Raw genomic sequence first — 71,647 nt, forward strand, 5'->3', positions numbered from 1 at the left:
AAGCTAAGCATAGCTTTGAGTAATGAAGCGTGGTAAGATTCATTTCCAGGAAGCGTGGTACACTAAATCTATTAAGGGATCAACAATGTAATAATCCTTATGCCGACGGCATAAAGCATCAAAACTATGTTGTACTTCTCTTAAAAAAGTTTTAGACATATTCAATCTCGTACTCTTCCAGCCTTAATTGCTTAGAAAAATCCGGTAGCTGACTTTTTTGCTCTTCTTCTCAATCGTCTTTAGGGAAGAACTAGCTGCATGAAACTGTTGGAATTTCTTGGTCTCATCTGTAGTGAATATGTGTAATGCCCCGCCCGCCACAGCCCCAACGCTAGTAGGATCCATCCTCGTCCGATAGTAAATGTGCTATTCCAAAAGTTCGAAATACTCGTTTACTATCCCTTCAAATCACCACAAGATGTCAAGATCTATCCTTGTATTTGTTTTCCTCATTTACACGATAGAAACAATAACTTTCCAGTAACTCACCCATCCCTCAGTCTGTGGGTCTTACCCTTTTTCGAAAAACCGGTACGCTACTAGGGGAAGCTCGAAAGGCTTGTTTCCTATCTATACAAATCACCATAAGATCTGTCAATGTCTTTTGTTTTTACTCACTTTATTGTTTAATTAAATCAATTTTCAGATTATTAATCTAGAAATTCATATTATAGTATGTATATAAGAATAGAAAATCTAATTTCAGTTATATATTTATTTTAAAATATATGTATATATATATTTAAATTTAAAGTGGAAAATTCTTATGCAGAAATATAAAATTAAGTGACAAAACAAATTAAAACTAAGATGAGGGCATATTTTAATTGATTCACTTTAGGCAACAAATATTCAAGAGCCCGTCTTGAGCATACTAAACATATCGAGATTGACAGTCATTTTCTTCAAGATGAGATCCTCATAGGCCATATCGCCTCACAAAACACGTTTATACTCATAAGCAATTGGCCATAATAAATTCGTAAGAAAGTTTGATTAGTTATTAGTAAAGTTAGACAATAATTGTGATCTCTACAGCTACAACTTGAAGGGGGAAGGGGAGCTATTGGTAATATTCTTACTAGATTTGTTTATCATCCTGAGTTTTAGGACTTTAGGCCTTTAGGTTGATATGATGTCTATATATTGGTTTTATACCTCAATACCAATAACAAAAAAAACTTCACACAATTCTAGGCAGTGGCGGACCCAGAAAATAATATTACCGGGGTCAAAAATATAAATAATTTAAAATATATTATTTATATATACTACTAAAAGATTATATATATATATATTATCGATAATTGTTTTTCTTTAATACTTATATATAAACTAATTTTTTTTAATTTTCTTAAAATGATACCATATTTCGATAATAGTAATGCAAATATTAAAATTAAATCATCTACATATTTTGGATATTAGAATTTCTAGGTTTCTAGACATATTTTGAAATTTGGAAAAAAAATAAATTAATAAGTTTTGGATATTTTTTTTGTTGCCTTTTTGCCCTAGTAGTGAGCTCTAGTGACACTTATATGAAGAAATTCTCAACTAGAAATTTTGAGTGCGATATGTTTCGTATCTTGAAAAATAGATATTTTTATTATTTTATATGTACGTCACCAAACACCCTCGAAACAAAACCTAAGTTGGGAATATGTCCTTTATCTATAAAGTCCTCGAAATGTTTTGAAACAATGCTTTTGTCCGCAATTTTAAATATAAGTGTTCTTAAAACGTTAGGTCTTGATTAATTAACGAACAGATTAAGGTCAGCATATTATCACTAATTTTATCAGCATTATCAATATCACATACAGTATTATTTACTTGTTAATATGCGGATGCATTTGAAAAATAAAAATGAAATGATAGCTCGTTCAAGTACCAAAGTGGAATCGATCCATCGAAATTCCATCTTTTCTTATTTATTTGTGTAATTTATTATCAGGAATATATAAAAGTTGGAGTTTGAGGAGCATTTCATACTCAAGTGGCCCATATCATGCAAGTGAAGCTTGCACTTTCCCAAGTGGGTGTAACGATTTATTGAATTATATACATGTATGTTGTCATCATCTATGGATCGTGTATTTGTGTTATATATTCATTTATATATAAATGATTGTCCTTTGCACTAGATATTGAGAATATTCTTTCCCAAATGTATTTTTTGTATTTACATTTGCACCTTCTATTGCTTTACCTTTACTTTATTTTTAATACATGAACGTTTACGATCGTTTTTGTTGGGAGAAAAAACCACCCCACTTCGAAAGATTAGAAAGAAAAACCACCTCACTTCGAAAGATTAGAAAATAATATTTTAATATAGAAGTCAAATCTAACTCTAATTAGTATGAAATGTTTTGGAAAAAAACCCAAAACAAATTCACGCGAGCTTTCTTTTTGACCAAAAACGGACAATATCATATTTATGGGAGAATTGACTTAAACTTGCATAACCTGTCAATTGATATCAGAGCCTAAGTTGAAAAAAGTAGACCTAGATAAGTGTGTGTGGGCTGCATGCTCGGTGTGGCAGGATCCCTCAATATGACACGATGAGAAGAGTGCCTTAAGTAGACCTCATGAATAAGGAATGCCAGAACCAGATGCCAAAGTTTCGCTGAAGAGGTAGCCTAAGGTTCGTTGTCCTTGGTTTGAAGAAAGGATTGCTGGAAGACAAACCAACGTCCCACATTGGAAGATTAGAAACTAATAGTCTAATATATAAGTCAAGTCCAACTCCAATTAGTATGAGGCCTTATGCGAAGGAGCCCAAAATAAATTCGTGTGGGTTTGGCCACCTGGCCCAAAACAGAACAATATCATACTAATGAGGGAGTTGACGTGAGCTCGACAGTTTTTAAAAATTACACACTAACACATTTTTTGGGTACAACTTTTCTTTTCTTTTTTTTGGGTAAAACTTTTCTTTATTATTGGTTAAGTATAGTTTTGTAAACAACCATTTTTCTTAAGAAAATAGCAAAACATATACAAAAAAGCTAGATCGAGTCGTTTTAGTCGACATCAATTAATGATTTAATATATTTGAAAAGTTTATAAACACGATCTGCCAAAAAAAACAAAGGCATCAAATGATGAAAAAAAAACTAGGAAATTAATGAAAGATTCGTTAGAGTACGAAGACGCGGAGAAATGCCAAGCTTAAGATTTGTTTTCTAACTTCTTGAGAGTAGCAACTTTCAAAAGTATATGTGATCATGATTCTCTAATCTAGCCCAAAATTTTGCAATCAACTTTTTTGTTATTACAAATAAATATACTCCTTTAATCTCATATGATTGAAACTCAGCTCGTGCTGTCTTGGTATTAGTGGATATTATTGGAGAATTTTTATTTATTGGATGTTATACATATTTTGTTGCCGTTTGGATTTGGTGGTAGACAAGTGAATTTTGAGTTACTGAGTGATGACAAGTTAAAGGTTTTGATTTTATATCTTCGCTTGTGTGTAAGAGATAAGATTATTCTAGATAAAGAATTTAAATATGAACATGTCTAAGTCGTGAGTGTCTTACCCTCTCATTCCTAGTGGCATGTTCTAAGTGAGTAGATGTGATCGATCGTTGTCGATATGCTAACAGATTCCTCGGTTATGGACATATATTTTTTTTCCTTTTGAGATCGTTGTTTGGAAAATTCTTTATGCTTTATACATGAAATCGTAGTTTTGTTGTGGAAGTTAAGGCGAGATAAGTGCAAATGATGTTGGGTACGATCTATTTTATTGCGCTAAAATTGAAAGTATTGGAGGATGGTAAATGATGTATTTTCCTTCTGCTTACAACTACTGCAAGAACTGGTTCGAGAGCTAAAGAATGCCAAAGCCGACGCAATTTTCATGATGGTGGCCATAGAAAATGTTGGGTGGGGGAGCTACCGCATTAGGCATTTTGAAGGTGGTGAATGTTTATGATGGGTCAAGCATTTTCAATCACCCTGCATGTTTTTTTTTCCTGACAGTGGCACCCCTTAACTAATTTATTTTTCATTTTTTTTTTCCTTTCGCGGACCTTTGTTCTTGCCTGATCACATATTTCAGACATTATCTTTCACCGTCGTTGCTCTTTCCTTCCAAACTCACTATCTCTGGTATAAACACTTAGTTTTTAGAATTTATCATATTGATAGTTTGATTGTGTGTCATGCTATTTTTTTTTTTTTGCCTACACTTAATTATTGGGCAATGAAAGATAAGGATGCGTTACGTGACCCGAGTTATAATCAGGTACGGCACAAGACAATTGTCGTGTAAAAGTCTGATTTTTTTACACATCATGACTAGTATTCTACAAGTGCTCCCTCTACAAAGTAGCATAACGATTTTACATGGCATTCGGGGACCCCAATAGAAATCTCCTTAATCCATTCAGTTGGTCGTACATTAGTGGGCTTGAACTCAAACATCACTAGGGTTGGTCATACATGGTGTTAATATATCATTCACTTAAGTTTCAACTATAAATTTTAAAATATACATATGTAGTCCATATGATTTGATTAGGTAGATTTTTTTTTTCGAGAAAATTACAAATATAATACTTAAGTGAAATGCAAGGATAAACAAAAGGAATTTTTGTAATTTTGTTTGGTGGGTGTTGTTTCTTGTTGATTAATGAACTGTTATGCCCATTATCAAAAAAGAAAAAAAATGCTGAACTGCTAAAAGTAGTACAGTAAAACCTCTATAAATTAATAATGTTGGGACTAGCAAATTTTATTAATTTAGATAGGTATTAATTTATCGATAAATTAATAATTATTAATTTATAGATAGATATTACTAATTTTGTAATTTTTAAATACATTTCTATCTAAAACTAATTTTTTTCTTTATAAGTAATATTTTTTAAAAACTAATTACAAGTAGAGAAGCAATTATTAAGTTTTAGAAACAACACAAACTTTTTTCGAATATTAGAGTCATATTTTATTAAATTGTTTACATAGAATATGTTAAATATATATCATAGTAATTCAATTATGACATATATAAATTTATATCATATATATATTGATAAATTTATACAATTATTAATTTATGATATCGATGAGACCATATGTTTATATGAGATTTTCAAAAAAAATATTATCTTATTAATTTATCGATTTATGTCATATTTTACACTGGTCCCAACTCGGGACCGGAAGAATTTATTAATTTAGAGAGGTTATTAATTTATAGAGTATTAATTTATAGAGATTTTACTGTAATTTAGTCTGATTTTTTTTGTTATATTATGAATCAAAGTCCAAAAAAATATTAGTTAATAAAATAAACAAATCACTACGAAATGATTGACCATGGAAAAGTTGTACCCTCCACTTGAAAACCTGAAACTGAAAGGTTCAGGTGGAATGGAAGCTGACGAAACGTGGGACATGAATGAATGTATCCAATATAATAGTGCAAATACATTTATGTGCCCTACATTTATTATGTTTCCTCTTACTCGTAAATGGCAAATACAAAACATATCTTTATTAATTGTACTATATATATCATTGGATAACAAAATATAAAATTTATTAATTGTTAAATTGCAATAACGACTAGGTGCTTGTTGCTTTATACTCTACTACATTAGAAAAAAAGAGGTATTGAGTTTGTTTAATGACAAACGTAATTAATTTATTATAGGGGTAATGATTCTCATTGTGACAATGTGCCAAATCAATTTGGACCAACGATATTGTTGAGCGAATCTAATATTTTAGTTGTGCTTAGATAATATAAAATAGAATTGAATTTGTATAATGACAACGACTGGTGATTTCAAATTTTCTATGTTAATCTTGTCGTGTAGAGAAAATAAATAATCACATCCCGTACGTCCCGGTGTCTCACTGTTGTGAGTAATTATGAAATTACAGTCAAATAATCAAACTCAATAGTATCTGCAGTTAAAATGACGCCAAAAATGCCAATCGACTAAATTATTATGTTTACCAATTGACATTTATTTAAAAAGGTACTGGATTGGTGTTTTTTTAAAAAACTATATAACAAACTGGAATGGTGTTTTCTCGTCAAGTGTTTTTAAAAAATTTTAGCAGCTGATTGATGGACGTATATATTTTTTTTTTAACAAATTGCTCAATAAAAAATATATATTTATGCCCTTTATTCTAAAAAATATAGAGAAATTGTTAAAAATGCCCCTTTTTCAATACCCCTTTTCAAAAATGCCCCCTTTGAGAGTCTATTTTTAAGTTTGCCCTCTTTTAATTTTTAATGACTATTTTACCCTTATTTGAAACAAAATTAGGTCCACAAAATACAAAATATTTTTTGGCGGGAAAAGTGATCCCGCAATTTTCCCGCCAAAACACTTGTAAAAACCTTTAAAAAACCTTGTAAAATTTTCCCGTAAAAATTTTTCCCGCCAAAAAATTTTCCCGCCAAAAAATTTTTTTTACGGGAAAAGTGATTCCGCAATTTTTTTTGCGAAATTTTTTTGGCGGGAAAATTTTTGGCGGGAAAAATTTACAAGGTATTTTAAAGGTTTTTTACAAGGTATTTACAAGTGTTTTGTAAGGTTTTACAATGTATTTTAAAAGGTTTTACAAGGTACTTTAAAGGTTTTATAAGGTATTTATAACTTGTAAAACCTTATAAAAAACTTGTAAAACCTTATAACTTGTAAAAACCTTATAAAATAGCTTGTAAAATCTTATAATATCTTATAAATATCTTGTAAATACGTTGTAAAACCTTTTAAAATACATTGTAAAACCTTATAAATACCTTGTAAAAAACCTTTAAAATACCTTGTAAATTTTTGGCGGGAAAAATTTTCCCGCCAAAAATTTAACGGCAAAAAAATTGCGGAATCACTTTTCCCGCAAAAAAAATTTTTTGGCGGGAAAATTTTTTGGCGGGAAAAAATTTTACGGGAAAATTTTACAAGGTATTTTAAAGGTTTTACAAATTTTTACAAGTGTTTTGGCGGGAAAAATTGGGGGATCACTTTTCCCGCCAAAAAATATTTTGTATTTTGTGGACCTAATTTTGTTATATTTCCTTATATATTTATGATATCTTTTATTAAAGAAGGGTAATTTAGTCATTTTGTACATAAAAGGGGTATTTTTAAAAATGGACATCCATAGGGGGCATTTTTGAAAAGGGGTATTGAAAAAGGGGTATTTTTGTGAGTCTCCCAAAAATATATAGCTAAACGAACTAAAGCCCGTCACTCCAACTAATGATGTATATATGGCCGCACTAACAAAAGGTGTATGGTGATATTTACAGAAAGAAAGAAAAAGCAGCAAAATATACTCCTTCCGTTTCAAAATATAAGACATGTAAACTAAAAACACGCCGAATAAGAAGATCTACTTTTTAAAAGTTCAGCCAATCATAAAAGATACTGCATAATAAAAATAATCATAAAATATTAAAGTAATATATATATATATATATATATAATTTGCATAGAAACTTGAAAACGACTTATATTTTGAAACAAAAAAGTTTTTCCAAAGCGCCTTATATATTGAAACAGAGGGAGTATTTGTTTATGGGTGACGGTGACAAAAGCCATTTGTTTAAGCAGAAGTTAGATATCCGATCTTAACTTTAAAAAACATAACATACCAAAAAGCCCAGAACAAAAATCCTAAACACAACTTCATTAAACAAAACCAGCCCTAAAGCATTATAACTGCATCCAACCTAATAACCGGAGGATCATATACATAAACCTAAGTGCAAAAACGTATAAAAGAGAATTCACAAAGTGTTTAATATGCTTAAGGTTGTAGATTCATTTAAAGGTATATCTAAACTAAATGTAAATGGAAGTGCTTAACGCAAACAAACAATCGAGACCACGCATGTGAAATTTTCGGCCATGATTCATCTTACAATATATATAAGAAGTTCTTCATATATTATGCATAAACAGTGGAAACACACAAACAACACAAGATAATTAGTAATCTTATCCATATCATATGATGCAAAGACGAAATCACCAAATAACACAGAGAGAGAAGCATTTAGATCACATCAACGCACCAATTGAGAAAATGGAAAATGAAAACAAGATGCACAAAGAGGTTTGTTGGGATTTTAACCCACAATGCTCATTCCCTCTCGTCATTTCCCAATCATTTATGTCTCTCTTATTATTGTGCAAACATTGTCATTTACCACCACAGCCAATGTGCTCTTTCACTGTGCCTTATGCCGCACTAATATCTTTGTGGGCCTTTATAATCATCCCAGAGTTTGTGTTATATACAAAAGAGAAAATACTTAATATATACATAATATTTATATATATATATATATATATTTATATACTAGTAAACTACTTTTTGTCAACATAGATATTAAACTAATTCTAATAACGCAAATAGGATTTTTTAAACATTTTTTAGAAACACTTGAGTCAAACTTGTTTATTATGAGGTAATGTTTCTCGATAAATGATTTTTATAAAGTAAATTTTGGTACCGATCAATAGTCTTATTGACTAAGGTTTTGAATGGAAGACCTGAAAAAAAAAGTGGTTCTTTGACGGTACGGATAAACCGTAAGTTTATTACCCATTTATCACTTTTAAACTTTGAATGGAACAGCGATAAAAAGATGGTTTGTAGACGGAGCAGACAGTACGGTATATATATGTTGTTATTCAAGTAACTAATAAATAGTATAAGTGTATCTAATTAAAAAAATTGGGAAAGTTACTCAGATGTCTTACAAATTAGGTAAAATGACCAGAAACATACAAATATTTTTTTTATTACTATAATATTTCGGATATATTTTGTATACCAAATGTGTCTCTGTTAAACGGTATAGGAAAAACGTAATTACAAAAAATGCCATTGCCATGTCAGACAAACCACGTCGCCACGTCAGAAATCGCTGACGTGTATTAATGAACTCAGTCGTAAAGCGATACAGCAGCAATGACAGCTGAGCTTGCGAAATGTTAACCCCGTGATCGTTATGTTAACGGAAATTTAACGGCATGTCCGAAATGGCTAAGTCAACGAAACTTGACCATTTTATCAAAAAATCAAACCAAACTTTACGATTTAAATAACATTTCGAAAGGTCATGCTTTTTTCGTCCCAAATTTGAAAGTTCGCGTATTTTTAGACATTTTTCTCATATGTTATAACTATACACTACCATTTTATTAACACGTTAGCTTCATAATTAGTAAATATAAAATGTTTAGCTTAAATACGAAAAACAATTCGTCCTAAAAACAGTTATAAGTTCACTAAATTTTATGAAATTGATATGCTTTATTACTTGTTAAAAAAAGTAATAATAAAATAATAATGTGATCTAAATAGTGATACATATTACAAAAAAATGAAGGATCCACACTAATTGGTTTTTATATAAAAAAACTTATCTGAACCATAACTTTTTTTTTTTGTGCAAATCTGAACCATAACTATTATTTGAATTTTCTGTCTCATATTTATTAGATATATTTTTAAATACTGTGGAATAATAAAACTTATCGAGTAAAAAAAATCTGATTATTTGTAACTATTCTATACCCGCCATTATCCTTTTCGATTAATTTATTTTAACATATAGTGTTATGCAAAATATTTTATTCATAATTAATATATTTTATTATGTAATTATTTGATATGCACCATTTGATCTGCTTTCACCATTAACCACATATTTTGAAGCATTTTAACCAATTAATCCATACTTTTACCGTTAGATCTGCTTGATCCGCTTTTGCTTGATACACATGATCCGCTTGCTCATCTCGATCCGCTCCGCACATTATATTTTTTACGCTGCCTTAATTTTAATTGAAGTGCGTTTTCTTAAAAGTAAAAAAATAGTGAGCCAATAGTGGTTCATTTACATTTTAAATGAAGAAATTTGAGATCCTCTGATTGCTCGAGTAATTACTCGATATACTTAACCGCAAGGTAGTATATACAGGGTCGATCCACAAGGACCAAGATACTCTAAGGATTTCCGAGACTCGTTCTTAGCTAAAGTGAAGAGTTTGTTTGTTTGGTTTTCCGAATTGTAAAATAAAAATGCAAGTAATTTAAACAATTCAACTTATGAACTAAAGACATTGGGCCATAGGGTATTTCAGAGATCAATAAACAATGGAAACATGAGACAAGGGATTTAACAATTAAGTACCATTCTTGAACATGAACACAACTAGACTAATTCTCTTTCAAGATATTAATCACTAAATTTGACTACTCGATTCCTAAACTTTCGCATGTAATTTCCTAGTCAAATACGCATTATCAAACAAGTTCATTAAGTTCACAATGCGTCCTAACGTCAACTTTCATTGGCTAAGCATATATTGCTCAATTCACATTTGTTCAGGCATTCTACCGAACACTTTTGATGCATAGAAAAACCTAGAATCTACAACAGGGTGATCAATTATATTCTAGCATTAAGAACATGTGACTCAAAGAACCTAAGGAATAAGAACTCCTATTAACAATCAATCCATTAATCCATTAAATCTCCTAATTCAAACCCTAAAACCCAATTGGAGAACTACTCACACATAACAACAGAAACAAGACAAATAGATTGAAAAGAAAGCATAATTGAATTGGTAAATAAAAAACAAGGATTTAGAAATCTTCTCCAAAGTGTCAAAGAGGATGAATCTCTAGAATCCCCAAAAAGCTTACAAAGAGAAGTCTCAAAAGTTGCAGAGAAAAGAACGTCAATGAGAAAATTAGGTATCTCGGGTTTTTTATACACAAGTATAGAAAAAGGAAGACAAATTCGGTTTAGGAAAACCGATATGGTCGTCTGTGGTTGGATCGATCGATCTGGTGGGTGGATCGATCGATCCCGCGTTGCTGGAAACTGCTTCTCGTCCGTCAGAGGAATGGAATCGATCGATCCACATGTGGATCGATCGATCTGGAGCTTCTAGTCCCCAACTCCGCAACTGCTTCAAATGCTCGCCAGAATTACTTGTCTTCACTAATTTGGGTATAACTCTTGAATGCACCGTTAGATTGCTTTCAAACCACTTGGAAACTCAAGCTAACATCTTCATCTATCTTGTATTAAAAATTCAGAAATATCTAACGGTGGAAAGTATTCCATCTGAGGCCAAACGTCTGACACTTCTAAACGAAACTGCATTTCCAAAACTATGTTTATATCGTAAAACAGCTCGTTTTCCTCCGAAGCAACTTCAAACCTGTAAAGACTCGATAAAAGACTAAAAGACTCTAAAAACACACTTTGAATCTATAAAACATATGATGTAGGAAAGAAAACAAAAACTCAAAACCGATAAAAATACAACATATCATCCTCCATGAATAGTAAAAATACGACAAATACCATGTTTTATTGTGGATTAACAGCGGTTCTCTTGTTTTGTTTTTTTCTCAGTTTTAAATTTACAAAATTTGAATTTGAATTTAGACTATTAGACCAGCACAAAGCTAAGAATTCAAAGGTTTTTGGGTTTGAATGGAAAGGCAAATAAGTGGTGAACGGATCCGTTTAGGTGTGAGAACCACTTTTACTTCTCCATTCAACAAATATAAGATAATACATTTTGATTCATAATAAAATATAATTAAAAAGTAGTTTTCCCATATAATGGATTAAAATCATGACTTAAGAGTATGAACCACCTATAACCTATATTTGGTGTGTACAAGGATCATATGCAAATATTTAATTTTCTTCAAAAGAGAATGAAACAAATTGTTTTAAATATTTTATTGTTTATGATTCTATCCTAAAGATTTTCATGACCCATGAACATGGTTGTTAAATTATATATGTAATAAATAATCATATTATCTTTATAGGACATACATAATATTTTGAATTCAAAGTCATAATAAACATGTTTTCTTACGTTATTATTTGTATATATAAAATATTAATAATAATAACATTGTTTAAATATTTGCACTTTTAACTAAAAATAAATATTTTTAAAAAGGTAAATTAATATAGCAAATTTAATATAATCTAATTTAATTTATGTGTATTGTACAATATTATGTAAAATATTTATTTATATTTGATATTTTCTATATGTGGATATTTTTTCTACAACATTTGAAACACTTTTACCATTAATACATATTTTGAACTGTTAGATCTGCTTGATCAGAATTTGTTCCGCTAGATCCACTTGATCTGCATTTGTTATGCTTAATCTGCTCGATCCACTACATCTGATTATCTTTATCCATTCGGATCTTACAAATGGATTGAGAGAAAATTGCGCTATAAATTTAAAAGTTTGAATTCTTTATGTTTGGTTAGTTTACCGGTTTTCATTAAACTATATTATTTTCATCAGTCAATATATAATATTGTCTGCCATATGTTAATGGTATAAATGACTATATTTCAAGGTATGTTTCAAGGTCTTAAATGAAAATAATTGATAACTCTTATTTTGGAAGCTTTTATGAGGTTATGAGGTTCGTGGAGCGTGTTGAAGCTACGTTTATAGATCATTTCGCGAATGCTAATAGATCAAAAAGAATGAACATCTTGAGATCCAAAGCTAAAAGAGAGAGGAACATCGAATTACATTCTCCACATGTGGAGTTTATACTACTTTTTCTAATTTTATTTTCCCTCGATCTTTACTTGTAAGTTGCTAATTACCATGATTCGGAAGTTAGAATTATTGATAATTGCTATTATTTTAGCAAACAGAACCGACTTTCTATAGCAAATAATCTCGGAAAATATAACATTATAAAGTATAGGATGCTTTCGGCTGTCAAGACATTCTATGCGCTTTAACCTCTATTAAAGCAAGCTTGATCAAACATTTAATACCAAATAATATGTTACAACTCTGAACAAATTGTGATACCCTTCCTAAGCAAAGTAATTTGACCACTACATTTCAAAACTATCGTCGCAGCTAGTAGCATCCGATCCACACCACATTATACCCTACATTGAAGGTGACCTGACTTGAGAGATATAAAAATCGGTTTCTCCGACTAGGCTATGTAAAACACTAAAAATCATTATTTTCCATCCAAAAGAAAAGAGAGAGGTTGGATGCCCAAATTTGTGGGATCCCAAAGAAGTTAAACCCCCATTAGGTTAGCCCGATAAAGAAGTTAAACCCCCATTAGGTTAGCCCGATAAAGAAGTTAAACCCCCATCAGGTTAGCCCGATAAAGGATAGGATGCTTTCGGTTGTCGTGACACTCTCTGTGCTTAACCTCTATTAAAGCAAGCTTGATCAGACATTTAATACCCAATATTTTGTCAACGATAGCCATGTACAACTCCGAACAAATTTTGACACCCTTCTTAAGCAAAGAAATTTGACCACTACATTTTAGTACTGTCGTCGCAGCTAGGATGCACGCCATATTATACCTTACATTGAAGGTAACTTGACTTTAGAGACATAAAAATCGGTTTCTCTGACTAGACTAGGTAAAAACACTAGAAAATCTCTCTTTTCCATCTCTCTTTTCTCTGACTAGACTAGGTAAAAACACTATAAAATCTCTCTTTTCCTCTGAAATCACGATTCATTACTTCAATATTATCTAACACTTTGCAAACTGAAAGATAGAATGATGACCGTTTTTGTAAATCTTGAACACGATACCTCGACAACCCTAAATTGTAAGTTTAATTTTCATCCAAATTTATAATTAATTTAGGTTTAAACTCTTTTTTATAAGCGCTAAAATGTTATTTTGTGGTTGGTTATACTTTCATTTACTCTTTGCTTATGACTACATTTACATACAAGTTTTACTTAAAATGTCAAATTCTAGTGGTTTGTGTGGTTGTTAACCGAGTTTTAAGTTTGTGTAGTTGATTGATGTCAAAGTTCACATGGTTACAAATTTATTGATATATGTTAGACCATCTCCAAAAAGGAGTTCTCTCACATGTTTTACCAATAATAAAAAAATCTAAAAAATTAAGAGAGAGAGAGAGAGAGAGATAATTATGAGAGAATAAGCACTACTCTTATTTAAGAGGCGGTGAGAGAAGTCTGAGAATCCTTCCTTTCCATATGTTTTGATTCTAGTGGTAGAAACTAATTAATTATTTTAAAATTGAATTAGTTAAGTAAATCATAGTAATAAAATAATTTTTTGTTAATTAAATACCCATTTAGAGAGTCTCACCGTTGAGGATGCTCGTAGTACTTTATGACCGATATTTTTTTTCTTAATCAAATTTTCTTGTTTAAAGTTACTGTTTAGATATTTTTCAACAACCCCAACAGTTTTAAACCAATCTGCAGTAGTTCTTGTGGGCATTGTCCGATTCTTTTTTCTTTCCTGGTTTTTTGTGTAGTTCATAGAAAATAATCAAATACTAAAGAAAAGTTATATCGTATCTGATTTAAGTTGGTGTGGCTTATGTTCGCTACCTTTTAAAAAAACAAGCACCTTAAAATGTAGAGTAATATCAGTATTTATGCATAGAAAACTTCATAATTAGTTCTCTCTCGTACTACTATTTCAAATACTCTGTTCACTTAATTTGGATAATTTTACCCTTATTTTATTAATTGTTCTCACTTTTCAGTTTTTTTTCATCTTCTCTTCTATTATTTCTTCCGTTTTTATCACATCCCCTTTATTATGACAAATACATATGTTAATGTTTATGTTAGTTGATACCAACCATATAATAAATAATTTAACATAATACATAATACTTTATCATATAACGATGGTGATAATTTACCAATGGTGATGGGTGATCATGATAACGACATTGATAATTTTATAGGCGGTGGTCATAATAGAAATAGCGTCGAAGAGAGTATAGCGGCTAAAGGATTTCATGGTGAATTGAATGGATTGAGTTGCGGGGTTCAAGATTTTAGCAGAATTATGCAATGAAGAATTTGCCAATTGGAGGTTTGATGGGTTAATCGATCAAGATAGGGGAATGGGTATCGTCGACGGCAACACCATTGTCACATTTTTCTGGATTCGATTTTATAGTACGGATAACAATTTAATTAACAACATATATAAAGTGCTAACATATCTTAAACGCAACAATTATATTAGCATGATAAATGAATATGCTGATGTATAAGTTAACGAAAATTGTTAAATTATTAAAAAATAAATAGGGTAATACATAGGTTAGTTGATATAATCATAGAATAAATGTTTAAACACATAAATGTTAGTTTACCACGTAACTTAAAAATTATCACGATATAATATGAATTATCATGTTAGTCATATAAAAGAAAGACTAATCTTTTTTATTGAACTGATATATGCATAAATAAAAACACTCTCCTGAAGCGTGTCCTTTGCTATTTTAAAGGCACTGATTCTTAATTGTAAATCGATAAATATTCATTTAACACATAATATGTAAACTTATTGCGATAGCAAATTAATTAGCATATTAAACGAATAATAGATAAAATGCTAACAAAATAATTAACTATCTAAAACTACAATTGATTCGTTACCGGAAATTTGACCAGAGCTATTGTTGGAATCCATCTGAAATGTTTATCTCGTCGATATCTTTTTTTTTGTGTGCAAAATACTCTTGTATTCATTCACTCAAGAAGAACCAAATACAAAGAGAAGAAAGGATCAAAAAGATCCAAAGTTTAGAACATAAAAAGGACATCCCCAAATGTCACAAATAGATAAATAGAACAAATCGACAAAGGTCCATGAGCGCTTTGACACAAATGCTTGAAGGCGATTTGGCACATGTGAGGTCACGGTTTGTCGAAGGATCTTCCACGAGCGAATCGATGGATGACAAGATAGTCACTGTCAATAGAAGACTATGTGACGTTGACGAAGTAACCATGGCTGAACTTCTCGTTGGCTTGAGAAGATCTACACAGTAAATCAGCACAGGTTCAGGAGACTATGGATTTGTAGTCAGATGTGACTTGCTTTACGAAATAAAGCAGGGGTTCGGGATCACTCAATAGAAAATCAGATTTTTCTTGAGAGCATAGGATCCGGGTCTTGTAGATGAAGGTGTATGAGCAATAAATGAAGACAATTGATAATATTGTCGCAGAGTAGAAATTAAACCAAGGGCCTCCATGGCCACAAACAGATCTCTGACAAGAACGGTTCAGGAACAAGGATCTATAAGTCTTCAAACTTTTGGACATAAAGCTCCACCCCATAGGTGCAACTAGAATCAGGGTTCAGAAGTAAATCTGTAGCAACAAAAGTGATTTATCTCTCAATTGGTATCTCATGCCCTTGAGATAATATAATCTATCTAAGCGTCTGACTACAAGAGACAAAGACAAGATCGAAACTGACCTAGATTGAATACTTTAAAGATTTGGGTTGGACCATATCTCATCGATATCTGTTTTATTATATCGCTAAACAATATGTTACATGTGGAAGATATTTTTGTTCAACTAATACAAATTGATAAGAAAAAATTAATTATACAAAAAAACATACATATATTCTTAATTTTTCAGTTATCTGAGCATCTAAATTAATATAGCCCTAAAATGTATATGTGTCTATAACAAAGTAATTTGACATTGCATGCAAATATATGCGGCAAAACTAAAAGTAATAAACCATTTAGGACAAAAAAAATGTTTTTTTTAAAAAAGGGCTTTAGTTCAAATAATTAAATATTCGGAGTGACTCACTTTCTTTTTCCCCAGGTACTTCGTACCTATAAATATAACACCTCACCACACCCATTGTTTCATTCATCTTTCCAGCTTTCTTTTCTTTTTCCTTTGTACTAAAGTGAGATAAACAAAAATAGTTAGAAAATAAAGAAGAGAAAAAATCTGAGAGAAACAGAAGAAACATTAAAAAAAAAATATGAGGCCATTGAGCATTAAACCAACATCGTTAGATGTAGCTAGACATGCCACATCAGTAGAATCATTCGGGAATCACCGACCGCCGATATCTCCGTGGCACTCGCCGGTGCCGTACCTATTCGGTGGTCTTGCGGCGATGTTAGGCCTCATAGCCTTTGCTTTACTTATCCTGGCCTGCTCTTACTGGCGCTTTTCCACCACCAGTGATGACTCCGGCGAAGGAAACGGCGGAGGAGTCGACGAGGAGAAAGAGAGTCGGTCTGGAGTGAAGGCGGCGAGTGCAGCGTATGAGGAGAAGATTCTTGTCATAATGGCCGGAGATGACTTGCCGAGGTTTCTGGCCACGCCGGCGGCGAACAAATGCATGTGCGGTCACGAGGGTAAAATGGTAATTTCGAAGGAGGATGGTGTTGGTGCTGGAGAAGAGAAAATGGGAGACAGAGAGAAAGCCAAAGAAAATGAAGAAACAACGAGTCAGTGAGCTTTTTTGTTTTCTTTTCTTCTCTCAGTGTTTGTCTTTTTTTGTTGGGGAATTTTCTTGGGATATTTTCCTTCGTGTTTTCCCGGGAATGTAAATTTTACTGAGAGAAAATTTTGGTTACGATTAATGAATGATTGCTTGTAATTTCCTATTTTCAGATAGTGGAAAACTCGTTTTCTAGTTTTTGTAATTCTCAATAGTGTGATGGGTAACCTTTATCGTGCTAATTGATATACCACTTTAATATGACCAATCAGTAATTATACGGTAAGGTAAAACGGAATAACATAATTATACGATATAAAAAGTTTACTACTAGTATGTTTTAGCAATTTCTCTTACATCTGCAATTGTTTGTTGCTCTATCTTATGTCATCAGTAAGATCCACTAAAAATAAATCATAGTATCATAACACAAGTGATCATCAGTATAAAACTTGCAATGTTTTTTTTTGCTATAAAAAACTTGCAATGTTTCAATGGAAACGTGATTTCATCCCATACACAAAAGTGTAATTTTATATTAATGTTCAGAAATTAATTTAATACATTTACCCTTTGATTACGTATATATTCTCGACATTTTCTTTTTGTCAAAGAGATTCTTTTAGTTGCTTTCATTATGAATTGTTATAATTGTGTCTACTCCAAGTATTGTGTTGATTTCATATTTTTCCTTGCATTTACATTAGTTAACAAATTGGATATTTTAAGTTAGTTGATAGTCCATTCCATTACTAGTTTGCTGTCAAAATTTAACTATACATTTTTCTTAATGAGTGAATAAACTGAAAATAATATGATTAACTATCAATTTAATATTTTATTTTTAATTTTATCGAGTTCTTTAGTTTAATATGTGCGCGAGTTGTAGTCTTGTCACAAGAAAAAGAATCAAATTCTTTTTTGATTAAACAAAAATTAGAAACACATTATGGTATAAATCAAAAGATAATTCGATTACTTGCCCCAATTGCCTGCTTTGCTTTTAATTTGATACTAACCCATCAACAAGCGTCTTCTTGTTACATGACCAAATTTTCTTCTGTTCTCACGTTACAAATGCAGAAAGATTTTGAAGTGAAGTGCACTCCACACAAACGTCTAAAACTTTAGGTTTGCATTATCTTCAATCAAAAAGTCATTATAACTTAATTTTTATTTTGATATAATAATGGCCTTTTTCGCAAATAATAATCTTCAACCAGTTAAGTGATTTTTTTTTTTAAATCTTAATAAACTCATTTGCATGTGTAATTCAATTTACATACATACTTAGTAGTAAAATATTTCTTCCATTTAAAATTAAAGGTCGTTTCAAAATTTAAATTTTGTTTCAGAATAAGTGTTGTTCATATTTATTAATTATATATATTTGTTAAATTTTATGTTTTAGTCGCTAATTAATGCATTGATATTGTAAACTAGGCCTAGGCGTTCGAGTATCCGTTCGGTTCCGGTTCTTTCGGTTCTAGAGTTTAAGATCCATATGGGAACCAAAAAATTTCGGTTCGGTTCCGGTTCTTTCGGTTGTGAAGTTTATGATCCATTTGAGTATTTTCTTTCAGATATTTTTAGGTATTGGATATTTTTGGGTATTTTCAGATATTTTCGAGTATTTTTTTGATATTTCAAATATTTTTATATATTTTCAAAATATTTGTTAGCATTTCGGATATTTTTGGTTATTCGATCTAAAAATAACTAATATTTTTATATATAAATTCATATTTTGGGTATTTTTGGGTACTCGAAATATTTCGGTTCGGTTCGGTTCCAGTTTCAGTTTTTTCGGTTCTAAAATTTAGAATCCATTTGAGTATCTTAAAATTTTGGTTCGATTCTTTTTGGTTCAGTTCCGATTCAATTCTTATGGTTCGGTTATTTTGTCCAACCTTATAAACTACAAGCTATATAACCCACTGATTTTAACAAAGGTGCAAAAAAATTATATAATATTTGTCCATTAGTAGCAGGTAATTAATTTAATACGTTTGTTCACTGTATCAAAAGAGCTGCATAAGGAAAAAGGGTACACGTGTCAAAAACAGAGTTTAATATGAAAGCAAAGACAATGATTCTGTTTTGACTTATTTGTCATTTGCTGAGCTGTCTTTAGAGGCGCCGAGTAGCCGCGTCTCCCGCAAGAAAGTTCCAAAACTTCTTTCCCTTTTTTCATTGCATTTATTTCGCTCAACTTTATAACTGTCTTAAACTTTGTGCCGCATAAACAAAGCTACAAATAAAATTTAAATAAAGAATGGCGAAAAAACAAAATTACTTTTTCCGAGTGAAAACATCAGTTGATAAGGAAGAGTGTGAATATGCGATTTTTGTTGTTGTAAGGTTCTAGCATAATTCCTATTAACATCAATTTTGATATAGCATTAGACCATGTACATAGCTAATCTTTTCACAGTATCAGTAGCCCATTTAATAATTTTTAATGGACCAAACACATAAAATTGGGCTGAACCGTATCACTCCACTGAGACTTCTGATACCCAGTATCAGCTTACGTGGCAGGCTGTGATTGGTCACAGAAATTCTTGTTTTTTTTTTTTTTGGTAAAACGCGGAAATTCTTTTGTCGAAAGAAGAAAACAAGAAAAAAAAATCATTTGTTTCTGTCGATTTTTTCTCTCTCGCTCTCACGGCGATATGCCGATTTCTTCTCAGCTCCGCCCGATTCTCCGTAGATCGTCGTCGATCTAGAACATGGAGATGCTTCAGTTGAAGAGATCTGTCGCCGTGGAGCTGTCGGTTGAAGATAAGTTTTCTGATTTCCTTTTTCTTCTGTGTAGATCTAGGATTATGGTTTTGGTAGATTAAAGTCTTTTTTGTGATTAGGGTTTCGGGAAATTTGTTTGCTAAGGTGAAATTCGATTAGGGTTTGTCACAAGTGTTGGTATTTGACAACGTTTCTCCAAAGTCTTGTTTCTATTTTGTGGAAAAGGTGATTCTTTGTTATTATTCCCTTATTGGTGATTCTCGTTGCAGTTGAGGAACTTGTAGACATGCTGTTTTTTTGTTTTTGTTTATGCTTTAGATTTATAACCTGTCTACCTTTGATAAATTGCAGGTACGTTGGAAACATCCATATTCAGGTGACGGAACCTCTGCTTCAAGTTTGTAAGTGTGGTTTCAATCTCTATCTTTCTCTGTAATGATAAAGATAGTAAAATCCAGATGTTTAGAAATTGAATTGAATTGTGTCTATTTAATCATGATAAAAACTTTGTTAATCTTTATTTGCTATTGAAAAAAACATTGTTTGCTATTTATCTTTGATGTTAATCATGAATGTCTACATGGTTTTGTAGCTTTGGAGAGGAAGAGGATGGTGAGAGTGGTCAGATTCTCAAATGATAGAAGCTGCGTAGGTGAAAGGTAAAATTGCTTGTGTTTTCAATGTGTGTAATTGTTAATTTATGTGTGTGTAAAATGAAATGAAACTGAAAATGAATTGAACAAAGATTAGGAACTGAAATTGGTTGTGTTTTCAGTGAGTGTAATTGTTAATTTCTGTGTGTGTAAAATGAATTGAAACTGAAAATGAATTGAATTCAATTGAATTGAATAAAGATTAGGAACTGTAATTGGTTATGCAAACAATTGATTTCTAAAAGTTTGTTTCTGATTTGATTTTAATTCTTTGTATTTGATGTCATAATTGAAACTGATTCTATTATCTTGTTGTGCAGAAATGTCTGAGTAAGAGGTAATCTCTTAAATGATGGTAGTTGTGAGCTTCTAAAATTATAATAAGAAGCTGCGGAGGTGAAATGTAATCTCTTAAATGATTCTATTTTCTTTTTGGTTTTCCTGGTTTTAATTTCTGTGTTTGAATTTATTCATGATTAGATAGATATGGTTGAGAATGTAGTTGTGTATAAATGGAACGATGAATACAGTTGGAGTAGTTAATGCATTTAATATCATCTCTGTTAGAATATTTTCTCTGAGAATAGAGTTTGTGTAAATGTTGTTTGTGTTGTGTATGATGAGACAAAGTTAATTAAAACAGAAATTAGGTTCTATTAAATGCAAACTGAACTTACAATTAAAGGGAAATAAAATGATGATGAGATTGGTGCCATCTAGACTGAATTTATGTTGATGGAAAGTGTTTCAGTCACTTGAATTAGTAAACCAAACACATAATTAACTTTGTGTTTGCCTTGAGTGTTTACCTATATAATAACTTTGTGAAAACTTATCAAACGACCTAAACTGAACTAAAACACATAATGGCTTCCAACTTGAACTTTTCCCCTTCTCAGTCTTTTACCAATCTCTTGTTTAGCCAAGAAGATAACCCAACCCCTCTGAGTCCTTCACAGCCTACTTTTTCTGAATCCCAAACACCCACAACCTTAGCTAGGGAACCTAGAGTGAGATGGAGTGTTCCTGAAGAGAATGCACTTGCAAGTGCCTAGCTCAACATATCCAAAGACTCTGTTGTGGGGAATGAGCAGAGATCAGCTGCCTTTTGGGAGAGGGTTGCAGCATATAATGTTGCATGTCATGCTGTCTCTAAGCTCACCATCCGAGAGGCTAATACTTGTAAGCAGAAATGGCAAAAAAATGAATGAGCTTGTCATGAAGTTTGCAGGCTGTTATGAGTTTGCCTCTCAGACTCCTCGCAGTGGAGAGACTGAAGATGACATTCTTGTGCTGGCCTACAAGCTTTACCATCAGGATCAAAAAACCAAATTCAGTCTTGAGCATGTTTGGAGAATCCTCAAGACTGATCAGAAGTGGTGCAATTGGTGTGAGACCAAACTTCCTGCCAAGAAGAAAGCTAAACTTTCATCTGTAGAAGAAGAGAGTCTTCAAAGGCCTATAGGTGTGAAGGCAGCCAAGGCTTTAGCCAAGTCTAAAGGTAAGGGAAAGAGTGAAGGAGGAGCTGACGCTGGTTCTGCTGCTGAACTTCAGCTTTTGTGGGAAGTGAAAGAGAAGGATTTGGCTTTCAAAGAGAGACTCTCCAAGCAAAAGCTACTTGACAGCCTTCTTGGAAGGTCTGATGGATTGAGTGAGATGGAAATTGAACTTAAGAACACTCTTATCAAAGAGTATCTTTCTGGAAGCAATGTGTTTGTTTCTGAGAATGAATATTCTGGTCTTTAGGTATGTGTTGTTAGTTAAGTTGTTTTGTTTACTTAACATGTAGTATTATCTGATATTCTTTGCTTGTTTATGTGCAGGACCTCCTCTTGGAAGCTAGTGATGTCGGCAAGGAATGGATTGAGTGGTTCTGTTGCTTTAATGTCATCTTCTGTGACTTTTTTTTATTCGGATGTAACTTGTGTTTTGTATGGTCAGAAGCTACTTGTGTTTTGTTTGGTAGCAGCATGTATGGTTGGCAATGTATTGTTATTTTCTATGGTCAGAGCTAGTTGTGTTTTGTATTGTTATTTTCTATGGTCATAAGCTACTTGTTTTTAGTGTATGTGTATTATTGTGTTCTCATATTTCTCAATGTATTATATATATAAGTTGTTGTGTTCTCATATTTCTCAAAACAATTCTTCTCAAACAATTCTTCCTCTCTCTCTTTTTCGCAATACAATTCTTCTCCTTTTCTAAAAACAAGTCTCTTTTATTTGTTTCCTTTTCAAGTCACAAATCTCTTTTAATTGTGAACTTCCCTAAACACAAAGCCTTGTTATAAGCCTTGTCATAAACGAAATCCTTTGCGTATTGTCGTGAGCAGAGTCCTTGACGTATTTTGCCTTGTCATAAGCATAGTCTTCTTCTCTCTTTTTTTCTCAATACAATTCTTCTCCAAAACCAATCTTCCTCTCTCATATTTCTCAATACAATTCTTCTAAAACAAGTCTTTGTTTCTTTCTCTAAAAACAAGTCTTTGCTTCCTTTCATTTTCTAAAAACAAGTCTCTTTTATTTGTTTTCCTTCTCAAGTCACAAATCTCTTTTAATTGTGAACTTCCCTAAACACAAAATTTCTTTTTATTTCTTGTACGTTTTGCTTCTTAAATAATAATGGCATCACATTCTAATGATGATGACACTTTGGAGGAGAGGTTTGAAACATGTTTTGAAGATGGTTTAGAGAATTTCAGTAGACGTGTAGCGGGGAAAAAAAAAGAAAAAAAGGGATGCTAATATAGAGAGAGATCACGAAGAAGGAAATATTCGATTATGGAACGATTACTTTTCGGATGACCCCGTTTACCATGATCGCATGTTCCGACGACGATTTCGTATGACGAAGCCGTTGTTCCTTCGTATTGTTCAAAGTCTTTCTCAATTTCCATATTTCCAACAAAGGGACGATGCTACTGGGAAGCAAGGTCTATCTGCCCTACAGAAATGTACTGCTGCAATTAGGCGTTTGGCATATGGTCTTGCAAACGATGCGATGGACGAATACCTCCGCATGGGCGCAACCACTGTGAGCCAAGCACTAGAGAATTTTGTAGATGGCATAATAAATTTATTCCAAGACGAATATTTGAGGCGGCCTACACGTGAGGATCTAGAACGGTTACTTCATTCTGGAAAGGAACGCGGATTTCCGGGAATGGTAGGAAGCATTGACTGTATGCATTGGGAGTGGAAGAATTGTCCTACGGCTTGGAAAGGGCAGTATTCACGCGAACATGGAAAACCCACTATCGTTTTAGAGGCCGTGGCATCACAAGATTTATGGATTTGGCATGCTTTTTTTGGGGCTCCAGGTACGTGTAATGATATAAATGTTCTTGACCGCTCACCGGTGTTTGATGATATATTAGAAGGTCGAGCTCCACGACTCAGGTACGAAGTCAATGGACATCAATACAACATGGGTTATTACCTCACATATGGTATATATCCGAAGTGGGCAACATTCATCCAATAAATTACCCGCCCACAAGGACCGAAAGCCTCATTATTTGCTAGTTGTCAAGAAGCAGTGAGAAAAGATGTCGAGCGTGCTTTTGGAGTCTTGCATGCTCGGTTTGCTATTATTCGAAACCCAGGTCGGTTTTGGGATAAAGAGCGAATGGGCAAGATAATGAGAGCATGTATCATATTGCACAATATGATTGTAGAAGATGAACGAGACGAAGATACACAATTCGATTTATCTGATTTCGTAGAAGGCGAAGGAAGCGGGACTTCTCAAGTAGACAACTCTTTTTCTACAGAGACAGCTACAAATGTGAACAATTTGATGGCCAATCGAGCTCAAATATGTCATGAACAAACACATCGATAATTGAAAGAAGATTTGATTGAACATATTTGGCAAAAATGGGGCGAAGGTAATTGACTACAAGCGACTAAATTATTTTTATCATCATGTTTTTTTCAGTTTTTTTGAATTTTATGTTTTATTTTGCTTAAGTATATTCTACGTTTTTTTAATTGTAATATTACCTTTTGTAATCCTATGTTTTAATATATTAATTTTTGATTTTGCAAATTTTTTTTTATGATACTTAAACCGGTCTCACCAATGCAAACATATTTAGTAGGAGTATCATAAAAATCTCAAACAATAAACAAATATTATAAATAATACTAAAAAATTCCTAATGATACTATATGGGTATCACCCATACACATGCTCTTAGGACTTGGACCACTTGGTTGTTTTTAGTTTTCTAGTATTAGGGTTTGTTCCTTTTTGACTTCACTTTTTCACCTCACACATGGAGGATCCAAACCTAGTCAAGCTAGGTGTTACTTTTATGGTTATACTTTATATATGTTAAAGTATTGTAGTTTAAGAAAACAAAAAAAAAACATAATTGGTGTGTTTTTATCAAATATTTTCCTAAAATTTTAAAATTGAAATGCACATGAAAAGAAAACCATGTATATCTTACCTAAATACTAGTAGTTTACTAACGATGATTGACTAAAACAAATTATTTTTCTTTAAAGTAAAACGAACATAAGATGCATGGGTATACTAACACGGAATTCACATAAATTCTAAGGCAAATTAAACGACAATAAGAGCACCCAATTAGCTAGGTAGGAGAGATTTGGTTAAGTAATTGCGATCAAAAAAATAAATACAACATAACCAGAAGTTGATACCTCGACTGGAAATGTACTTTGGAAAATTTTAAGAAGTCGCATGATCGAGTGTCAGCTAATATAAGTAAAAATATTAAAGGTAGGCCCAGACCTAAGGAGATGTATGATTTTCGACTCGTAACTTCTTAGAAAAAAAAAGTTTAATTAACATACATAAGTGGAAGTCTGTCTCTATATTACTTTCTTCTATGATGCATATAAACTTTGTTCACAAACTTTGTTAACATTTTGAGGAAAAATGGATATTAAAACTTTGAGGTTTTTGAAAATAGAAAAAAAAATCTGACCTATTCTTTTGGGTTATTAAACCCTGACTTTCATAATTTGTGAATAACAGTCCCCTACGTTAAAAGACGTTAAATACGTGACAACGACAAAACGTAGCACTTTGGTTAAGAAGAACAGAATTATAGTGAGAATGAGAGCATCAGATTCGAGTTTCTCTTGGGGTTAACATAAACCACAAATTATTTTAGAATTGTGAGGCAACCCATTGATTATCGTTTCCATATTTCCGTTTAGATTTTCATATAAATTCGCTTCTTCAATGAAATATTTTAGGTACATCACTCATCATGCTTCAACTAGTGTAATTAAATTTTGAATGAAATACATGTTAATCAAAATGGTGTAATAAAATAAACTTGCCCATAAACAATGAAATTGAGACATGTCTAATTGAACAAAGGCAAAGCAACAAAGTTCCAGAAGAAGAATTGGAGAACAAGAGTAAAGAACTAGGAGTGAAGTCACAAAAATAAAAGAGCACAAAAACACCGTATTACAGATTGCATCGCTTAATATTTAACTTGTTTCGCTCGTATTCTCTAAAAAGTGACGATGGTAGAACAAAATTGGTGCGTAGATCTCTTCATCATATAAGCCAAATTAATTTTATAAGTAATGAAAATGCAGTAAACCTTAAGATTAAGAAAAACGCCTTACCTCATCTTAGTTTCTCCTTGTAGAAACTATAAAGCACCATTTGAGAAGATAATTCTCTAGGAAACACAAAACCTTAAGAAAAGAAAACAATTAAGGAAGATCTTCCTAGAAACCCTATGCGGCTATGCCCTACGTTTTACTCTGTTTTGTGAGGAGTCATGTTTTTTTCATCTTTGTTTTTTAATCTAATGTTAAATTATATTCAAAAGAAAAATAAACGTTTATACATTTGAATGCAAACTTTTTATAACTTCTAAATAAAAGAGTCTAACTTTCTTTGCTTTGTTGCGAACCACATTTGGATGCCGCCATCGAGGTATCCTCCTCTTGTGATCGTGGACAGCCGATTTCGCATATTTTTGTCTATCAGTTTTACCAGCCTTTCCGTCGGAGAAGATAGTTCGCCATGTCGTCTGTTATTCCTTTCTCCCCAGATAGAATGTATCGTGTTTTGGAAAGTATATCCAAGAAGAGATCTCTTAACCTTGACCAAGTCTTTACTAGCTAGCATCATCATCACATCAGTCCAGTTCGTTGAGAAATGTTCATTGAGTACCTTTCACTAGCTCGTCCCAAATCTTCTCTGAGTAGATGCATTGGAAAAATAAATGTTCTCTGGTCTCCATAGGGTGGTTGCAGAAAACACAACTGGTATTTTTTCATCTTTACTAAACACATCGTTTTTATTATTGTTGCTTTGTTAATGCACGTTAACAACATCGGGGCTGTTTCTCACATTTTGTTAAAATTAGGGTTTAATAACTCAAAAAAAAGGTCAGTTTTTTTTTTCTGTTTCTAAAAAACTGCAGGGTTTTTTTACCCATTTTTACACATTTTGATAATGCAACGAAATTAATTAAATTAGAAGTTCAAACAAAGATAGTCCAATTAGTCAACTAGAGTTACAATGGGCCGAGCTGATAATATTTAGGCCCAAACAAAGCCTCTGAAAGAATCAGAGACAACGAAAACGAAATTGTATATTCTCGTCATCCTCAATATTGTTTTTTTTTTTTTCAGACTTTGCACTAACTCTCAAAGAAGAAGAAGAAAAGATCTGAGAGAGGTCGAATGATCCAAGAGAAGAAGAACAATCTCTCTTAGATCGTTTGATCTGATCTGATCCAATCGACGAAGAAGAAGAAGAATGGGAATCTTATTCACGCGGATGTTCTCTTCCGTCTTTGGTAACAAAGAAGCTCGAATCCTCGTCCTCGGTCTCGACAATGCTGGCAAAACCACAATCCTCTGTAAATTCACTCTCTCAATCATTCGCATTGTGTAACTAGGGTTTTTGATTCGATCGTTGTTTTTGAGTTGCGTTGATTTTGGTTTCAGATCGGCTTCAGATGGGAGAAGTTGTCTCTACGATTCCGAGTATGTATCTAATCTCTTGATTTTGTTATAGATTATTGGATCTAGTCGGATTTTGAAATTGTGTTTTTGCGAATTTTGGTTTTGATCCGATCTCTGCAGCTATTGGATTTAACGTTGAGACTGTGCAGTACAACAATATCAAGTTCCAGGTCTGGGATTTAGGTACGTTTCTTAGAATATGTTTGAAGTAGTACAAATGATTTTGGTATATATGGAAGGGAAATTCGGAATCTACACTATATAAGCTTTAGATTAATCCATATCAAACCATTTTCCATGTTAGCAGATCTTCAGTGACACATTTGAATAATGGAAATGTTTCGTCTTTGAGTGAATTACACGAACCGTGATCAGGACATTCCTTGATTTGGAGTCCTTAGATTATATATTCTTCATAATGATAGGTAGTTGTGGTATATGTTGGGTATATTGGACTCTCTTGTTCCAATTTATTACATTTTCTACCTTTTCCAAGTGGTCTTGAATATGGGGGATTGTTGATTGTTTTCCATGGAGTGCGTGTATTGTATGTATATATGTCTTTGCTGTTTAGTAGGTTCTTACATACAATTCTTATTTGCGTTTCACATTTTGATAAATAGATTGGTTTAGCGAAAACAATACACTAACTAGAATTTTCATGTGACAGGTGGACAAACGAGCATCAGGTAGCTTAATGACCTTGATTCTCATTACTAGAAATGATGAAATTTGCATGTACTGTGAAAGCATGAAGACCAGAAATGACACAATCAAGATTATACTGTGTGTTTTTCTCATATTTCTAATCGGTATTTTGACAGGCCATACTGGCGATGCTATTTCCCGAATACACAAGCAGTGATCTATGTTGTTGACTCGAGTGATACAGATAGAATCGGGGTGGCGAAAGAGGAGTTTCATGCAATTTTGGAGGTAAACTACTGCCCGAGGCTTCCTCTTCTTATACTATTGTATTATTTTCCCGATGGGCTTCTTGCATCCATAATTAATATGAAGCAAACCTTTTTCTGGTGACATATATTGGTAGCTATAAAGAAATTCAATATTGACTCAATAACAGCAAACTGTTTCATTATGCAACAGAGCTTACAAAAAAGTGTACCTCTGCCACTGGCAGCATTTAACTCTTGTCTATTGTCAACTGTTTTTTATAGGAAGATGAATTGAAAGGTGCAGTGGTTCTGATATTTGCAAACAAGCAGGTTAGTATAGCTAGCTCTTCTGATAAATTTTGACTGTATGTATTGGTTTTCTGTTGCAGTTTGTTTTGCTTTTCTGCTGATAAAATTCTATAAGAGCTTGATCTGAACTTCCTTATATCAACTTAAACAGGATCTTCCTGGTGCACTCGATGATGCCGCTGTTACAGAAGCCTTGGAGTTGCATAAGATAAAGAGTCGTCAATGGGCAATCTTCAAAACTTGTGCTGTTAAAGGCGAAGGACTTTTCGAGGGATTGGACTGGTAAGCACATTCTGAAACCGAACCATATCTTGGTCCCATTACTGAAACCCAACCATTTCTTTGCGCGTTTGTTCTCAAATATTCTTCTCTTTTCCATCTTGATCTTCAGGTTGAGCAATACATTGAAGTCGGGAAGTGGCTAAAATTATCTTCATACACCAATCTGTCACATCCCTCAAGAGTGTATCTTTGATCATTTTTACTTATTGGTTTGTTTAGTATCATTTTTATCTTAGTTCTTCATCTTAAAGAGTTAATATCAATGACGTGTTCACTTAATATTGTCTCTTTTCTTTGTTGTTTTGTTTCATTCTGAAAAAAAAAACTCAACACGGATTTTTGATTGATACCCGTAAGGGATATATCACCTTTTAACATGAAACTGTACTGATTCCAGACGAAACACTGAAAAGGTTCCAAGTTGGTTTTTTGCCGACTTGGATTCATAAATTCAAACAAACGTTTGGGTTTTGAAAGTCCGAATTTTTATGTTATTTGTCTGCCATGTAAGGAGCCATCACTTTGTTATCCAAGAAACCAAAAACATCTTCTTTCACCTCATTAAACGACGCTGCATTAATCTCTGACACAGCCGTCTTCCTCAACTCTCCAATGCGGATTTCATTTCTTGCAATTGAACCATATTCATCTCCTCAACAGGCGCTTCCCACCAATTAATCATCGGTCGCCTCGCACTTACCTTCCTCATATCTTCCATCGCTTGACCCTTCTTCTTCTCTTCTTCTGACTCGTTTAAGATTTCCGTCAACCGCAAATTTAGCTCGCAACTCGGTGCAACGTTTCCCCGGTGTTGTTGAGTCTGAGTTGAGGGCAGATTGTTCTGGGATAAGTGACGGTCCAATACGGATTCGACACTTGTATGCTTAAAAGAGAAAGGTTTTTGGGCAGGACTAAACACAATGATCGCAATCTCTGCACCGCACATTAACGTACAAAGCTCACTAGCTTTCTTAAAGAGACTGGCTCGGCGTTTAGAGAACGTAACTTGACGGTGGCTCTCTTTCTTGATCTTAACCAACGGAATTTTCTGTCGTCCCATACTTTCTTTCTTTTTTGTCATCATAGTTTTGTTATGGCGGGTTTTGGGTTGCTTTTCTTTGTTGGACAATTTGGTGGGGAGGTTCCTTGTTTATTTTTTTATATATACATGCATGTGTGAGTATAATGCGACATGATTATGAGATCGACTTGCAACTTGGTAATCTATTTTTATTTTTGTAACAACACTTTGTAATTACTCACTTTGTTTTTTTTTTTTTTGAAAAAAAAAAAAAAAAAAAAATCTCAATTTGGTAATGCAATGATTTCCTTTATCTTTTTAAATTATTGGCTTTTGTATAAATGCATGATTATATTTGTTTGACAAAAAAAAAGCATGATTCCTATAATCACCGATTTTTATGTTAAGAAAATGTTTACAAAGACCTAATGAGTTTTTCGACAACATGATCAAAGCCATGAAACACAACGGTGAGCTTTCATGTGAGAGGCCCAAAGAAATTCTAGTCTCTTCGCCTATTTGGTGTTTCAGAATTTTTCATTTTTTCTTAATAAGTGATCAGTTTGTTAAAGTATATATATATATATATATATATATATATTACTTTTTCCCAAATCAACAGAGTTTCGGTGTCTCATCTTAGACCATCTCCAACAGCAGTATCTCAATAAGTATCTAGAGATTTAAAAAATATAAAGTAATAAAAAAGGTTGAGAGAGAACAAGATACTATGAGTAAACTCTCAGAAACCCACTTTAACACTTGAGTTTTTATGATTGGTTAGATTTTATATTTTATAATTTAAAATTTAAATAAATAATTTATTTATTACTAAATTATTAAAAAAATATAATTGAGAAACTCTCACCAGTTTCTTGCGTTGGAGATGCCTTTAATAAAAATGAAGATATATAGTCTTCGTTGCTTAACAAAAACAATACACTCATTAAAAAAATTGAACTGTAATGGTGTGATCCAATTCTTCTAGTTAAGCCTAATGTCAACTTGGTTTAGCTGGTTTGATGTTTGTTCAGTGATTAATGTCGGTTTGGCATTGGTTTAAGAGAAGAGGGCTTTTTGCTATATATATAAGTTCTCTCGTCTTCATCATTCTCTTGTAACATAAATTTTTCAATTTCTTTCGCTTGTAATCTTCTTGAACTCTGGTTTTGAGCTTGAGCAAACTCTTGATTCGTGATAGTGGATTGCTCGATTGAATCCAGCCCCAAACATAGATTCATCACATCGGTGAATCGAACTGGGTAAACAATTTTGTGTTCTTGTGTCATCTTCTTCTATTTCTTTTCTTATGATTCTTTAAAATCGATTTGATTGTGAGATTTGAGCTGAAAGAACTTGAGATCGATTAAGGTTTCGGGTCAACGAAACGTAACATGAACATATAGTCATATACCAAATGTCAATAGCTCAATTCTCAAGCAAAGCCTAGAGATCACCGTTTTAGTGACATTTGAAAGATGATCATATAAAATGCTTTGGTCTTTGTCCTTAAAAGATGTACGGATCTAGGTTCAGAATTTCTTAGTTAGTTAAAAAAAAAAATCTAAACATATATCACATATATTAGATTATGGTTCGGTTCAATTGTATTTTACTCAACCAGTTTGTTCCGGGTTAATAGGTCAAGAATAGAAAGTGTATATAAACACTTGTAAATCAATCTTTCATCAATACACAGAAACGCTTTTCTGCTTTCGGCTTCTTTCCTTTCCTTTCATGAATCACTCTAGATCTCCATCTTAGGAAAACCTTGAGCTAGTTTCTGTTCTCTTCCGCTTCTAATATGGTATCAGAGCTTTAGGTTCAGCTCATTTTCGTCAGATTTTGTTGTTTTCCTTCGATCTGGTTACTCAAAATCCGATTTCAACAATGGTTAAAGCAGTGATACGTCGCAACACTCGTCGGTCTGGAGACTCTTCACGCGCAGGAAGCACTACTCGTGCAGGGAGTCTTACCCCTGTTCCGGAAGCATCGATTGCTCCTCTTGCTATACCTGCTGCGATGAACCCAGACAGTGTTCATTCACCACTGTTTCTCCATCACGCCGACCATCCAGGGATATTGATTGTCTCTGAGCAGCTAGATGGGTCAAACTACAACCAGTGGAGCTCTGCGATGAAGATTGCTTTGGATGCGAAGAACAAGATCGTATTCATTGATGGCTCTTATCCTCGACCTGAAGAAGGTAACTCTCTTTTTCGAATCTGGTCTAGGTGTAATAGCATGGTAAAGTCGTGGTTGCTTAACTCGGTTAGTAAGGAAATCTATGGTAGCATCTTGTCCTTCGACGATGCTTCGCAGATATGGATAGATCTGCATAATCGTTTTCACATGACCAACCTCCCTCGAACCTTCCAGTTGATTCAGCAGATCCAAGATCTTCGTCAAGGGTCTATGGACCTCTCCACCTACTACACAAGACTGAAAACCCTATGGGATAACCTTGATGGTGCTGAGGCCACCGAGCCTTGTGCTTGCTGCAAGAAATCGAACTGTATTAGTCAGCTCTCTGCTAAGTCTAAGGTTGATAGAGGTCGTGTCATTAAATTTCTGGCAGGATTGAATGAGAAATACTCTATCATTAGGGGACAGATCATTATGAAAAAGCCACTTCCCAACTTGGCTGAGATCTATAACATCTTGGATCAAGATGACAGTCAAAGACAGTTTAACAACAGTGTTGCTTCAACTGCTTTTCAGATCAGTCATGAGAACAATCAACCTGGTGTGTTGAATGTCTCTCCCAGCATGAGTCAGCCTAGTGTGTTGAATGCTGTTCAAAGAAAGGACACTAAGCCGACTTGTTCTCATTGCGGTTACACATGACACACTTCGGACAAGTGTTACAAACTACATGGTTACCCAATTGGATGGAAGAAGGGTAAATCATATTATGAAAAATCTCAGCAGTCTCAGCAGCCACCTAAGAACACTCCTGCGGTCACAGCTCAAGTCTCTGGCAGTAATCAGAATGCCCCTGCATGTCTCGAGAACCTCATTGGGAACCTAAGTAAGGATCAGATTCAGAGTTTCATTGCCCTTTTTAGCTCCCAGTTGCAGCCTGCTAACCAAGTTCAGAACACAGCCTCAGTCTCAAACAATTCAACCAATGATCCTTCTGGTATATCATTTTCACCTTCTACCTTTAGCTTCATTGGTATTCTGACTGTCTCTAAGAATGAAATGACTTCAAAAACATGGATTGTGGATTCTGGTGCAACCAACCATGTATGTCACATTAGAGACATGTTCATTGATCTTAACACATCTGTTCAACACCATGTGAATCTGCCTAATGCAATGACGATTCGAGTTGGAGGTGTTGGCAGTGTTGTTGTTAATGATGATATTGTTTTGAAGAATGTTCTTTACATTCCTGAATTTCGGCTGAATCTGCTAAGCGTCAGTGCTTTGACTACAGACATAGGTGCTAGAGTTGCTTTTGATCAGAATTGTTGTGTGATACAGGATCTCACCAGGGGATCAATGATTGGAGGAGGTAGAAGAGTGGGAAATCTTTACATGCTGGATGTTGAAGACTCTTTGGATAAAGACTCTGTTCCCACTTCTTTTGTTGCTAATTCTGTAATTGATGCATCTGTTTGGCATCAAAGACTTGCTCACAGATGTACTTGGAATTTCTAAACACAAGAATAAAGGTTTATTGCACTGTGATATTTGTCAGCGAGCAAACCAGAAGAAATTATCTTATCCTAGTCGTCAAAATTTGTGTTCTGCACCTTTTGATTTACTCCATATAGATGTATGGGGACCTTTCTCAGAACCAACACAAGAAGGCTATAAATACTTTTTAACAATTGTTGACGACCATAAAAGAGTGAAATGGGTGTATCTTCTGCGTCTTAAGAGTGATGTTCTCACTGTTTTTCCGGATTTTCTCACTATATATGGTGGAGACTCAATACAACGTCAAGGTGAAGTCAGTGAGATCAGATAACGCACCAGAGCTAAAATTTGAAGAGTTGTATAAAAGAAAAGGAATTGTGTCTTATCATTCATGCCCTGAGACTCCGGAGCAAAACTCGGTGGTAGAACGAAAGCACCAACACATTTTAAACGTAGCCAGAGCTCTTCTCTTCCAATCTCAGGTTCCTCTCAGTTTTTGGGGTGATTGCATTCTCACTGCAGTCTTCCTCATAAATAGAACTCCTTCACTGGTCAGCTCCAATAAAACTCCATATAAGATGTTGACAAAGAAGACACCTGAATACACTCACCTGAAGACCTTTGGCTGCTTGTGTTATGCTAGCACTTCTCCAAAACAACGCAACAAGTTCCAAGAGAGGGCTCGTGCTTGTGCTTTTCTCGGATATCCTTCTGGATACAAAGGATACAAACTGCTTGATCTGGAGAGCAACACCATCTTCATCTCGCGAAATGTGGTATTCTATGAAGACTTGTTCCCATTTCGTAAAAGCAAGGAGGAAGATGATGAATTCTCTGAATTTTTTCCACACATATATGAAGATGAAGAAACAAGGATACTCCTAATGTTGCTCCAACTGTTACAGAAAGCAATCCCGTCCCAAATGTGAAAACCAGTAAGCGCCAAAGAGTGCCAAAGCCACCATCTTACCTCCAAGACTATCACTGCTACTCTGTAGAATCATCCACAACTCATCCTATATCTGAGGTACTCTCTTATTCCTCATTGTCTGATCCCTATATGATCTTTATCAATGCTGTGAACAAAATCCCTGAGCCTCACACGTTCGCTCAAGCTCAACAAATCAAAGAATGGTGTGATGCAATGGGTATTGAAATTACAGCTCTTGAGGATAATGACACATGGAATATTTGTTTACTTCCTACGGGTAAGAAAGCTATTGGATGTAAATGGGTTTACAAGATCAAGTTAAACGCTGATGGTACTTTGGAAAGATATAAAGCGAGATTAGTGGCCAAAGGGTACACTCAGAAAGAGGGACTTGACTACTTAGAGACTTTCTCACCTGTTGCAAAACTCACCACTGTTAAAATGCTCTTAGCAGTGTCTGCTGCAAAAGGATGGTCACTGTCACAGTTAGATATCTCCAATGCCTTTTTAAATGGTGACTTGGATGAGGAGATCTACATGCAGCTACCACCTGGATACTCTCCAAAACAGGGGGACAGTTTTCCTCAAGGTGCTGTCTGCAAGCTTAAAAAGTCCCTCTATGGCTTGAAACAAGCATCTCGGCAGTGGTACTTGAAATTTTCTGATTCTTTGAAACAATTGGGGTTCACTCAATCCTTGGCTGATCACACTTTGTTCACCCGGAAATCTGGAAATAACTACATGGCTGTCCTAGTTTATGTCGATGACATAATAATAGCTAGTAGCTGCGACAATGCTACAAGACTACTAAGGGATGCACTGCAGAGTTCTTTCAAGCTCAGAGATTTGGGAACACTCAGATATTTCCTTGGCCTAGAGATTGCTAGAAATACTGAAGGTATATCCCTTTGTCAAAGAAAATATACTCTTGAGCTGCTAGACGAGACTGGTCTACTTGGATGTAAACCAAGCTCTATCCCGATGGAACCTAACCTCAAGATGTCTCAAGATGATGGTGAGCTGATTGAGAATGCAGAACACTATCGAAAACTGGTTGGAAAACTCATGTACCTTACATTCACTCGGCCCGACATCACATATGCAGTTCATAGGCTGTGTCAATACTCCTCTGCTCCTCGTGTTCCTCACCTCAAAGCTGTTTATAAGGTAATCCACTACTTGAAAGGAACGGTTGGACAAGGTTTATTTTACTCTGCCTCTGCAAATCTTAAGTTATCTGGTTTTGCTGACTCTGATTGGGGATCATGTCGAGAAACACGGAGATCCACTACTGGATATTGTATGTTTCTTGGGAGTTCTTTGGTCTCTTGGAAATCTAAGAAACAGAGTGTCACTTCCATGTCTTCAGCAGAAGCAGAATATCGGGCTATGTCAATGGCAGTACGAGAAATGGTTTGGTTAAGATATCTTCTCAATGATCTTTGGATTGATGTTTCAGAAGCTTCAGTCTTATATTGTGACAACACCGCAGCCATACACATCGCCAACAATCCAGTTTTTCACGAAAGAACTAAGCATATTGAGCTTGATTGCCATCACATTCGGGAGAAGATCATTCTTGGAATAGTGAAGACTCTCCATGTGAAGACAGAGAATCAGTTGGCTGACATTCTCACAAAACCATTGTTTCCCTCTCAGTTCAAGAAGTTACTTTGCAAGATGGACATCATTAACATTTATGCTCCATCTTGAGGGGGACTATTAGATTATGGTTCGGTTCAATTGTATTTTACTCAACCGGTTTGTTCCGGGTTAATAGGTCAAGAATAGAAAGTGTATATAAACACTTGTAAATCAATCTTTCATCAATACACAGAAACGCTTTTCTGCTTTCGGCTTCTTTCCTTTCCTTTCATGAATCTCTCTAGATCTCCATCTTAGGAAAAGCTTGAGCTAGTTTCTGTTCTCTTCCGCTTCTAATAACATATTAAACAAGTAGCTGACTAAACTATTTTTTTTTGGAGCCGACAATAATTCACTACAGACCAAATTTGTTACAATTTAAATACAAATCGTAATTAACTTATACTAGCAAATTTGTTTTTTCTTCTATTGTCGGTACCTTAATAAAAACTACGATTTCTAATCAATTAAACAAAAGACAGTCTAATCCGCAAATAGTTATATATCCATCTCATCCACTGTAAGTAACCATAATAAGTAATTTCTAATATCCTTTGCCGACAAAAAGAAAGAACATGAAACTGAGAAAATACACCTTCACATGATTTAGCCCCACGTCTCCTCAATGTCTCATAAACTTCAACTATTCGGCTAAGATTCATTGACGTGTCATTTCTCTAGTCGCTATTCTCAGATCTCCATGACCCACTACACTCCCGGCGCGTCCGGTACAATCACCACTTCCATAACACGAAGAGTCAATACAAAAAAGCTAACTCCATTATTATCGTCTCTAGCTCTAAAAAAAACAGTAGAGATAGAGAGAGAATCAATGGCGTCGTCGAGACTTTGCGATTCGTGCAAATCGACGACAGCCACTCTATTCTGCCGCGCAGACGCCGCATTTCTCTGCGGCGTATGCGACGGTAAAATCCACACAGCTAACAAACTCGCTTCACGTCACGAACGAGTTTGGCTATGTGAAGTCTGTGAACAAGCACCAGCACACGTCACGTGCAAAGCCGACGCAGCCGCGCTTTGCGTCACGTGCGACCGTGATATCCATTCAGCCAATCCGCTCTCTAGCCGCCACGAGCGCGTACCAATCACTCCTTTCTACGACACTTCTCCAGCAAAATCCGCTTCTTCCTCCATCAATTTTGTAGATGAAGATGGTGGTGACGTCTCTGCGTCGTGGCTTTTACATAAAGAAGGAATCGAAATCACAAATTTGTTTTCCGATCTTGATTATCCGAAGATGGAGGTTACGTCGGAGAATAATAGCTCCGGTAACGACGGAGTTGTTCCTGTGCAGAGCAAGATGTTTCTCAATGAAGATTACTTCAATTTTGATCTCTCTGCTTCCAAAATTTCTTCCAACGGATTCAATTTCATCAACCAAACGGTACGAATTTTCAGATCTAAATCTGGAATTTTTTTTGGATCTGATTTGAGTTTGTGAAATGTTTTTAGGTATCATCGAGATCGATTGATGTTGCGTTGGTGCCGGAAAGTGGAGGAGTTACGGCGGAGATAACAAACACAGCGACGGTGACGCCAGCTGTGCAGTTGTCACCGGCAGAGAGGGAAGCTAGGGTTTTGAGGTATAGAGAGAAGAGGAAGAATCGGAAATTTGAGAAGACAATTCGGTATGCGTCGCGTAAAGCTTACGCTGAGATGAGACCGAGAATCAAAGGACGTTTTGCTAAGAGAACTGATTCGAGAGAGAATGATGGTGGAGACGTTGGAGTTTATGGTGGATTCGGCGTTGTTCCGAGTTTCTGAAATTTGCCGGTTAAAGAAAGATGGTAGTATCGGTTATTAGAAGATTAAGGATAATTAAAACTAAAATGTATCCTGATTTTATCAGGGGATAAGTTTATTAGAAGATTGTTGTTTTTTTGAATTAATTTTCACAACTGTATGCTAAATTATATAGTTAAAAAATGTTGAACTAATAAAATTTGATTTACAATCTCTAATAAGAAAACGATGTACAAAAAATGAAATGGGTTGAGCTATTAAGAAAAACATTCATATACTCCCTCCGTTTTTTTTCACACACCGAGTAAAACATTATTTAATTTTTATTTATTTTTAAAGTAAAACTAGGATCGGACCCGCGGTCCACCGCGGGAGAATATTGGTTTACATACGTTGCGTTTAATATTGTGTGTGTTTTTTAGTAGAACGAATCGTGTAGTATACTTATAAATATTCATAATAACGAATTGTAGAGAAAATGTAAAATTGTTTATAAATATACCCATCGTATTAATTATGATTTACAAAATAGAATTTTGTGTTTTAAAATTCTAAAATTAGACGATTCATGGGAATTAGAACAGTCAAAATAGGTCAAAAACCGCGGGTCGAGCCCACATCATCTCACTATGGGGCAGATTTGGGAAAATATATTAAACCCGCAAATAAGCGGGCCACATGGATTAATTCGTAGTGAGTCATAGGTTTAATCGGTTTTCATCCGCGGGTTGGCGGATCAGCCCGCATATTAGTATTTATTGATAAAATTATAATTTATTCAACATGTGGTAATTTAAACAAACTTTTAATAGTATTTTGATTTATTGATTTCATATCTATTTAATTTACACGACCAAAATAAAAAATATCAATTTAATTTATATTTATAAAACAGATGGGTTATTTGTGATAAATTTTCTAGAAATCTTTAGAAGCAAGTAAAATATCTTTCAATTAATGATAATTGGCTAAAATGAGCGAAATTAATGACAAAAACGTTGATTGTTATGGAATTAGTCCCAAAAATATATGAACAAATTTATTATACGTAATTAATGTATAATATTGTTTGGAATATGCTTTTATTATTAGTTACCATAAGTACAATCAGATTTTATTTGATTTCCATAAATATTTGATTTTATTTCGATTTTTCATTATTAATTCGAAATTATATTCCAAAAAAATTTCAAAGATCCGATTTCAGAATTTCGGGTCAATTTTCTGATTTTAACCCGACCCATTTTCATTTGTACTTATCTTTTAATAGTATAGAGATATCATTTATTATCAAATCAACCAATAAAAAACCAGTCTGTAGAATATAAATCGTCAACACTAATAAAAAAAAATTAATATTGCATTAGAAACTGAAAACATCATCTAATTTAGAGTAAATTTTTTCTCCTAAAACATCAACTAAAAAAAAAAGATCGAGTACAACACAATCGTTTATAATCAAAGTTTATTCCATCAAACTTTTATGCTTTTTCTTTCGACTGGGACTGATTGGTAAGGGTTGTTAACTTATGCTTTTAAGGTTTTGGCTTTAAAAAATGTGGATGTAAAAACTTTGGTTGCCGAGACTTTGACTATAGGGATTTCGACTGTTAAAATCTGATTGATAAGCTGTGACTGTCAATTTTTATTATTGATATATATATATTTTATAAATATAAATTATATTTAAATTGAATTATGTTGCAACATAGTGACAAAAAAATTATATTAATAATAAAAATTAAAATACAAAACTTCTTAAATAAATGAATAAAGGAGAGGACTTGCAATATTTTCCCAGGAGAATTTTGGCAAGAAGTCAAGTAGGATGTGAAAAGGATCCTCCAACTAATCTTTGCCAGCAGAGTATCATTAAAGCTAGGTATGTCTCTGAATCCTAAATCTGCATCCCTTTTTACTTTGGTTAACTTTGACCGAGAGACCCAACTCATTTTAATGTTTTCTGTAGAGAAATCCCACCAGAATCTAGTAAAGACTGATTGGATGTGCTTGCAGAGTGATCCTAGGATCTTAAAGCAAGACATTGTGTAAGTTGGTATGGCAGCTACAACAAATTTCAGTATGGTGGTTTTCCCAACTGTGGATAGAAACCTTGAAGACCATCTCAATGATCTTTGTTTGATTCTGTCAATTATCAGATCAAATATGTCTTTTTTCTTTCTCCGACACAGTTGAGAGAATTTAAGGTATTTTCCTAACCCTCCCACTTGTTGCATTCCCAAGGTTTGGTGAGCTTTTTCCTTGATACTTATGGAGTCTTGGCTGAGAAGATAATTGCAGATTTGCCCTTGTTGATCAGTTGTCTTGATTCAATTTCACACCTTTGGATTATGTGTAGTAAGGTTTGACAACTTTGTTCATCTCATCTACAGAAAAACATGGTGTTATCAACAAACAAAAGGTGGTATACTCTCGGGCTGTCGATTGCCACTCTGATCCCAGGTAGAATTCCTTCATGTTGAGCTTTGCTGCATAGGTTTGAGAGGACCTCACTACATAGGATAAAAAGATATAGGGATAGGAGATCTCTCTGTCTGATTCCTCTTTAGAAAATGATAACTCTTTGTGTTGATCCAATAAATAGGAAAGAGTAGGAGACAATAGAAATATACCGCATGATCGAATAGATCCATTTTTGATGAAAACACATTCTCTCCATTACTGCTTTGATAAAACTCCACTCAATGCGGTCTTATGCTTTATTCATATCGGTTTTGACTGTGATATAATATCTTTCTTTTGCTTTTAACAATTTAAAGAATATATGTAAGATTTTATCATATAAACGGTTTAGGAAAACTCAAGTAATTTTTTGGAAAGCTGATTTGAAATACTCATAAGGTTCGAATCCATTTCAAAACAAAATCCAAATGGTTCAAAAAAGTTTATCCAATATATCAAGAACCGTTGTCCGTTGATTATTTATTTATTTATTACCATTTTATATTTAATTTTACAAACCGTTGATTATTACTATTTCTATCGACGCATGAAAATCCTCAAGTGAATTTTACTTTTTGCAACTCGTTCAGTAAATTACTAATAATTAATTTTAAATTTTCATAAAGTCGTAATTGTTTACATTCGAGTTGAAAATAAATAAATCAAGAAATCGTATTAAGTAAAAGTGTAAAACTAACATCCGTAAGATACACTATTTCCCGATTTTGCTCCTCTGATTAGAAACTTGGTCTAATCTTCGTTTAATTAACAGCAGAACAAGAACGTCTAATCTCACCTTCCTCACCAACTCTCACACCCATCAAACTCATCTTCAAAAAAGACTCAGTCCATCTATCGAAGAAACTCTCCTCATCATTCGCAAGAATCTCAACAATCTTCCTCGTTCGATCATCTTCCATGAGAGCTGAATCCGTCTGAAACAAACCCTTGTGCGCCAACAGATTCTTGTAGTACTGATTATCGAACGTTGAAGATGTCTCTGGATCGTTGTCAACGACCGTGGTCGTTGGATCTAATGACGATGAACACTTGTTTACAAGTGTTTGCGCATAGGAGTTATCGAGAGACGCGTCTATTAGCTCTAAGTTGCCTTTTGGATCAAGCTTAAACCTGCTGTTGAATGTGTTGCAATGCGCAGCTCCAATAGTGTGTGCTCCTGAGACCATAATAGATCGAAATTTCCAGGTTTGTTTTAGAGAAAGATCTCTCCTTATTGAATATCAAGAAACATAACGTACCAGAGAGGACGACTAGATCTTGAACAGATAAGCCTTTAGAGGAAAAGATATTGATCATCTTATCAACTGTGAAGTCAGTATCGATGATGTTTGGTCTGACATTTTCTGCCATTGAGACTGTCCCGTCTCTTCTCCCTGTCGGTATCGGAACTACCGGTCCTCCTAGCTGTCCGGAAAATAGTATACACAACAACAAGAAACAGAGTTTTTAAAAACCAAAAAAAGAAAGAAAGAAACAGAGTTTTTAATGCAAAAGTCTGGTTTCAAATATTGAGATATATATACATTTCTTATGTATGTGAATTTTGATGAAATTCTTACAGCTTCTACTGCATCTCTAGCAGCAAGAACAAGTATATCAGCGCAAGACACTGTGCCGGGACAAAAGATTTCGAGGACATTTTTGATGCTTTCTATAACAGTGAATCCTCCTAGAGACGCATTCCCAGGGTCGCTTCGCTCTGTACCGTTCCCTCGAATCAACACCGAGCCATCACAACCCTAAGACAGCAATGACAACAACAAATCTCATTTCATTGTAAATGCCTTGTTATGCAAGAAAGAGACAGTCTTGGAAGAATGTAATGTACCTTGACGAAGCAATCATGGAAGATGAGACGTAGGAGCTTCCCAAGGACTGATGGATCAGAGGAAGAAGCAGATCTAACGGTGTTTCGGACGATTAACTCAGCTCCGGGACAAGAACCGGCGTAGAAGTTGAAAGAGAGCTCAGCTACTGAGGGAGAAAGAAGCAGAAGTAGAAGAAGAGAGGAGAAGAAGGTGGATTTTGGTCTGCATGAAGAAAACTGCAACGCCATTTTCTTGTAATGTGCCTATCTGAAGAAGGAAAGTGAAGTTGATTAATCAGCCGAGAGAGAGAGAGAATTGTGGCGTTGTGTGTTCGTGTAGAGAGAGAGAAAGAGAGAGTGATGGTTGAGTCAGGAGAATTTAATGACAGTCTCTTTACTGTCTTATGCATGCATCCATAGAGATCCATGCCCATTTTTGGTGTTAATGCCAGAAGTTGAAACTGGTGAATCCAATCACTGCATGCTCAAGAATATCAGGTAAAGAAGCCCTCAATTAGTATATGAATTTCATCAATCCCTTATATATTAATATCCCTTATATATTAATAGAGAAACATTTTTAAAAATAAACCTTCCTTTCACGTGTTATTAACTAAACTGCCATGCTGACGTGTCGCTTTCAGAATGATTTTCCACCCATTTAAATTATTATCCAAATTTTACTAGACTATTTACAGATTTTGCCATTAGTCTTAATACATATATATATCACACAAATAAAAAAAAGCGAAATTATAAATAAAAAGCAAATAAGAGCTTTGTTTATTTATATTAATGATCTATTTTTTAATAATTAAAAAACATACACTTTTTGTTTATCTTATATTAATAAATCTTTATTTTTCTTTATATACATTTATATAAATCTTCTCAAGCCGATGGGTAAATAATCTTTGTATTTATATTTATATTTAAATGATAAAATATATAAATTTGGTTCAAGAATCTCGAATTCAAAACTAGAAAATCTCTACATCTTTCATAAATTTTTATATCTATTGTACTTAAATAAATAAGATTATCTCTTTTTTATATATGTTAGGAATACTTCACATCCGATTTTTTTGGAGGGATTCTAACTTTTCGAAGAAAAACTAACCACATTTATATATAAACAAAAATCTGGTCACATTATTACCATTTCGTAATAATCTATTCATAATCTAAGAATCTTAATTTGGAACATTACAAAATCTTAACTTGGAAACTATCAAATCTCATCTTTGATAAATTTTTAGATTTCTTATACTTAAATCTCAATATTTTTTTTTTTCATCATTCTCGACATCTTTTAAACATACAAAAAGGCATATTGTCATAAATGGTAACATTTCGTCAATATTTTTTTTTATCACATTGAATCTTTATTTCAGGTTCAAATATTTCACGGGTAAAACGTATTCTTATACGAAATAGTTCCAAATTTGAATTAAAAAAAATTATTACATGTTTCGTTTTACACAAACGGATCTTGGATCCCAGATAATAATTTTAATCATAATAATTTTACTTAAATCACTTCATTCCGCACTATGTGCGGGTTGTTATCTAGTATTGTTTATTTTTGTGGGTACAATTCAGATTTTTCTATAAAAACAAATAAAAAATTCACTCATGGTAATCAATTAATTCATCTTTCTTTGGCTTGTTATAGTATATGTCACTTTTGCAAAAACAAAAAAAAAAAACAAAAAGAAAGAGAATCTGTAATAGAAAAATGTACAAAAGGATCTAATAATGTGCTCCAGAAACTCTTCATTTGTTGACAGTTTCTGTTGATAAGCTAATTCTCTGGCTTTCATGTCTCAGAAAACCTGAAAAGTACAAGAAATTGTGGAAATCAATAAAAGGTTTGTCCTTTTTAGATTAAATAAACTTGATATAGAACATGATTGATTCTTTTAAGACCACAAAAATAAACAAGCAACGGAGAGATTTGGATTTTAAAACCTGAAGGCAGCTGTATGACTTGAGATTTGTGAAGCATGTTGTTCTGATGTTTCTATATAGCATATATAATGGCCTAAGTTACAAGTGTTTTGAGAGTTGAGGGAGCAGTTGCATTTATGCCCCTGGTCCAAGTCAATAGATCTTCCCAATTCTGAATCACAAGACATGAGAAGGTGATCCCTTGTCTTTAGCCTCAGTAAAACAAGAGAAGAAAAAATGAGAGACTTGCATACTTCACGAGAGCAATTTCAACATTGTAGGCAGTCTATATATTAAGATGAGAAGTCCACATATGAAAAGAGTTTCTAGGCGTTTCTCCTTTAAACCAGACAGATGGCGTCCAAGTTTTCCCAGCTTCTCTATGTCTAAGGACGTACCAAGTCATAAAAGAAGAGAAACCATTGCAATCCATATCATTAAAACACTACCAATATTTATCGTTCTCGTCTAGTTGAAGGGGAAGATATCGTTGTCAGGAAAATGTGGAGGTTTAAAGATTGTTGTGATCTAGGAGTTAAAAGAGTCCACACAATGCCGTGAATCACATCAGCTATCGAAGCTCTAAAGGGATCCTTAGATTTCTAGGTCCCTCCGGCCCCAAGTGTTTTATTAGGAGACCAAAAATATGTCAAAAAGCAATTAACCCATATTACCAATGGCACACCTTAAGATTCTCTCTGCTAAGGGGAGCAAACGCATGAGACATTTCTGATGTTAATCAAGAAGACATTTAACACTAACTAAGTCATAGTTAAGGGTTAAATGTAGGTTACTTGGGTTACAGGTTACTTGGGTTACTCGGGTTACAAGGCTGAATGAGGGTGCTGTTGGTCTTTGTGCACAACCCATCTCAAACCTAGATTATGTTCTCTATATAAACGTGTGCCTCCTCATTGTGTTTGACACATCTTTTTTTTCATCAATACATTTCTGCTTCTCTCCAATCTTAAATCATGGTTTCATCAATCTTTCCTACTTAAATATTAACATGGTATTAGAGCGTGGTTCTAGTTTCTAATCTTGATTTCTCTCTTATTCTTCTCTCTCGAGCGTCTTTTGATTTTGTTAATCGTTTAGACACTCAAACGAGCTCCGATTTGGCTGATTTTTGGAGGGTAGCTTCGTGACTCAGTGGTCTTGAGATTCAAGATCGTGTTTCAACGGTTGGTTTAGGAGAAATCTGAGTTTTATCGTGGCTGGTCGTATCTGAAATTTCCAGATTTTTCTGCAGCAGTTGTCGTGAGTCTTTGGAAGATCTAACGGTTAGTTCTTTTCGGTGTGAGCTGAAATTTTGCAGTGTTGTTCCTGACCCGTTTATCTAGGATTTGAACGGTGGAGATTTTTGTTGGAAGTCCCGTTGTGGGATTACGTTGGTTACGTTGGACTGGTTATTAAATTGGTTTGTACAATGAGTGATACTTACAAGGATTTGAAGTTGAAGTTCTCCGTGATTCTAAACGGGAACAACTACCTCTTGTGGAAGAGGACAACTACTAATGTGCTCGGCAGTAGGAGGCTCACAAAGCACATTGAATCAACCTTTGAAGACTTGAAGAAGTTGGATGAAAGCATTGACAAAGACACGTGGAAGCAAGATGACTTTAATGTCCTTAGTGCTTTGCATTGCTCCCTTGAAACTTCTATCTTAGAAGGGTATTCGTATTGTGAGACATCCAAGGAGCTTTGGGATACTCTCGCGAATGTGTTTGGTAATGAATCAAATTTGACTCGGATCTATGAGATTAAGAAGGCTCTAGGGGAACTAAGTCAAGAAGATAGCGACTTTAATGCTCACTTTGGGAAGTATAGATCGCTTGTTGCTGAATTAGAGATGCTAAGGCCATTCACTACGGATGCAAAGACACTTAAGGAGCGTAGGGAACAAGATCTTGTCTTTGGGTTGATGTTGACTCTTAATTCAAGCTACACGGATGTGATCCAACACATCTTGAGAGATGACAAGATCCCTACCTTAGAACAAGTGTGTGCAAAGATACAAAGGGAGTATGGTTCGCAAGGTCTATTTGGTAGCAAAGGAGAGAGTCTTCCAACGGCAAACATGGTCGGGATGGTGAAACAAGATGATAAAAAGACTTGGTTTTGTGATCATTGCAAGAAGAAGGGTCACCTCAAAGACAAGTGTTGGATCCTACACCCTCACTTGAAGCCGGAAAAGTTCAAGAACTCCAAGCCGAGAGCTAATGAAGCAAACACAAGTGATAGAGGACTACTTGATAATGAAGAGAGGGCCATTGTGCAATATGGACATCAAGAGAAAGCAATGCGAGCTACTGCTCAAGACAAGGGATGTACCACTTCTACCTCTCAAGCTCAAGAAACCATCACCATGAACAAGGCCGATCTTGAAGCTCTTCTTCAATCTATAGCATCCAAAATGCATCCCGGCAGTATCTCTCTCTTTACCTCTAACTCTCATGATTCAAATTCATTAGTATTAGACTCCGGAGCTTCTCATCACATGATAAGTAATCCTAGGTTATTAGAGAATGTTAAACCGGCACTAGGGAATGTTAAGGTTGCAAATGGTCATAATGTTCCAATAGAAGGAATAGGTTGCATAAACTTGTTTAAAAAGAAGTCTAGTGCTTTCTATATGCCTAAGTTCACTTCTAACTTGCTCTCGGTCAAGAAAACAACTAAGGACTTAAATTGTCTTGCTATCTTTAGTCCTAATGATGTTAAGTTGCAGGATATTGAGAGCGGTACTGTGTTTGGACAAGGAGGCACCAAGGATGATCTCTATGTTCTTGAAGACACTTCTTTAAACTCTTCTATTTCCGCAAATAATGTTAAGACTTCAGTTGTATTGTGGCATGATAGACTTGGCCATCCACACTCTAGAGCTTTGAACTTGTTATTACCCGGTTTATCTTATGATTGTTCTCATTGTGAAGCATGCATCTTAGGTAAACATTGCAAAACGGTTTTCCCTAAGTCTAATGCTATTTATGAGAAGTGTTTTGATCTTGTGCATTCGGATGTTTGGACCTCACCTTGTGCATCTAGAGATAATCATAAATACTTTGTGACATTCATAGATGAGAAATCTAAGTATACTTGGTAACTTTGCTTCCATCTAAGGACAGAGTTTATGATGCATTTCTAAACTTCCAAAACTATGTGACTAATCACTTTGATGCAAAGATCAAAATTCTTAGAACAGATAATAGAGATGAATATACGAGCACCAAGCTCAAAGCCCATTTGGAAAAGTGTGGGATCTTACACCAAACAAGCTGCCCATACAACCCTCAACAAAATGGTGTTGCGGAAAGTAAGAATAGACACCTCATGGAGGTCTCACGAGCAATGCTATTTCATAAGCATATGCCTAAGAGGTTTTGGGGTGATGCAGTTATGACCACTTGTTATCTTATTAATAGAATTCCAACTAGAGTTCTTAATGATCAATCACCTTTTCAAGTATTGAATAACCAAAACCCTAACATTGAGCACTTGAAAGTGTTTGGTTGTGTTTGTTTTGTATTCATTCCCGGTGACTTAAGGAACAAGCTAGAGCCCAAGAGTACCAAGTGCGTGTTCATCGGATACTCCACAACTCAAAGAGGCTACAAATGCTTTGATCCAACCAACAATAGATACTATGTATCTAGAGATGTGAAATTCATGGAAGACAAGGCCTATTTCGGAGAAAAGAATTGGGAGAGTGTAAAGGACCTACCTAACTCAACTTCGGATAGAGCAAAGATTCTTAAACACATTCTTGAGCATTTGGGTAATGTTAATATACCTCAAGACACTATGGAAGAGATATCAGGCGAAGTTACAAGTGGGACTCAAGAAAGTGAAGTTGAAACACCAATAGAGTCGTCGGATGGTAACCATGAGAATGTTGTAGAGGAAGAATCTAGTGAAGAAGAGATCGGTCCACTAAGTGAAGATGAAGTCATTAGATCATCAAGCTAAGAAGAGACTAACTCAATTCCTCAAACAACAAATGACCGGTCTACACGTTACAAAACCCAAGACGAAGTAAAAGGGCAAAGAAGCCTAAGGTTCTCTTCAATTGCCAAGCCATGGCTCATCCAATCCAAGCAACATATTCGATTGACTTTCTTCCTGAGGAACATAAAGCTTTCATTAGTAAGCTAGATGTGGAATTTATCCCACAAAGCTATGAAGAAGCTAAGGAAAGAAAGGAATGGACTAATGCTGTGGATGATGAAGTACAAGCTATGATTCGGAATCATACATGGGATGAAGAAGAACTTCCACAAGGGAAGAGATGTGTTAGCTCAAAGTGGGTTTTCACCATAAAGTATAAGAGTAATGGTGAAATTGAAAGACACAAGGCTAGATTGGTTGCAAGAGGATTCACTCAAACCTATGGAGATGATTATAGGGAAACTTTTGCTCCGGTAGCTAAGCAACACACCGTAAAAGTTGTTCTCTCTTTGGCTGTGAACTTGGATTGGGAATTGTGGCAAATGGATGTCAAGAATGCTTTCCTTCAGGGGGAGTTGAAAGAAGAAGTTTATATGACACCTCCTCCGGGTTTAGAAGACATAGTGGCTCCGGGAAAGGTCTTAAGGCTTCAGAAAGCTATCTATGGACTAAAACAGTCTCCAAGAGCCTGGTATCATAAGTTAAGCTCTACCTTATTGGCTAATGGCTTCAAGAGATCACATTTTTACCATACTTTGTTTACTAAACAAGATAATCAAGGTATCGTAGTAGTTCTAATCTATGTTGATGACTTGATTATCTCGGGAAGTAACAAAGAAGGTATCCAAGCTAGTAAGTCTGCTTTACATTCTTCTTTTGATATTAAAGATTTGGGTGTTTTGAAGTACTTTCTAGGGATCGAGGTGTGTAGATCAAAGGAGGGACTGTTTCTCTCACAAAGGAAATATGCCCTCGATCTCCTAAAGATTATAGGAAAACTTGGAGCTAAACCGGTTGAAACACCATTAGAGCAAGGCTATACGGTCAATCGAAAGGGGGAGAAAGATGATACTCCATATCATTGCCCAGAACAATATAGAAGACTTGTAGGTAAGCTTATATACTTGACATATACGCGACATGACTTGTCTTTTGCCGTGAATCAGGTGGCTCAACACATGCAAGCCCCTACAGTTTACCATTGGAGCTTGGTGGAGAGGATTCTGAGATATATCAAAGGGAGTCCCAGTAAAGGCATTTGGATGGGAAGAAACTCAAGCACGAAGATTGTTGGATATTGTGATGCAGATTATAATGGAGATCGCAATACAAGACAATCAACAACCGGCTTTTGCACATTCATTGGTGGGAACCTCGTAACTTGGAAAACCAAGAAATAGAAAGTGGTGTCATGTTCAAGTGCAGAAGCAGAATATAGGGCCATGAAGAAGCTTACAAATGAGTTAACATGGTTAAAAGCTCTACTTAAAGACTTCGGGATCAAGCAGAAGACTCCAATTACCTTTCATTGTGATAATCAAGCAGCCATCCACATTGCTACAAATCCCGTGTTCCACGAGAGGACCAAGCACATAGAGACGGATTGCCACAAGACAAGAGAGAAGATAGAAGTTGGTACGATTCTCCCTTGTTACACTAAGAGTTCGGACCAATTGGCCGATATCTTTACCAAGGCAGCAAGTAACCAAGTTTGCCAATTTATTCATGGTAAACTTGGTCTTGTAGACCTGACACATGATAATATTTGAAGATTAAGTTGGAAGAATAGGAAGAACCATGATGAGAGAAAGAAGATGTATTAGATTGATAAGAGTTAGGGTTACAAATGGAGGCACACTTTAGTACATATAGAGAACAAACTCTAGGTCTAAGGGGGTGTGTACAAAGACAATCATACCCTCTCTTAGCCTTGTAACCCGAGTAACCCAAGTAACCTGTAATCCGAGTAACCCAAGTAACCTGTAACCCGAGTAACCCAAGTAACCTACATTTAACCCTTAACTATGACTTAGTTAGTGTTAAATGTCTTCTTGATTAACACTCCCCCTCAAGTTTATATCACAATGCCCAATTGTGTATAAACTTGACACTTGTATGAATAACCTCATTAAAAACCTAAGCTTGGAAAACCACGTGGGACAAAACCAAGCTTAGGGAAAAAGAGTCTTATCCCTACAAGTTGGAGAATATTTCTCAAGGATGTGTGAGGTCTACAAGACCAAGTTTGCCATGGATAAATTGACAAACTTGGTTACTTGCTGCCTTGGTGAAGATATCGGCCAATTGGTCCTAAACTCTTAGTGTAGCAAGGAAGGATTGTACCGTCTTCGATCTTCTCTCTTGTCTTGTGGCAGTCCGTCTCTATGTGCTTGGTCCTCTCGTGGAACACGGGGTTAGTAGCAATATGGATGGCTGCTTGGTTGTCTCAATGGAAGGTAATTGGCGTCTTTTGCTCGATCCCAAAGTCCTTTAGAAGAGCCTTCAGCCATGTCAACTCGTTTGTGAGCTTCTTCATAGCCCTATACTCCGCTTCAGCACTCGAACATGACACCACCTTCTGTTTCTTTGTCTTCCAAGTTACAAGATTGCCACCAATGAAAGTGCAAAAGCCGGTTGTGGACTGCCTTGTGTTGCGATCTCCATTGTAGTCTGCATCACAGTACCCAACAATTTCCGTGCTAAAGTTTCTTCCCATCCAAATGCCTTTGCCGGGACTCCCTTTGATATATCTCAAAATTCTCTCCACCATGCTCCAATGGTACACCGTAGGGACTTGCATATGTTGAGCCACCTGATTCACGGCAAAAGAGAGATCAAGCCGAGTATATGTCAAATAAATGAGCTTACCAACAAGTCTTCGATACTGTTCCGGGCAATGATATGGAGTATCATCCTTCTCCCCCTTTCGATTGACCTTGTATCCTTGCTCTAGTGGTGTATCCACCGGTTTAGCTCCAAGTTTCCCTGTAAGCTTTAGAAGATCGAGTGCATATTTCCTTTGTGAGAGAAACAGTTCCTCCTTGGATCTACACACTTCAATCCCTAAGAAATACTTCAACACACCTAAATCTTTAATATCAAAGGCTGAGTGTAAAGAAGACTTAATGGCTTGAATACCCTCTTTGTTACTGCCCGAGATAATCAAGTCATCAACATAGACCAATACCACTACTATGCCTTGATTATCTTGCTTTGTGAACAAAGTGTGGTCCGAATGTGACCTCTTGAAGCCATTTGCCAATAGAGTGGTGCTTAGCTTGTGATACCAAGCTCTTGGAGACTGTTTGAGACCATAGATTGCTTTCTAAAGCCTTAAGACCTTTCTCGTAGCCACTATGTCTTCTAAACCCGGAGGAGGTGACATGTAGACTTCTTCTTCTAACTCCCCCTGAAGGAAAGCATTCTTGACATCCATTTGCCACAACTCCCAATCCAAATTAACCGCTAAAGATAGAACCACCTTTACCGTGTGTTGTTTAGCTACCGGAGCAAACGTTTCCCTATAGTCATCACCATAAGTTTGCGTGAACCCTCTTGCAACCAGCCTAGCCTTATATCTCTCAATTTCACCATCACTCTTGTACTTAATTGTGAATACCCATTTTGAGCTAACACACTTCTTCCCTTTTGGTAGTTCTTCTTCATCCCAAGTCTTGTTTCTTATCATAGCTTGTACTTCATCATCTACAACATTAGTCCACTTCTCACTTTCCTTAGCTTCCTCATAGTTTTGTGGGATAGATTCTTCATTTAACTTGCTCACAAAAGCTTGATGATCTTTAGGTAAGAGGGCAATCGAACACGTTGCTTGTATTGGATGAGCCACGGCTTGAGCATTGTAGTAGGGGATTCTAGCTTTCTTCCATTCAGAAGGAGATTTCTTCTCTCTTGTACTCTTCCTTGGATTTTCCCGTGTGTAGACCGGATCTTGTGTGACTTGTGGAGCTTGATAAGTCCCATCTTCGCTCGAAGACTCAATAACTTCTCCTTCACTAGACTGACCCTTCTCTACCACTCCTTCACTAGACTCCTCTCTTCTACCACTGTCTTGGCGATTATCCAACAGATTCTGAGATGCATCGTTATCATTCTCTCTGACTTCATTCTCATCCACATTTGGTGTTGGTGAAGCTTCCTTATCTGCCTGAGGAGAACTCGCATTTCCCAAATGCTCCAGAATGTGACGGAGACTTGCAGCTCGATCAAAGGTAGAATTAGGTAGATCTTTAATACTCTCCCAACTCTTTTCCCCAAAGTATGCCTTGTCTTCCATAAACTTGACATCCCTTGACAGGTAATACCGATTGGTGACTGGATCGAAGCACTTGTAACCTTTCTGAGTTGTTGAGTACCCAATGAAAACACACTTATTACTCTTGGGTTCCAGCTTGTTTCTCAAGTCACCTGGGACAAACACAAAACAAAGACTTCCAAAGACCCTCAAATGATCAATGTTAGGGTTAGTTTTGTTTAAAATCTGAAATGGAGATTTATCATCAAGGATACGTGTCGGTATTCGATTGATGAGATAACATGCTGTCATCACCGCATCTCCCCAAAACCGCTTTGGCATATGCTTCTGAAATAACATAGCTCTTGCCACCTCCATTAAATGCCTATTCTTCCTCTCGGCAACTCCATTTTGTTGTGGATTGTATGGACAGCTCGTTTGGTGAAGGATTCCGCATTTCTCCAAGTGTTCTTTGAGCTTGTTGCTTGTATATTCACCTCCATTATCTGTTCTAAGAATTTTAATCTTTGCATCAAAGTGATTAGTCACATAGTTTTGAAAGTTTATAAACGCATCATAAACTCTATCCTTAGATGGCATCAAAGTTACCCATGTATACTTAGATTTCTCATCTATAAATGTGACAAAGTACTTATGATTGTCTCTAGATGCACAAGGTGAAGACCAAACATCAGAATGCACAAGGTCAAAACATTTTTCATAAATCGCACTAGACTTAGGAAAAACAGCTTTGCAATGTTTGCCTAATATGCATGCTTCACAATTTGCGCAATCATAAGAAAAACCAGGCATTAATAAACTTAAAGCTCGAGAATGTGGATGGCCTAGTCTCTCATGCCACAATACAACCGATGTTTTAACAGAGTTTGCAAAGATAGAAGAAACATTATTCTTAGAAACAGAATTTAAAGAGATGTCTTGAAACACATATAAGTCATCCTTGGTGCTTCCTTGCCCAAACACTTTTCCACTCTCAATATCCTGCAACTTCACGTCATTAGGACTAAAAATAGCTAAACAATTCAAGTCCTTAATCGTTTTCTTAACAGAGAGAAGATTTGAAGTGAACTTAGGCATATAGAAAGCACTAGACTTCTTATTGAACAAATCTATGCAACCTATGCCTTCTATTGGAACATTATGTCCATTTGCAACTTTAACATTACCTAAGGCCGGTTTAATGTTCTCTAACAACCTAGGGTTACTAATCATATGGTGAGAAGCCCCTGAATCTAATACTAATGAATCTTTATCACGAGTATTAGAAGTTAAGAGAGAAATACCGCCAGTGTGTAATTTAGATGCAATGGATTGGAGGAGGGACTCGAGGTCAGCCTTGTTCATGACAATAGTCTCCTGAGCTTGTGAGGTAGATGCGCCACTCTTGCCTTGTGTAATGGCCTGCATCGCTTTCTCTTGCCTGTACTGAACCATAGCTCTTTCTTCATTCTGTGACCCACCATCACTTCCATTAACCGCATTCGCCTTTGGCTTGAAGTTCTTGAATTTTTCCGGTTTTAAATGGGGATGAAGAAGCCAGCATTTATCCTTCAAGTGACTTTTTTTCTTACAATGATCGCAAACCAACAGTTTCTTGTCACCTTGTTTCACTGTCCCAACTTTGTTTGCCGTAGGTAGGTTCTCCTCTTTGTTGCCAAAAAGACCTTGAGGACCATACTCCCTTTGTATCTTTGAACATACTTGCTCCAAGGTTGGTACTTTGTCATCTCTCAAGATATGTTGAATCACATCCTTGTATGTCGAGTTCAGCGTCATCATTGTTGGTGTCGGATCCCGCACCAGAAGTACGAGACCAACCAAAGATTACCACGTGGTCAAGATAATGGCCCTTAAAAGATGAAGCCCATTGGACCCATGAGCCGAAGGAACGGTCGAAGTGGTTGTCACCACTTCGAGAATCCGAAGTGACTGCATTGTGACATGAGTTCGATGTAGAAGACACGGGTAAGTCGGTTCAAGGATGCTTGGGCCAAAAGGCGAAGCCCATGAAGATCAGAGTCAACTCAAATTCAAACGTTGAGCATTAAAGCCGAAGATCAAAACGGACACATTTAAGAGAGAATAATTACACTTAATTAGCCACTTTAAATGTCGTTTCTCTATGTATAAATATAAAGGCCAATGGCTATGTAATGGGGATCTTCCTCTCAAGAAAGAAATACTATAGCAATTTTCGTAGCAATTTAGAAGTTTTTACCTATTCATTTTTGTCCCTCAAGAATAATCTTTCCTACTTAATAAAATACTTGAGTGTGTGAATCCGACATCCACATTTTGGCGCCGTCTGTGGGGAGAATTAGGATTCTTGAGTGGTCAGATTTTTTCTTTACTACATTTCCGAGATAAGCAACAATGTCCGGAGGAGACGCCGTTGAGACATCATTGGCCGAAACCCTCAAAGCTATGCAGCAAACCATGTCGGACATATCACAAAAGTTCTCGGATGTGGAAAAGGCCGTCGATACGTTGCAAACATCCCAGGTATCTCTTAGTCAAAACGTCAATACTATACAAACTCGTGTTCGCTCTTTAAGTGCAGGAAACCTTGCGGGAATCCGAAGAGGGATATTCAACTCGCCAAGTTCCGCTGTACGAAATGAAACCAGCGGACAAACAACTCCCGGTGCTACTAATAATGTAGCTCAGACATTGGAAGAAGAGACACAGCTCGGGGATGAAGAACAACTTGCAGCTCAGTACGAGCAGGAAAACCTCGACCAGTTCGAGACCATGAGGAAGGTTAGCCAGGAGTTAAAAGAAATGAAATCAAAATTTCATCAAGCTACAAGTTCGGAGCCAGACATCAATCGAGTCATTGAAGAAGCTAGGCGAACACCTTTCATCTCGCGAATTGCAAGTTTGAGGATCAAAGATTCCCGGAAACTCAAGTTGGACCCTTACAGCGGATTGGAGGATCCAAAAAGCTATCTCGCAGCTTTTCTGATCGCTGCTGGAAGAGTCGAATTGGATGAAGCTGATGAGGACGCAGGCTACTGCAAGCTTTTTTCGGAGAATCTATGTGGCCAAGCTCTAATGTGGTTCACCCAATTAGAGCCGGGTTCGATCAGTAATTTCGACGAACTATCAGCCGTGTTCTTAAAGCAATATTCCATCCATCCTTATGGATAAAAGCGTTTCGGATGCCGATCTTTGGAACTTGTCGCAAGGGTCAAGTGAGTCACTTCGAGTTTTCATCACCAAGTTCAAAGGAGTGCTGTCAAAACTCCCAAGAATCTCATAGCAATCAGCTTTATCTGCCCTACGAAAAGGATTGCGACATGATTCAAGGTTTAAAGAAGACTTAATACTTCATAAACCAGACACAATTCAGGATGCACTCTTCCGCGCGAACAACTGGATGGAGGTAGAGGACGAAAAAGAAAGTTTTGCCAAAAGGAACAAACAAGAAAAGCCGGCAATCACCGTCCCTACCAAGAAGTTCGAGCCTAGGGAGAACAAAGGACCAAGGAAATTTGGGTCGCAACCCTTCAACAGTACCGTCGGAAAGCAATTCCAAGGGAAAGGAAGATCAAACACTTGGGTCCGTGATGAAAGTCTATATTGCGATATTCATAAAGTAACCGGGCATTTAACCAAGGATTGCAGCGTTCTTAAAAAGCACCTCGCAGAGCTTTGGGCCAGTGGAGATCTTTCCAAATTCGATATAAAAGATTTTGTGAAGGAATACCACGAAGCGAAGGAAAACTCCAAAGATCAAGATTCCAAAAGACCAAGGTTATCCAACGAGGAAGAACCAATGAGTTCGAAGGGTAAGATCAATGTGATTCTAGGAGGTTCCAAGTTTTGCGGAGATTCGATAAGTTCCATCAAGAAACATAGACGAAATATCCTACTCAAAGCAAGCTTAAGCGAGGAAATCGATTTTCAAGGTGCATCGATATCATTTAATGAAGAAGAAACGCGGTACCTCGAAAGACCGCATGATGATGCTCTAGTCATTACCCTTGACGTTGCTAACTTCGAAGTATCAAGGATCCTTATAGATACAGGCAGTTCGGTCGACCTGATCTTTTTAAGTACTTTAGAAAGAATGGGAATCAGCCGAGCAGACATAGTGGGGCCTCCGTCTCCATTAGTTACATTCACAAGTGAATCAGCCATGTCTCTCGGGACAATCAAGCTACCGGTCCTTGCCAAAAAAGTATCGAAGATCGTGGACTTCGTTGTCTTCGATAAACCCGCAGCTTACAACATCATCCTTGGTACTCCCTGGATCTATCAAATGAAAGCAGTCCCCTCTACGTATCATCAATGTATCAAATTTCCAACATCAAGAGGAGTGGAAACAATTCGGGGAGATCAAGAAGCTTCACGGACGTGTTATCTGGCTAGCCACCGTATGAAGATTCAATAGCAATAAACGAAGCCCGCAAAAGAGGGACTAAGAACAAAATTTCCTAGCGGGCAGAAGAAAGATGATGTAGTAATCGAAGTGGTGTTGGAAGAAGACAAGCCGGACCGGAAAATTCGAATTGGGGCAACTTTGACTGGCCAAATAAAAGAAGCTTTGATCGAACTCTTAAGGAAAAACAAAAAATCGTTTGCATGGTCAGCAGCAGACATGCCTGGCATAAATCCAAGTATAATTTGTCACGAGCTAAACGTAGATCCAAGGTTCAAGCCGGTGAAACAAAAAAGAAGAAAGCTTGGAGTGGAGCGAGCAAAAATAGTAAACGACGAAGTGGATAAACTTTTGAAGATAGGGTCCATAAGAGAAGTGCAATATCCGGAATGGGTGGCAAATACTGTCGTTGTCAAAAAGAAGAATGGAAAAGATAGGGTTTGCATCGATTTCACAGACCTAAATAAAGCATGTCCCAAAGATAGTTTCCCGCTCCCACATATAGATCGCCTTGTAGAGTCCACCGCTGGGAACGAGCTGTTAACATTCATGGACGCCTTCTCGGGTTATAATCAAATAATGATGAACCCCGAAGATCAAGAAAAGACGTCATTCACCACTGATAGAGGTATCTATTGTTACAAGGTAATGCCTTTTGGTTTGAAAAATGCAGGAGCAACTTACCAACGGTTGGTTAACAAAATGTTCCACAATCACCTCGGGAAGACAATGGAAGTCTACATAGATGATATGTTGGTTAAATCGTTAAAGAAAGAAGATCACGTTAAGCATTTGGAGGAATGTTTTGATATTCTCAATAAATATCAAATGAAGCTGAACCCGGCGAAGTGCACATTTGGAGTCCCATCTGGAGAATTTCTTGGCTATATCGTGACAGAAAGAGGGATTGAAGCCAATCCAAATCAAATTAACGCCTTTCTAAACATGCCGTCTCCAAGAAACTTCAAAGAAGTACAACGGTTGATGGGGCGGATTGCGGCTTTGAATCGTTTTATCTCGAGATCAATAGATAAGTCGTTACCTTTCTACCAAATTCTAAAAGGGAACAAATGATTCATTTGGGATGAGAAGTGTGAAGAAGCTTTTGGGCTGCTTAAGGCATACTTAACCACTCCACCTATCATGTCCAAACCGGAAGTGGATGAAAAACTTTATTTATACGTATCGGTTTCAAACCACGCGGTTAGTGGAGTCTTGGTTCGGGAAGACCGTGGGGAGCAGAAACCAATTTACTACGTGAGCAAGTCAATGACGGATCCAGAAACCAGATATACAATGATGGAAAAACTCGCACTCGCGGTGGTGATATCGGCTCGAAAGCTGCGCCCGTACTTTCAATCCCATCCGATTGAGGTATTAACCAACCAGCCACTCCGAACAATACTTCATAGTCCAAGTCAGTCCGGACGATTGGCGAAATGGGCGGTGGAATTAAGCGAGTACGACATAGAGTTCAAAAGCCGGATCAGTATGAAGGCTCAGGTCTTAGCAGATTTCCTGACCGAACTACCAATACCTGGAACGATAGAACAACCGGAGAACCAAACTTGGAAATTACACGTAGATGGGTCTTCAACAAAACAAGGATCCGAAGTGGGAATCAAGTTGGAGTCTCCGACGTCAGAAATTCTAGAACAATCATTCCGGTTGTTATTCAATGCCTCCAACAACGAGGCAGAATACGAAGCCCTGATTGCCGGACTTCGATTAGCACAAGGAGTTGGAGCTAAGGAAATATTGGCTTATTGCGATTCGCAATTAGTAGTTAACCAATTTAATGGAGACTATGAAGCCAAAGATTCAAGAATGGAAGCGTACCTCGAAGTGGTGAAGGATTTATCTAAAAATTTCTCGAAATTTGAATTAATCCGCATACCTCGAGGAGAGAATACAACTGCGGACGCGCTTGCAGCATTGGCATCAACATCAGATCCTGAGTTAAAGAGAGTTATTCCAGTGGAATGTATTTCGGAGCGAAGCATTCAAGACAACAAAGAAACCCTCGTCGTTACAAGGTCTCGAGCAGCGGCACGCGACCGTGGCGAACCAGAGATCGAACCGCCACCCAACAAACGGAGGAAGTCAAGAGGATCAAATATATCTAACAAGGAACCCGTTGTCTTAGCTGAAGATGTGAGTTCAGAAACAGTATTAGAAACCGAACCGTTAATCGAGGAGGATGCTCTCGAACCAAACGAACATCCCGAGCCAGAGCCACGAGTATTTCACAAGGTTGACCAAATTCCGGCTAAAGACTGGGGGGCTGACTGGAGGGAGCCAATAAAGCACTACATCATGACAGGTGAGCTCCCAAAGAATAAATGGCATGCCAGGAAAATGAAAGTCGTTAGCGCGAAATTTTGTCTGTCAAATAATGCGTTATATAGACGAGGTGTCAGTGACCCTTACCTATTATGCATTTTTGGGCCCGAAGTCGAAATCGTCATGAGCGAAGTGCATGAAGGATTATGTGGGAGTCATTCATCAGGAAGAGCTATGGCTTATAAAGTTAAAAGAATGGGGTATTTTTGGCCCACTATGATCACAGATTGTGTTAAGTTCGCCCAAAGATGCAAGCGCTGCCAACTCCATGCACCATTGATCCATCAACCGTCGGAATTATTCTCCTCCATTTCCGCCCCATACCCGTTTATGAGGTGGTCAATGGACATCATTGGACCATTACATAAATCAACTCGAGGTGTACAGTACCTTTTTGTCCTTACGGACTACTTTTCAAAATGGATTGAAGCTGAGGCATATGTTGGTATCAAAGATTCGGCGGTGAAGACCTTTATTTGGAAAAACATTATATGTCGACATGGAGTTCCATACGAAATAGTCACTGATAATGGACCACAATTCATTTCACACGAGTTTGATGCCTTTTGTGCGGACTGGGGAATCAAAGTTAGTTATTCTACTCCACGATATCCGCAAGGAAATGGTCAAGCTGAAGCCGCAAACAAGACAATATTAAGCAATCTCAAGAAACGCTTAAGTCATCTAAAGGGAGGATGGTATGAAGAACTCCAACCCGTCCTGTGGGCCTATCGTACAACCCCTAGGCGGCCTACAGGAGAAACTCCATTCTCTTTGGTTTACGGCATGGAGGCGGTAGTGCCAGCTGAACTCAATGTGCCCGGACTTCGCCGAACAGAAGCACCGTTAAATGAGGAAGAAAATTCAGCAATGCTTAATGATTCACTAGATACCATAAATGAAAGGCGTGATCAAGCTCTAATTCGGATCCAGAATTACCAGCAGGCAGCAGCCCGGTATTACAATTCTAAGGTTAAAAGTAGGCCTTTCTTCGTGGGAGATTATGTATAAAGGCGCATCTCCGAGAATATTTGAAAAGAAAGGAAAGTTGCAAATGTTTCCATAAATAAAAAGGGGCCGAAGCCCATTACGAGTTTAAAATAAGTGAAGAAGTTAAAGAACATTTATGGAAGAGGCTCAGGAACAGGCTCCTTCATCGCCGGTTTAGTCTTCGAAGTGGACGCCTTGTTCTTGGCATCCACTTCGGAACGATCCCGAACGCGTTTCCGACTGTTGCTGGCCTCCTCCTCCAAATCGTCCTCCTCTTCGCTGTCAGATGGAACGGCGCAGACAGGGACGTTCACGGGACCCGGGACTCCTTTAGCGCAGAGATACATCCGAAGCATCTTCGGGATCTCAGCGACGGAGTCGAAGTTCCGCCACTCCCATTGAAAGGGATCACTCTCCAAGGCCCGTATCTTCCTCTCCACCCGAGCAATGCGAGCCTCGAGTGTTTGCCTTTTAAGGCCCACAAGCGACGGTGCTTGTCGGCAACCTAGCATAAAGATGAATGAATAAGATGAAACCAAAAGTTTTTAAGTCAAAAACTTTAAATATTTACCTTGTCGATAAAGTCGCAAGCCTCTTTCTTCTCCTTTGAAGGAAAGTGAAAGACGGCGTGAGGAAAGAGAACGCCGGCCGGTTCAAAGCCGTCGCCGGACAAGAAGAGTGGGCTGCCGGGATCAATGGGGGCTACTTTTTCGTTTTCCATTCTCGAAATATTTCTCAAGTAAGATTCTAAAATCGTGTTTAATAAAGCTTAGAAGTAGGTAAGCCTTTATTTATAATGATTTAGGGTTTTTCTTGGAACCATAAATCCAATAATGGTAGTGTGTCCGAGTGGTTTAAACCATTTTTGGAAATCGAGAAAAGGCAGTTATTGCATTAAAAGACGAGCCGTTTTCCTTATTTATAAGAAGGGAAAGAGCAACCGTCGCATTAACTACAAAAGTTTCTAAGGCCCAAGCCCAATAAATTTATCGAGTTGACTAAACCCGAAGTGGGGAACTCGCTTTAAGCCGAGCTCAGCTCTCGCATTCTAAAGAGAAAGGTCTGATCAGCCTAAAAATCTCAAAAGCATAACCACAAGGCCACAAAAGGTTAAAAGCGGACTTTGCAAACCCGCATATAATTTTAACCAACCCCCTTGGGTCATAACCTAGAAAGGTTTAAAAGCCTCCTCAGGCAAATATCTTGTTCAAAAGAAATGATAAAGCCTCCTTAGGCCAAAGACAAGTTCGAAATTAAGTTTAAACTAAGTGGGACAATCCCCAGTTTAAAGTGGACACAGCCACTACGGATTGACCTCCACCTCGGACCCCGGCTCAGCTTGATCAGATGAAGCTCCCTTACCACCCTCCGCGGTGCAACCATCCTCCGGAGTGACCTCCGGTACCATAGGAGCTACGGGCGGGACAACGTCTTCCGTCTCACTTGAGCCTAGAAATAATAATTCCAGTCAATCAAAGGTACAAGGTAAGAAAAGGTAAGCGTCAGGAGCCAAGCGTTACCTGCCCAGTCTAAACCCGATTCACTTATAGGAGGTGATTCAGTAAAGAACTCCTCGAAGTCAAGCGGGTTGAAGGTCGAAATGGGAAGAGCTGCCAAGCGACTCCGTTTTTCAGAAAGATTAGTTGACAGCTCGGTCCTTTCTTGATCCTCGGAGAAATCTGCTTCATGGATTTGATCCAGCAGAATCAGGTTGCTTTCATGCTCCTTGATGTCTGACTCCAAGTCCGACCTAGCCTTCTCGGTTTGCATGAAGCGAATGGCCCCTTGGATCAGTTCCATCCCGCGTCCCTTAACCTCCTTTCTGGCCTTCGATGCCGACCTTGCTAACTCGGAGTCACGCAACTTGGCCAGCGCCTTGTACTTCGCGTCAAGCTCGATAAATTGGTTGTTCAGGGTATCGGCGGTTGATTCGGATTCATGAAGTCTACCCTGAACACCAGAAAGTTCATCCTGGAGTTTGTAATTCCGGTCATACTGGTCTTGCAGCTCCCCCTTTACCTGCGCCAGCTCGGATGTTAAACTGTCGACCTTGTCCTCCAGATCGTGCTTGGAGCCAGCAGAAGAATTGAGTTCAGCCTCAAGGGCTGAGAATTTCTTCTTCCACACGTCAACCTCCTTCTCCCGTCCAATGACCAACCCTTCGTAATGTTCGATCATATCGTTAAGTTCGCTATGAGCCTGGCATTATAAACCCAGGATGGCGAGTCAGCTTGAAGAATGGCAATACATAAAAAAAAAAACAACAAAAAAAAAAAAACAGAATTAACCCGAGATGAATGATAAGCGTGAAGCAAATAGCGTTCACGAATCGCAGGGCGCCATTTGTTGAAGTCTGGCAAGATCGAACCCGATCGGGTCTTGAAGCATCGGAAGACGCTACCTTCTTTCTCCATAGCTGCGAAGAAGGAAGAGTTGTAAAAATTGGAATTTTAATAGAGACAAAAAGTTTAAGTATGTGTAAGTCACCAAACCTGAAAGCGATTTGACTTGAGGGACGAGAGCAGGCTTCAACCTCGAGGAAGCATCTCGAGATTCAGAATCTCCCCTTTTAGGGATGCGCTCCGAGCAGTCTTTTCGCTGACGGGCTGGGAAGAAGAAGACATGTCAACAGGTCGGGGAGGACCCATTGGTTCAGTAGGAGGGGATGATCGAGGTGAACGGTCAGTCCGGGCCCTTGATTTCTCCCTTCGCGGAGACGAGTCATCACGGGACGACTTGTCCCTCTTCTTACGAACAAAATTCTTAAGTGGTTCGTTGCTGAAATTGTCTCGGGGAGGACGAGGAGAATCACGACGAGGAGACCGCTCTCTCCGAGGAGAACGTTCGTCGCGGCGTTCGCGACGAGGTGTTAACCTATAAGCAGCAACGGATCTGGCTCCCTCGGAGCTGTTGTCATCAACCAGCAGGGTCCTGCTGTAATCTTTTTTGTCGATGGCGGCCACAAGGAACGCCTTGTTTTCATCACAAGCCTCTGCTATCGGCTTGGAGAGTTTCTTACGCTGGGCATCGAGGGCCCGAGCTGACATTCCCTGAGTTGAGGGAGAAGGCGGAAGACGATGAAGTAGATTGGGAGGACTCATCCTGAGATTCCGGTTGGCCTCGACAAACCGGTCGAGGGTGAAAGAATTCCAAAGGGTTTCCCCTTCAAGGATTGTTTTGAAGAACTTGACAAAATCTTCAGTCGGGAGAGTTGAAGCGATGAGAGCTGCGAAATGAAATAACGAATTTGGTCAGTAAAAAATAATAATGAACAATAAAGGAATATACGACCTAGTCTCTACCAGGTTTCGCAGACCACTTCGATGGGAGTACATCGGAAAGATTCCCAATCGAAGCAGGAGTTTTCTTAATCAGAAACCAAGGATGGTGCCAGTTCTCATCCTTGTTCGGGAGGTGCGAGATGATGTTTCTATTGGCATTTGGATACGCCGAGAAGTACCCAGTTTTCTTTGATGAACTCCTTACGCTTAGGAGTTCATTCAGCTCGGGGACTCCAATGACGTAGCCAGCCTCCACCGCAACGGTTATAATCCCGAGGATGGTTCGGAGGAGATTGGGGGTTAATTGAGGTAAAGCGATCTCGAGAGCCGCCAAGAATCGAACTAGGGCTTCGGGAAGGGGGAAGGTCAATCCGCAGCCCTTGAAGTAAATTTCGTAAACACAATAGTAGCCGACACGGTGGTTCTCCGGGGATTCCGTAGGGTTGGCTATTTGCGCCTCCGCTATGATTCCAGGATAAATTTGACAGAGCCCCTTTAATCGCTCAAGGGACTGAAGAGTGTAGGTGGATTTGTAATGAGGACCGGCAATATCGTTAGGACGAGTGCATTCATCATTACTAGAGCGCCTCTCATCGTAAGAAGGAGATTCAGGTCTCTCAGAATCGGGATTCATCGGAGAAAAATGAAAAATTCAAGATCCGGCGAAGAAGGGTTTTGTGAAGAAAAGTAGAGAGAGGTTTTGATTAAAGCACAAAAGTAAAAGAAGAGAGTAATGGTGAAAAGAAGTTACCTCAAGCTAATGATGAAACCGCCTCGGAAGTTGTGTGGGAAGTGGGAAGGTTTTTTTCCCGTTTTAATAGTAATTAATCAATATACGGTCATAATGATGACAGATGTCACTCGGTTAAAAATGGCTAGTGCCGAAATTAAAGGAGTGATGAGATTTTCGGCGGGAAATCAGAAAGATTCTCGAGCGCAATCTTTGGCCACTTGAGCATTTAAAGTCCTCCGAATTGGAATAGCACTTCGAAGAACTTGGGGGGCTAATTGTTGGTGTCGGATCCCGCACCAGAAGTACGAGACCAACCAAAGATTGCCACGTGGTCAAGATAATGGCCCTTAAAAGATGAAGCCCATTGGACCCATGAGCCGAAGGAACGGTCGAAGTGGTGACAATCCGAAGTGACTGCATTGTGACATGAGTTCGATGTAGAAGACACGGGTAAGTCGGTTCAAGGATGCTTGGGCCAAAAGGCGAAGCCCATGAAGATCAGAGTCAACTCAAATTCAAACGTTGAGCATTAAAGCCGAAGATCAAAACGGACACATTTAAGAGAGAATAATTACACTTAATTAGCCACTTTAAATGTCGTTTCTCTATGTATAAATATAAAGGCCAATGGCTATGTAATGGGGATCTTCCTCTCAAGAAAGAAATACTATAGCAATTTTCGTAGCAATTTAGAAGTTTTTACCTATTCATTTTTGTCCCTCAAGAATAATCTTTCCTACTTAATAAAATACTTGAGTGTGTGAATCCGACATCCACAATCATTAACCCAAAGACAAGATCTTGCTCTCTTCGATCTTTAAGTGTCTTTGCCTCCGTGGTGAATGGTCGTAGCATTTCTAGCTCAGCTACAAGTGATCTATACTTCCCAAAGTGAGTATTGAAATCACTTTCATCTTGAGATAGACTCCCTAGAGCCTTCTTGATCTCATAGACCCGAGTCAAGTTTGATTCATTTCCGAACACATTCATAAGAGTATCCCATAGCTCTTTAGATGTTTCGCAATATGAGTATCCTTCTAAGATTGAAGCCTCAAGTGAGCAATGTAAAGCACTTAGGACGTTCAAATCATCTTGTTTCCAAGTGTCTTTATCCAAGTTCTCATCAATTGCTTTCAACTCTTCAAAGGTAACCTCTATGTGTTTCGTGAGCTTTCTTCCCCCTAACACATTCGTTGTGGTTCTCTTCCACAAAAGATAATTTTTACCATTCAACACCACTGGAAATTTCAGCTCCTTGTACTTCTCACTCGTCTTGTGAGCCGTAAGAGACATTTTAACCCTCTAAGCTTAGAAATTTCAACCAAAGATGTGACCTTTTCCCGATCAAAACCCAAAACCAGAAGCTACAACCTATGTCACGTCCCTCAACCAGAAGATTCCCAACCTAATCAAGATAAAGTTCGCACCTTTAACTGAAGAACCAACAGAAACAACACAGATTGCTTCGCCGGAACACCCAACGTGACGCGAGCTCTTCTTTGTCGAGACTTATTTGAGTAGCGTACACCAGAGTCTTAAAGCTTCCGCCTTTAGACCTTCACTGTCACCTAAAAGCTTCCCACAGATTGAATCTTCGATTTAGACAAGAAAACTAACCCAGAAGATATGAACGCGCTTCCGCACAAAAGTATAGAACACAACCGAGAGAAAAGAGAAGAAGATTAAAGAAGAAGATTAAAGAGTAAAGATTTAAGTTTTAAGAACCCGCTCTGATACCATGATAATATTTGAAGATTAAGTTGGAAGAATAGGAAGAACCATGATGAGAGAAAGAAGATGTATTAGATTGATAAGAGTTAGGGTTACAAATGGAGGCACACTTTAGTACATATAGAGAACAAACTCTAGGTCTAAGGGGGTGTGTACAAAGACAATCATACCCTCTCTTAGCCTTGTAACCCGAGTAACCCAAGTAACCTGTAACCCGAGTAACCCAAGTAACCTGTAACCCGAGTAACCCAAGTAACCTACATTTAACCCTTAACTATGACTTAGTTAGTGTTAAATGTCTTCTTGATTAACAACACATCCTTGAAAAATATTCTCCAACTTGTAGGGATAATACTCTTTTTCCCTAAGCTTGGTTTTGTCCCACGTGGTTTTCCAAGCTTAGGTTTTTAATGAGGTTATTCATACAAGTGCCAAGTTTATACACAATTGGGCATTGTAATATAAACTTGAGGGGGAGTGTTAATCAAGAAGACATTTAACACTAACTAAGTCATAGTTAAGAGTTAAATGTAGGTTACTTGGGTTACTCGGGTTACATGTTACTTGGGTTACTCGGGTTACAAGGCTGAATGAGGGTGCTGTTGGTCTTTGTGCACAACCCATCTCAGACCTAGATTATGTTCTCTATATAAACGTGTGTGCCTCCTCATTGTGTTTGACACATCTTTTTTTTCATCAATACATTTCTGCTTCTCTCCAATCTTAAATCATGGTTTCATCAATCTTTCCTACTTAAATATTAACATTTGATTCCAAGTATCATTTGCATTTTCTTGAATTAACCAGAACTTAAAGATAAAGCTTCCTCCCAAAGTATGCAAATGGTGAAATATGTGCCTTAGCTAAGGTTTCTTCCAGGGGTGAATTACCTGACATCATAGCTCCATTTAAGGCCTGTTCCACTAATCTCTCTTGCCACTTGTTTCCGCTGCTAACAATGATTGGAGCATTTTGGATCGCTAAATAACTCTGTGTCCACGAAAACATCCATCTTTGAGTCTTTTTTAAGCCTTTATGCTGATGACACTGTTGTTTTTTGGAGATCTCGTCTCCAATTTTGTATTTACTAAAGATAAAATATTGTGAAACACCTTTTGATTCTCGTCGTTGAAGATACCGAGTCTCACGCCCACTTGCAACAACTGACCTAGGCTTCGAATGGGAGACGGAGAAAAAGCAGTTCTTCTGCATATGTGGGTGAAGCGTTTTTATTTTGCTATTCAAGCAATTTGAATAAACTGTACGTTTGGTTCAATTAAAATAATAAAATAATAGCAATCAAGTTGCAGACCAAAATTCATGAAGTTTTTTCTTGATCCGCTTACTACAGTAGAACCACCACAATTATGATGGATTTGTGGTGCATCCTCTTTTGTTATTAATTATTTATTATTATTTTTTTGAAACAAATCCAAAAACTTTGAAAATATTGAGTTACATAATTTTTAATAACAACACAATGAATAATAAAGGAAAAAAAGATAGTGATTAGAAAATTTTGTCTTACAATAATTAATGAGACATAAGATAGTGATTTTACTTTATAAAATTATACAAACTAAAAATGTTATCTGGGCGAAAAAACCTGGAACCAAAGCGAACTGACCCTAAATATTTCAAATCGAACCGAACCTAGAAACGAAATACCCAAACAAATCTTAAATTTAAATTTATATATTTGAACAACCATAACAAAACCGATCTGAACCAAACTACGAATTGAATAGATACCCAATATATAATTATATATCCAAAATGTTAATTATATATAGATTTGATATAACCCAATTATTTGAAATTACAATTATAAACTCGAAACAAAGTCTATAAATATTTTTACATAGAAATTTGAAACAATTACATGTTTTTAAAAAAAAAAAAAAAACAATACAATAATTTTATTTTAATATAATTTATCATGGTATGTATAATATTTAATTTAAAATTAATATTTTTATAATAGAAATATTTCACTCGCATCGTATGATCCATTTTCACCATTCAACGCATATTAAAAGCGTTCGAACCGCTAGATCCGCTTTTGTACCGCTAGATCTGCTTGATCCGCTTTTGTTCTGCTTGATACGCTTCATCCGCTTGATCCGCTCCGCCCGATACGCTTTCTCCATTCGGAGCCCTAGTCTTGCGCCTCTCATATTTTCATGATTTTCCAAAAGAAAAAACACAACATCTCTCCCTCTCCTTTCTTCTTAAAATTGTAAGTGTCTCAAGAGTATAACATAGAGAAATTATTTTCAAAATTTCGTCGCTTAACAATTAAAATTGCCACCATTTATTATTTTTAATGTTCACATTGGTTCTTACCACTACAAATTAATTACCACATTTTTACCGGTTGAATTCATATGTTTTATATAGTATTGTTGTAAACAAAATTTCAAAAACAAAATAATTTTAGAAGATTATCCAGTTATCCATTTTTTATTTATATATTTTAAATATAAAATTCCCAATAAAATAAAAAAATTAAAATGATAGAAAATAATTAAGACATTATAGTTTAGTACTAAATCCACACAACGCGTGGGGTCGATTTCTGGTATAGAAGAAAGCCACGCACATCATCCATTTGGGAGCATTTTGCAAAGTAAATGTTGCTACCGTCATTTTTTTGCCAATTTATCTATTGTTGATTTTCTACACACTAAGCCAATGTTATTAGTTTGTGATTTAAATACTGTTTTGATTACTTTAGTAAAATCATAGAAAGTAAATAAATGGTAGACTCTAAACGAGTAATAGAGAGTTTTCTATAATCTTATTAATTAGTTTTTCCATAATCTTGTAAAGTTTTTCAAACAATCTCTCTATTTTGTTAATAATTTTCATGACTTTATTTTCTAAATAAAAATGTATAAAATCATAAACCAATAACATAATAATTTAATTCATTAACAATCGTAAATTCTTTTGATTTAGTTGAATAACACAAAAAGTTTATTGACTTTACACAATTTTGAATCCAATAATTTATGAAGATTTTAGAAAACTTTTTACAAATCAAAAACTAATAACACTAGACTTTAATAGAATTTTATAAAATCTTGAATGTGTCACATTGTCATTTATGGTAAGTAGTATCCAAAATAATAAGCTTAAATAGAGGATCCTCACCATCAACTTCCACTCATCATCACAACTTCAACTTTTCAATACTCAGATTAACAATGACGATTTTCTCCACATTACATCTTCTCTTCTTCTCCTTCATCATAGCCACATGTATACATAAAACATTTCCAACATTTTCTGATTACTACTTTGATTTAATAATTTATCTCATATAAGATTTTTGTTTTCTATCTAATAATTTATTTTGAATTGTATATTCTTTCAAGGTACAATTTCCATTGTCTCCGGCACCGTCTTCACTTTATCGAACCGCTGCAGCTTCACCGTCTGGCCCGGAATCCTAACCGCAAAATCAAGACTAATCGGCGACGGCGGATTTGCCTTACCTTCAGGATCTTCTGTTAACTTAACCGTTTCTCCAGGTTGGTCCGGTCGATTCTGGGGTCGAACGGGTTGCAACTTCGACGCCTCGGGTTCCGAAAAATGCACCACCGGAGACTGCGGCGGCAAGTTAAAATGCGCCGGCGCAGAAGGAGCTCCACCAACCACACTAGCCGAATTCAGAATCGGCTCCTCCGGAAAGGAATACGCCGTACAAGATTCCTACGACGTGAGCCTCGTCGACGGTTACAACGTTCAGATGAAAATCAATCCACAAGGTGGCTAAGGCAATCGTAAAACCGCGGGATGTGTTTCGGACGTGAACGCTATTTGTCCGAACGAGCTACACGTTACGGACTCGAAGGGTGTTGTGGCATGTAAGAGTGCTTGTGAGGCTTATCAACAATCGTGAAACCCTCATTAAATGTAAAATATGATACAGAGAAAGCTTAAATACTAAGAGAGATAACCTACTATAAACATGATAGATAACCAAAGATAACCGCACTATATTCAACACTAAACAGGAGAGATATAATCTCTAATACGCCCCCGCAAGATGGAAGTATGACATCTTGGATTTGAAAATTTATGTGCTCAAAAAGACTTTTATGAGAAAGCAACAGTCTCATTTTCTTCCATGTAGAAAGACTTGACACCTTCATAAACTGGATTATAGAGAAATGAATCACATGTCGTCCTCTTCTTCAATAGCCATGAGAACTTGAGAGATCTTATTTGCCGTGAGTGGCTTGAATCCAAGATGAGCTTGATAAAACTGTTAAGTATCACAAGTGAAGAATACTGCTCAAAGAACCTTGAAGTCTCCATGAGTTTGTAGCCAAGTAACATCACAAACCAGCCATAGGAGTAGCAAGCCGTAGACAAGTAAAGGGCATCGTCACTTTTAACCCAAACATTCTCTTACCAAAACCATGTCCACAAAATAATTCTGCTACTAAAATCTTGAGGATGATGATTTTATAGAGGCCATAGCAATGATCCAAAGAGGAACCAATTGTTCTTAATTTCATAGTACCACCAGAATGTGATCCGAAATTGTAAACAATGGAGTCGGCTTGTCCGTTCTGTGAATCCCACTTACATAAGAAAGCTTGTCGTGAACAAATGATGATTGTAGAAAGAATTGCAGAGTCTGTACATCAATCACAATGGCATGGAAACAAAACCAGCTATAGGAGGAGCTATCACTTGCAATCCTCCAAAGTTCAGCAAAAACATGACAACAATGTCATAATCCATGGCGATTAGAAGTAGAAAGTCATAGCAAACTTCAAGAATGGTTGGTAATGTTGAGACCATTTCCAATGAAGAAGCTTTCTCGCTAACACGGCAAAACACAAGAAGATCAACCACAGATGCAGCTAGGTCGAAGCATCATGTATCAATCATCAATATAATAGTTCTGCCTAAACCGTTCTAACTGAAGCTCAACATCATCACCAACGAAGACAATTCCAGAATCTACAAATATCATTCCAGAAGCTAAATTCATACTGAGAAATGGCAGTATCCATGAACATATAACATCAAACATGAACCAGAGTATGAATGACTTTCCGGTGGTCACGTAAGAGATCCAAAAATGTAACCATTTAGCAGAATCATGAGCTGGAATGAGCATCAGCTGAGAAGATATCACCATTATACCAAATCTCAAACGCAGATCGACTGAAACTGATGAAATCAAGCTCAATCTAGAAGCTGAGATAGTCAAATCGAATAAGAGAAACTGAAATTGAGCAATTGAAGCTCAAATCGAGATATACGAAGCTCGCTTTTGACGAAACAGAGCTCGATTCGAAGACAAACACGATCAATATTGATGAATCAATCGTATGATAAAAGATCAATCTGATCCAGAAAAAATAGTCGAATGTGACAATGCGATCAACTTGATCGGAATGTAGACGAAGCAATGAAAACGATATAACAGAATCACGATCGATTTTGATGAAACGATCGGAAGAAAACAGATCAAGATCGAAGATTAATGATCAAGATCGATGATA

The 71,647-nt window shown here is 36.4% G+C and overlaps 6 protein-coding genes and 2 pseudogenes across 8 annotated transcripts; 5 read left to right on the forward strand and 3 right to left on the reverse strand.

Moving 5' to 3' along the window:
• Window positions 1-15,441: 15,441 nt before the first annotated feature.
• On the reverse strand, window positions 15,442-16,187 carry LOC110228943 (annotated as a pseudogene).
• A 354-nt stretch (window positions 16,188-16,541) lies between these two features.
• Window positions 16,542-17,533, forward strand: LOC9314865 (protein GLUTAMINE DUMPER 4). Its single transcript, XM_002878752.2, has one exon. It carries the CDS (start codon window positions 16,861-16,863, stop codon window positions 17,341-17,343), a length of 483 nt encoding a protein of 160 aa, XP_002878798.1. The 5' UTR covers window positions 16,542-16,860; the 3' UTR covers window positions 17,344-17,533.
• A 2,403-nt stretch (window positions 17,534-19,936) lies between these two features.
• On the forward strand, window positions 19,937-22,810 carry LOC9314866 (glutathione S-transferase T2). 3 transcript variants are annotated; one of them, XR_002332448.1, is made up of 5 exons: window positions 19,937-20,298; window positions 20,425-20,474; window positions 20,666-20,732; window positions 21,047-21,129; window positions 22,550-22,810. XR_002332448.1 is itself a non-coding variant. In XM_021027374.1 (2 exons), the coding sequence occupies exon 1, from the start codon at window positions 21,762-21,764 to the stop codon at window positions 22,470-22,472; it is 711 nt and encodes a 236-aa protein (XP_020883033.1). In that variant the 5' UTR covers window positions 21,136-21,761; the 3' UTR covers window positions 22,550-22,810. The 3 variants fall into 3 exon arrangements, 1 of the variants encoding a protein (XP_020883033.1); XR_002332447.1 differs by having other exon boundaries at window positions 19,939-20,474; XM_021027374.1 differs by lacking the exons at window positions 19,937-20,298; window positions 20,425-20,474; window positions 20,666-20,732; window positions 21,047-21,129 and adding an exon at window positions 21,136-22,472.
• A 4,546-nt stretch (window positions 22,811-27,356) lies between these two features.
• LOC9314867 (ADP-ribosylation factor 3) lies at window positions 27,357-29,564 on the forward strand. Its single transcript, XM_002878754.2, has 8 exons — window positions 27,357-27,594; window positions 27,683-27,721; window positions 27,821-27,883; window positions 28,371-28,389; window positions 28,525-28,636; window positions 28,879-28,926; window positions 29,057-29,187; window positions 29,297-29,564. The coding sequence occupies exons 1-8, from the start codon at window positions 27,492-27,494 to the stop codon at window positions 29,328-29,330; spliced, it is 549 nt and encodes a 182-aa protein (XP_002878800.1). The 5' UTR covers window positions 27,357-27,491; the 3' UTR covers window positions 29,331-29,564.
• Window positions 29,565-29,678: 114 nt separating this feature from the next.
• On the reverse strand, window positions 29,679-30,444 carry LOC9314868 (annotated as a pseudogene).
• Window positions 30,445-37,151: 6,707 nt separating this feature from the next.
• Window positions 37,152-38,350, forward strand: LOC9316697 (zinc finger protein CONSTANS-LIKE 3). The gene is made up of 2 exons (XM_021027373.1): window positions 37,152-37,836; window positions 37,905-38,350. Exons 1-2 carry the CDS (start codon window positions 37,264-37,266, stop codon window positions 38,214-38,216), a joined length of 885 nt encoding a protein of 294 aa, XP_020883032.1. The 5' UTR covers window positions 37,152-37,263; the 3' UTR covers window positions 38,217-38,350.
• Window positions 38,351-41,248: 2,898 nt separating this feature from the next.
• Window positions 41,249-42,971, reverse strand: LOC9314869 (peroxidase 18). The gene is made up of 4 exons (XM_002880584.2): window positions 42,508-42,971; window positions 42,239-42,418; window positions 41,918-42,083; window positions 41,249-41,835 (listed from the first exon to the last, which is right to left on the reverse strand). Exons 1-4 carry the CDS (start codon window positions 42,733-42,735, stop codon window positions 41,420-41,422), a joined length of 990 nt encoding a protein of 329 aa, XP_002880630.1. The 5' UTR covers window positions 42,736-42,971; the 3' UTR covers window positions 41,249-41,419.
• Window positions 42,972-69,183: 26,212 nt separating this feature from the next.
• Window positions 69,184-69,900, forward strand: LOC9316699 (pathogenesis-related protein 5). The gene is made up of 2 exons (XM_021027870.1): window positions 69,184-69,383; window positions 69,500-69,900. Exons 1-2 carry the CDS (start codon window positions 69,329-69,331, stop codon window positions 69,898-69,900), a joined length of 456 nt encoding a protein of 151 aa, XP_020883529.1. The 5' UTR covers window positions 69,184-69,328.
• Window positions 69,901-71,647: the final 1,747 nt, after the last annotated feature.

Source organism: Arabidopsis lyrata (genome assembly GCF_000004255.2).
Source record: "Arabidopsis lyrata subsp. lyrata unplaced genomic scaffold ARALYscaffold_4, whole genome shotgun sequence".
Lineage (NCBI taxonomy): Eukaryota > Viridiplantae > Streptophyta > Magnoliopsida > Brassicales > Brassicaceae > Arabidopsis > Arabidopsis lyrata.

Excerpts from the sequence above, each read along its gene's own strand:
- LOC9314867 (XM_002878754.2), top strand. The coding sequence starts at position 27,492 with ATGGGAATCTTATTCACGCGGATGTTCTCTTCCGTCTTTGGTAACAAA. Across the intron at positions 27,722-27,820 it reads AGTTGTCTCTACGATTCCGA|CTATTGGATTTAACGTTGAG; the intron begins GTATGTATCTAA and ends CGATCTCTGCAG. Across the intron at positions 28,927-29,056 it reads TGATATTTGCAAACAAGCAG|GATCTTCCTGGTGCACTCGA; the intron begins GTTAGTATAGCT and ends CAACTTAAACAG.
- LOC9314865 (XM_002878752.2), top strand. The coding sequence starts at position 16,861 with ATGAGGCCATTGAGCATTAAACCAACATCGTTAGATGTAGCTAGACAT.
- LOC9314866 (XM_021027374.1), top strand. The coding sequence starts at position 21,762 with ATGCACTTGCAAGTGCCTAGCTCAACATATCCAAAGACTCTGTTGTGG.
- LOC9314869 (XM_002880584.2), bottom strand. The coding sequence starts at position 42,735 with ATGGCGTTGCAGTTTTCTTCATGCAGACCAAAATCCACCTTCTTCTCC. Across the intron at positions 42,419-42,507 it reads TCCATGATTGCTTCGTCAAG|GGTTGTGATGGCTCGGTGTT; the intron begins GTACATTACATT and ends TTGCTGTCTTAG. Across the intron at positions 41,836-41,917 it reads AGATCTAGTCGTCCTCTCTG|GAGCACACACTATTGGAGCT; the intron begins GTACGTTATGTT and ends TTATGGTCTCAG.
- LOC9316697 (XM_021027373.1), top strand. The coding sequence starts at position 37,264 with ATGGCGTCGTCGAGACTTTGCGATTCGTGCAAATCGACGACAGCCACT. Across the intron at positions 37,837-37,904 it reads TCAATTTCATCAACCAAACG|GTATCATCGAGATCGATTGA; the intron begins GTACGAATTTTC and ends AAATGTTTTTAG.
- LOC9316699 (XM_021027870.1), top strand. The coding sequence starts at position 69,329 with ATGACGATTTTCTCCACATTACATCTTCTCTTCTTCTCCTTCATCATA. Across the intron at positions 69,384-69,499 it reads CTCCTTCATCATAGCCACAT|GTACAATTTCCATTGTCTCC; the intron begins GTATACATAAAA and ends TATTCTTTCAAG.